Source organism: Spermophilus citellus (assembly GCF_964194105.1).
Source record: "Spermophilus citellus genome assembly, chromosome: 17".
NCBI lineage: Eukaryota > Metazoa > Chordata > Mammalia > Rodentia > Sciuridae > Spermophilus > Spermophilus citellus.
In genome coordinates, this window is record NC_138199.1 from 3,817,840 (window position 1) to 3,889,928 (window position 72,089).

Consider the following 72,089-nt stretch of genomic DNA (forward strand, 5'->3'; position numbering starts at 1 on the left):
AGGGTGGGTATGTGCCTAGGAGTGCTCAGTGGGTTTTTCCAAGGACAAGGGTCACGCCCCCTTCCTTAGGACAGGCCTTGAGGTAGAAGCTGCTGTGATTTATTTATTTTCAAAAATGGAGTCACAGAGTCACATCCGTTTCTCAGAAGAGTGCGCTGGTCTCTGGTTTTGGAGCCCCTAGTTGTCAAGGCTCAGCCTCCTTATTTTCTCCACAGATGGGCACATCAGGAATGGGGCTGACACCCCAACGTCTGAGTGAAATACACGCCACCCCCAAACACCATGACCTCCTGCCTCAAGACCCTGGGGATTGATGTGAGGCTGTGGGGAGGGGTTCACTGGTTCACTGGAATGACCAAGTCTCAAGAGGCAGTGGATCAGGTGGGACAGGGCGAGTGGGTGCAGGATGCAAAAGAAGCATTAACAGCATGACGTTCCGTTCAGAAACCTTTATTGGTCCCTATGTGTCCTGCAAGGGGAAGGGTCTTGGAGCGCTGGGACCTGGGGTCATTCTGGGAGTTGGGGGCTTGCCTATGAGAGCAGAGAAGCAAGAGGCCAGAGTCAGGAGCTCCAGGAGTAGGAGAGCAAGCGAGGGTGTCTCATCCTCTGGCTGCAGCACAGCACAGATTGGCCAGGTGCAGTGGCCCTCTTCAGTGCCAGGGCATCTATAAGGAAGGACAAGTGGGGGCAGTAAGGACCAAGCCCTCGCCCTGTCTGGCACAGCCTGCTTCCCCTGGCAGCCCCAGTCTCCACCTCTCACCTTGGCTGGGCTTGGCGGGTACCTGGCCTTGTGGGCATCGTCATTCAGTAAAGACCTCACCAGGCAAGAACGGCGGTGGGAGAAGGTCTCGAAGCTCTTCCTGCCGTGGTAGGCCCCCATACCGCTGTGCCCTGTGGGAGGAGCTTGCTCAGAGCCAGGATTCCACCCCCAAGTTGTGCCTACAAGCCTCTAGGGCCCCTTTTCTGAAATCCTTAGGATTTCTTCCAGGGCATCCATGCTGGGGACAATATAGAGAGTGCCTAGGAAGAGTCCAAACTGGGCCAGCTATGCCACTAAAAGAGGTTAAGACCCTTGACTTGGGGTCTTCATGGAACAGACTAGTGCACTGGGGACACATTAGCGCTCCAAGGCCAAAGTCAGAGGTCCAAATGGGGGAGATAAGTGGGGATCTGTGGCTCCTGGCTGCTGGTGGTCTGCCTGGCCCTGTGGGAACCCTGGGCAGGGGGGACGCAGGTGGGCTGAGAGCCAGTCCTAGACTCACCCACGCCCCCGAAGGGCAGAGAGTGCACAGTGATGTGTACGATGACGTCGTTGGCCGTCACTCCGCCACTTGATGTCTCTGAGATCATCTTCTTGATCACCTGTATGAGGACCAAGCTGCTGATTATCCACTCCTGCTGAGAGGATGCAGAGCACTTCCCTTCCTGTTCTGTCTCAGCCACGTTCTGGAGCCACAGGTCAGAGGCAGCAGAGGCACAGCTACCTACTATCTCATCAGCCCTTCCCAAGTATCACATGGCCCTCAGTACCACCTGGGGAGGTAGTATGAACAACAGCTCCGATGACCAGGTGATGCTACTGTCTTCTTAGATACTTCTTAAAGACCAGGCTAAAGAGGTTCAGAAGGTCTAATGTCTTGCCCAATGTCACACAGTCAATGAACTAGGAAGCTACAATGTGAATTCAGGCCGGTGGATCCCTGGATCCTACTTGCATGTGATGGCTGTGCCCAGAAGCCCCAGGACCCAGATTGGAGGACCATCGGCTCACATTGTTATTGTTGGAGAAGACATAGAGAGCCAGGGGCTTCTCACGCTGGTTGATGAACTGGATGGCTTCCTCCAGGCTGCGCACGCACACGATGGGCATCACTGGCCCAAAGATTTCCTCTTGCATCACCTGGGACTGGGGGTCCACATCCGTGAGGATGGTGGGGGCTGAGGTGGGAGAGGAGCCAGAGTTAGTGCTGAGAACCCCCTTCCACCCAGCCAGCATGTCTGACTCCTGCTTCTACTCTTTCCCAGAGGATGCTGCCCAGTGTTAGGGAGGGGGATGGATGAGATGCTGAAGAGCTCTTCCCATGATCCGTGCACCTCCTGGGGTCCATCATGGCAGACCGTTGGGCTATTCTGAATTAACCTACATGGGAGTAATGGGGCAGGCACAGCAGCTGGAAGGATGCAAGTATCTCCTTCTGTCTCTTCAACAAATTGGGGTCCAAATGGATCTCATCTGGTGACCCAATCCTAGGCACCAGGGGTTCTTATTATGACCTCTACTGTCCCCATCATCGACTGGCGTGCCAACTTGAGAGGGAGCTGAAGTCCCTCTCTCTGGTCTTGAGGGAGATGGGCTTCTGGGGCTGGAATGGGACTTCTTGGGAGGCATGGTCAGCCTTGCTTACTAAGGGCCCCAGCGTCTCCCCAAGCCCATTGGTGAGAATAATTTATGCTCATCAGAGGGCTCTGCCTGGTGGTCAAGTATCTGAGCTGCTTTCTGTGAACTTGGTGGGAACCTTGGAGGACCATACGCACCTATGTAGCGGGAGGCCATGTCTCCAGTGCCTCCATGGGCCACTTTCTGGCCCTCAATCAGCCCCATGACTCTCTGGAAGTGCCGGGCATTAATGATCCTTCCATAGTCACGTGACTTCTTTCCATCTTCCCCATAGAACTCCTGAGAAGAGATGGGAGGCTTCAGGGAAGGACAAAGACCCTGGTCATAGTCAAAGGATTCCAAGCCACATGTCAGCAGACTGGGTGATGGGATTCTAGGTGCAGAGGTGTTTTTTTTTTTTTTATGCTTTTTAAACTTTCTGAAATGGTCTCTATTGTGTGTGTGTATTCCTTGTATGACCAGAAGAAAGGAACGATCTGCTCAAGTCGAGAAGTCATTCCTGGTGTCACGCCCACCTCTTGCCTCACAGCTCCCACTCTCAGGCTCCAGGGCCCCATACTCACTTTCAGAGACTTCTTTAGTTTCTCCACGATTTGGTGCTGGATTGAGGGGTCACAAAGGATGTAATCGGGTGCCACACAGGTCTGGCCGCTGTTCATGAATTTCCCCCAGGCGATGCGTCTGTGAAAATTCCGGGGTGGATTATGTCCTGCAGGCCATGGGAAGATTCCCAAGAACGCAGGCCTTATTCCGTGCGCTCAGGGTCAAGGCATAGTGGGCTTAGCCACAGGCTGTGGAGTGGTCACAGTGAGTCTTTCTAAGCAGCCCACTCACTTCTGGACACTGGGCTGAGAGCGCCTTCTGGAGCCAATGGGTGCTAAACTCATTGGTGGCAGGTGGGGAATTTCTGGGGGATATCTGGGGTTGGTGGGCTTTGTGCCTCTATGATCAGCCTTCATGGCCAGGTGTTACCTCTACTTGCATCCCCCACCCCATCTCCAAGGACCACATATGTGGTGCACAGAGGTGGCCAGAGCCCTGGCTCAGGTCGGAAGGTCAAGATATGAGTCCTGCCTTGGACTCTGAGTGTCAGCCGTTCTTCTCATGGGTCACGATCTCCAGATTATTGGCTCAATTATGGCAGAGAGCTGGTCAGGGCCAACTTCTTTGTGCCCTGAACACCCCACACTTATATTTCTTGCAGTCTCTGCTTGGACCATTGCCTTCCCTGTGATGTCCACAGAGTGGTCAGAGCTCTGCCTAGAACTCTCTTCCTCTGGGAAGCCTTCCTGGACTCAATGCACCTTTTCTGTGAATGAGGTTCCTTTCCAGCTTCTACTACCCTCCCTGAGCTCCTGCTGAGGACTGCAGGCCCAGCGGGGAAAGGGCCCATTTGTACTATTCAGAGCAGAACTGCAGTGCTTAGCCTGCAGCCTCGGTGTGCTGGAGACAGCAGAAGGAATGGCCTCCTCACCGGCAGGCCACATCCAGATTGCAGTCCTTGTCCACATAGCAGGGGCTCTTTCCTCCCAATTCCAGTGTGACAGGAGTCAGGTGCTTGGCAGCAGCCGTCATAACAATCTTCCCTACGCCCGTGCTGCCCGTGTAGAAGATGTGGTCAAATCTCTCTTTGAGCACCTCTGTGGTCTCAGGGACACCCCCGTTTATCACTGGGTACAGGTCCTTTCATGCAAGGAGAGAAGAAAGGCTCAGCAAAGACCAACTCCCTCCTCACCCCTGCATGTAAGGCCGTGGCTGAGACCAGTGGTCCTGTGGCCCAGCAACTCAGCACCCCACCCTGGCTGGCCACTGGCAAGTAGAGCACCCCGATTAGGGCTCAGAGACTTTCTGTTCATCCCAGCAGGAGAGGGAAGCTCCTGGGAGCTATCCTTCCCCAACCTGAGGCTTGCTCAAGCCCCAAAGACCTGACCTCAAACAGTTATCTTTGAGCCCTGGAGGGTACCTTACCTTATCTACGTACTGAGGGAGGATGGTGGCAAGCAGGTTTGCCATGTTCTCACTCAGCTCTGAGGGTTTGAGAACCACTGCATTCCCTGCAAAGTAAACAGACTTAGAGCCACACCAGGCCACCCCAAATGCTCTTCTCTCCTATTGACCAACCCTGGAGCCTTCCTTCCAATATCCATGTCCTCAGAGGCGTGGAGGGAAGACTTGTAGGCACATGCACAAGCACATAAACTTGCAATACACACAAGGCATAGGCTGAGGAGCACGCATGAGCAGATGCTACAGGAACAAACACAGGCACACAGGTGCACACATAGGCTCATGCTGGCTAGAACTGCAGCACCTTCCCTTCTGCAATTGCTGGGAGGCTGGGAAAGAGGAAAGGACAAAGGAGAGGGAGATGCTTTTGGGCTGGTTGGGAGAGTAGCGTTAGCCCCTCCTGGTCGATTTAGCTGAGAGCTACCCTAGCCACCCACACACATGGGCAGGTGGAAGCTGTTCTTGTGGTCATCTGCATCTGACTGGCCTTGGATGCAGGTACCTGGAGGCCTAAACTAAATGGTTTTGTCTCCACAGCCTCCTGTGAAAGTCACATCAAACCACTGTCTGCCACCAGGTCTCCTCTTTCCCCAGGCCTGAGCCCCTCTTGGAACGGAGCCTCTAGTACCTGCAGCAATGGCGCCCACCATGGGCTGGATAATGAGGTTGAAGGGGTAGTTCCAGGTGCCGATGATGAGGACCACTCCCAGGGGTTCTGAGTGGATGTAGGACTCATCCTGCTGGGTCTCAGGAGTCTTCTCCACAGGCTCATCCTTGACCCACTCATGGAGATTCTTGATCATATACGCAATCTCCTCCAGAACGTACCCCACCTCCTCATAGTAGGCGGTCCATTCATTCTGTGGTGAAGACACCGTGTAAGCTCCTAGCCCAGAAGCAAGGCCAAGCTTCTGGGAGTGCAAGCTAGGCATTCCCAGTCCTCAGCTGCCAGGGCAATGGGAGTTGTACACCATGGGTTCCCCAGCCCAGGTGGGGGACCAGGAATAGAGAGTACATGGGGGTTGGGGGAGAAACAGAGGTGAGGGTCTAACAGGAGTGGTGGATCTAACTTCTGCTGGATTGGGGGCTCTGGCAGGGAGAGGGCTGGTGACTGAAAGAGAAAGCCAGGCCTGGATGGAGAAGACAGATTTGAGGGTCATTAGTGAGTTGGTGTGTGCAGGGGGGAGAGGGGGAATTGAGCCATGTGTTGTGTTGTCTGGGAAAGTTTATGGGTCAAAATAAGACCTGAACCTAGGAAGGAGCCCTCTTAAGACCACCCTGAAGAAATAGGGACAGGGAGATGGCTTCCCAAGAGAGTCAGAAGAGAAGCCAGGAGACAAGGTGACAGAAGGAATCGGCCGGGGACCGAGGGCTTCTCGGGCAGCACAGAGTGAGGAGAGGGGGTGCACAGACAGAAAATATGAGCTTTGGCTTGAGGTCAAGAGTGAATTTTCTCGTTTTAGTTTTAAGGTGAATAGTCCTGAGCCATCTTCTAAAACTACAGAATAGGGTGGTGGGAAGGCCTTGAGATGGCAGAGGGCTGAGCTCCAAAGATCTGGACCCTGCAGAGGCACCTTTTCTCTTCTCTCAGGCAAGAGGGAGGGTGAAAACAGGCTCATGTGAGTTCTGGGCCCTGCGGTGAAAGGTTTGTGAGTCGAAGGAGTCTCATTCTCCCAGAGTGAGTGAAGGAGCAGACCCCACCTCCCTGCAGCCACAGGGAGCAGGTGGCCTCCCGGTGGCAGCAAGCTGTTCCTTGGCATGGAGAGCCAGGTGTTCCCATGTGGGACTCAGGGCACCCGATGCTCCAGGTGTCATGTAGGAGGAGATTGGTTGGAATGGGTGGTCTTGTGTTAAGATCTGGTCAGGATGAAAAAAAAACTGGTGAAGAAAACTGGTCAGGAGGTAAAAGCAGATAGACGAGGGTCAGGAGTGCCCTGCACAACAGCAAAATGCACTGGGGTACGGTGGAACCCCTCTGCTGAGAGTGAGAGGAAAAGAGAGGGTGGTATGCCACTTCTCCGCTGTTGATGAACTGGGTGACTCCAAGCCGTTCCTAAACCTGTCCTAGCCTCATTTCCCCTTCTATAATATGGTCATGACACTCACGGAGGGTTTTGGGGGCCGAGCCTGGTCCTTTGTAAAATGTTGAGCACAGAACCCCAGGCACGCTAGCGATACCCTACACCAAACCATAACTGTCCCCACTCTGGTGGAGGTCTCCCGCGCAGCCCTGCAGCCCTGCTAGCAGGAGCACCTTGTGCAGATCAGCGGCCAAAGCCTCGGTGATGTCCGGCTGGCGCTCCTGGATCATGCGCTGCAGCGCCTCCAGCTGCTGGATCCGGAACTGCAGCGGGCGGGTCAGGCCTGAGTTGAAGGCGGCCCTGGCCCTCTTCACCACGTCACTGATCTTGCTCATGGTACCTGGGGACAGAGGGGGATCTTGCAGCCAGGTGGAGGAGGTTGGAAAGAAGGCCACGTCCTTGGCTCAGAGCTGCGTCTCGGCACCTACACCAGTGTACTTGCTCACGCTTACTGTCCCCCCCCCCCCCCCCCCGTTTTAATAGTATAGGAAGAGAGTTATCTTCTCTGGATCCATGAAAATTGTCATTTTTACTGCGAGGTCTCCTTTTCTACCGCAAATTTCAGGATCCTTCTGGTGTTTTGAGATGTCCCAGGGCAAACTGACATCCGCAATTAGGGTGAGGAAGCCCTGATGCTGATCTTAAGCATTAAGTGCTCATAGTGGGTTCTTTCTTGGCAGTGTGCTGGGGACAGGACTCTTCCTGGCATCTCTGGTGTCCCACTCCCGCCTCTACCTGCTTGCCAAGCTGGTGACACACCTCCAGGCAAACATTCCAGGAACTGTAACACACTTTCTAGATTAGATTGGATGAACATTGGTCAAGATTCCCCGCTCAGGTTGATTAAAGAAAAACTAGCATCAAAATACCTGCAGACCCTTTCTGGTGGTGACTGGTCAAGAGCTAAAGCAGGCATCAGTCGTTAAATCAGTGCATGCTAAGCCTGGGAGATACAGATCAATGCTAGCAAGGAACTCGCAGGCTTTCAGGTTTCTGTGCAGAAATATGGAGGTAATTCCTGTTACTTGTTCAAGAAACCATCTTGGCAAATTGGACTGGTTCTTCTGAGGGCAACCGGGCAATATCTAGCAAAAGGCTTCCAAAGGTATTTTACCTGCACAAAAGGTCTATATTCAGAAATTTATAGTGATTACTATATTCCTAAGCAGTCACTGAAGTCATCACAGTTTGTATAGAATAAATACTGAAGACACTCTAAAGGCCCTAAGGCAGGAGGCAGTTCAAATGAACTATGCTGCATTCATGTGGTGGTTGTTGGGCAGTATTTAGGAATGAAATAAAGTTACTCAGCATGTTAATAAGGGTTCTGTGTGTGCCAGATGTGTCCCAGGTTCTAGGGACAAGGAACAGGTTATGAAATAACAGGAGTGCTAGGCTTGCATGTGTGGTGTACATGCACTTTTGCAGGCATACAAGAGAGGACCAGAAAGATAGCCTCATCATGGGGGGAGCATTGGATGGAGGTAATATTTGGTGATCTTTGTTTTCTTTTCTTTCTCTTTTATTTTTTTCTTTCTTTCTCTCCCTTCTCTCTTTCTCATTTTGGGGATGGGAACCCAGGGCTTCCCACATGCTAAACACTCTCTACCACTGAGCTAGACCCCTGTGCCACTGCTCCAGTGATCTCTGATTCTTGTCTAGTGTAACCTTTTTTTTTTTTTTTTGCGATGAGCTCATATTTTTAAATGTTTGGTTACATTTTTGAATAGGCATACATGTTCATTCAAAATTTAGAAGAGACAAAAAGGTCACACAGGAAAGTGCCTCTCTCTTCCCTTTTCTACCAGCTGTCAGGTCCCACCCCAGAGGTGGCCACTATTACCAGTTCCTGGCTTTCCTTTCAGAGATATTTAATCCACCCACAAACATTGCCTAACATTGGGCAGCATGGTGGAGGGAGGGGAATTTCCATCTTGCAAAAAAAAAAAAAATCACTGCATATCACACGCACATAATACTTAATCATTTTAGATATAGATACAGGATCCTGCTTGAATTTTTGTTCCTGATTCCTTCCACCACTTCCCTTCCCCATGAGGTGCTGACCCCAGCCCCAGGTCCAGTCCCAGGCTTTCTGCTCAGGGAAGAGGGACCCTGCTGATCTCTAGGATACCACAGGCCTGAACATGCTACTGCTCGCTCCCTATGACTTGGCAGGAGGCTGGGGAAGCCTCCTTACTGAGACCTCTTGGCTCTACCTGCCTGTAGGGCAGGATCCTCCTGCTGAACCTGACTCCAGCCGTACAGCTCCCTCCTCAGCCTTGGATGGTTGAACCAGCCACTAGCCACTAAGACCAGGAGAAGAGCCTGGGGATGAGTAGGATGGTATTGGGCTCATGCCCCAGAGTCACCACTCAGAAGCACGTGGACCTCCTTTGTGAGCAGCCAGGGATGACCACAGAACTGCTTCCCAGATACAAAGCACCTGTCACAGTGCTCGGCACCCAGAGAGGAATGTCTTTTGTTGCAAACTGGGATCCTTCTCCCAGAGCCAGCCCACCATCTGGGTGACACCGTGTCCTCCAGCATTCCCCAAACACGCTACCCTCACCTGTGCCGACTTTGACTTTGCCCTAGCATCCCTCATTTAGGCTCCCCACCCAGCCTTCCCTTCAATCACCACCACGCTCTGTAGTAAAGAGCCCGCGAAGAAGGAATAGCTATGGGTTTGTCTCACAGATGAGGAGAGTGAAGCTGAAAACTGTTCAGTGCTCTATCTTTGGTGTCACAGTTGGCAATTACCAAGGTCAGGATTTGAATACACATCCATCTCTGTCAGCCCCATTGCCTTCCAGGGGAGTGAAGAGCCCTGACAGCCCACCCAGCTCTTCCACCCAAAGACCACCTCAGTTCCTCTGCTCCACGAATTCCCAGGACTTCCACCTCCTAGTGCTAAGAATGGCAGAGCTACCAGATATCTGACCTGGGGTCCTCAGTGCGTCCAACTGAGAGGATGCTCACTCCTAAGATGATGGCCCTGGGGCAGGGACCAGCCCCACTCATAGATGGATGGAGGACTTTTCACCCTAAGGGCCCCTGTTCCCAGTGCAGGCTCTGCCCAGGTATTCCCACCTCTGAGGGGAGGGTGAAGGAAAGGGAACCTGGGGAAAGAGGATTACCTTCCACACAGTCTCTCCTTAGTGGCTGGGCCTCCTGGAATGAACAAAACCCAAGAGGGGACATATTTAAGGGCCTTTCTTCCCGCCCATTTGGCTCTGAGAATCCCTGCCCAGGAAGTTTGCATGACAAGAAAAGAATAATATTCAAATGTGGGGTGTAGCACAATCCAGACCTCGGCTGGGGCTTGGGGGATTAGGTCTTGGGTTGTCTGTTTTTGTTTTATTCTGAAAGGCAAGATGATTCTGTGAAGCCTTGGGCAGGGCTCATAGCCCTCCTTCAAAAGGAGCCCGGGATTATCATGGGCGTGGGGGCCATTGACTGATTCAGCCTGGCATGGACCTTGTCCAGATTCCCAAAGTGTGTTTGCCAGATGCTGTTTTTGGAGTTTCCTGTTATATAAGGTCAGCAGCGGGTGAGCCACAGGTCATAGAAGTGTACCACGCGATGGCCCCTCCCCCCATTCACATTCCCCTCTGTCCCCCCCCCCCATGTGCACAGGTACCACGGCTCTGTTGAGGCAGAGACCCCAAACTAAAGAATGGGGCTTTCTGTGATATGCGGATCTGCTCTCTCATTGACTAGCAAAGAGGGCCAGAACCTTCCCCTTCGAGGTCACCTGGGAAGGCTATGTTCCTGGAAGCCCCTTCCCCGCAGTTTAACAGACGTTTGCTGGGTGTCCACTCTGTGCCACACGTGGGGGCACTGTATCCTGTCACTTCTCACTGTACCAGACTCTGGGCCTTCTCCTACTTGAAGCTTCCCTGACACCCTTGCCCCACGTGGAGGCTGGCATTTGGGTGTCTTGGTCTCCCATTTACTGAGAGGAAAAGCTAAGGTCCCCATCATGGCCTATGAGCCCCTGAGGATGTGGTCTTCATCTCTCCCTCCTTCTGCCTGGATCAGCTCGCAGCATAGACCCATCCAGGTGGTTCAGCTCCACGTCATGTCACAGGGCACCACCTGGTCCTTGTTTCCTTTTTCTCCAGAGCATCTTGATCCTTCTGAGGTGCTCTCTATCCACAGTGATGTGCCACGTGACCACAACCCACATAGGATGGTGGTTGTAATGGGGTTTTAAATTCCTACCACCTGTAATCTCACAGGGCAACACCTTGCTCCAATGTCTGCTGGTGTACACAAATCCACTACACTGCAGTTTTTAAAGGTGCAACACATAGAACTATATGCAGGGCATGATATAGGACGATGGTAATGAACAACTGTGACTGGTGCATGTATTTGCTTATACCATATTTTATCACCCTTATCATTTTAGAGTGTATTCCTTTCACTTACAAAAAAATTCTTTTTCCTCTGAAGAGTGCGCTCTGCTGCCTCATACATCATATGTTTACAGTATCTTTTGATAATGTCATTTTTTCTTGTGGGAACTTAATCATCATTGCTTTGCTCATTGTGGCCCTGGGAACAATAGGTCATACCACATATGGACCACATAGTGCAGGTATGTAGTGGATGAGACCACCTGGTTAGTGTGAGTGTGTTCTATGGTGTTCACATGGTGATGAAACTGCCTAAGGATGGCTCTCAGAACACACGCCATTATTAAGTGACACATGATTGTACTTATTGTGTTTGCTACCTGGCCTCCCCTTGCTGGACTCCACCAACCAGAATGTGATTTGTTCACTGCTGAAACTCCCAGCACCTGGAATATGGTTGGAACTCAGCAGGTACTCAATAAATATTTGTTGAATAGCGCAATAAAGAAAAACAATTAAGAATAAAATGAAAACTGTAGTAATGGGGGTTTGTGTGGGATGTTAGAGGGGCTCAGAAGAGGGTCCTGTGAAAAGCACATCTGAGCCGAGTGAGAGGTATTCAGGCAAGGGACAGCAAGGGACCTTGAAACAGAAAGTAAAGGTACAGAGGCAGGAAACAAGAGAAGGCTGTCCATCACAATTTGTCACCAATAAGGTGTGATATGTACGGTGTGGCCAGCAGGAGGTGAGGAGATGGATGGTGTTCTATGGGCACAGAGGCTTGTAGGTCAGTCAGGTCAGGCTGGGGAGGTGGCGAGCAACAATGATCTTATCATACAGATATGTCTTGATACTTTTTGTTTTGCTTTTGTCATAAGTAGCAACAATAGGGGGTTATCAGACAGAGCAAGAAGCCCTGAAAGGTTTTAAATAACAGAGAACAAAACTCCCAAGGTTGGTGTTTTTTTTTTTTTTGGTTAAAATCTTCAGTTATAGGCTTAGGTTTAGCTCAGTGGTAGACTTCTGGCCCAACACACATGAGGCCCTCTGTTCCCCAGCACCGGAACAAAATAAAAAGAGTTTTAGCTTTGGCATAGCTTGGATTGTAATAGAAACTCCTGCCGATTCCTGTTCGTGAGATTGGTATCTCTGCAAGCCCTAACAATCTGTTCCTGATCCTCATCCTAGACTGGGCTACTATGTACGCTCTTCCTCCTGGGTCCTCACTACCTGCCTGTTCTCCCTGAAGCCTGAAATTATCTTCCGTGATGTCTTCTTTAAAAGGCTGCCTATGGGGACTTTGGACAATGAAGAAAGGCCTGAGCATATCTCTTCCCTGATTAAAAAACTTCAGTGGCTTCCTATTGCTCACGGGGAAAAAATTCCATGGCCTCCGGGTCCTGTGTATCTTGGCTCCTGGCTGCCGCACATGCTTCACTTTATAACACCAGCTGCTGTTTTCACTACCTTCAGGCCACTAGCATTCCTCAACAGGGCCAGGAGATTTCCTCCCTCAAAGCCTCTCCCGTGCCATTCTCCCTCCCTGGGACACTTTCCCTTCTACTCTGTACCAACCTGATTCTTACCTGTTCAGATTTCGGCTTTCCTGATCCGCCCCCCGCCAATAATACATCCCTTACTTCTAGGAGCTTGGCAAAAATCTGTGATCAAATCTTTGTGTGACTATTTTGATCGCTTTTCTTCTCTCCTTGTCTCTCCATGAACTGGAATTCACATGAAGACAGCAATCTCAGCTTTTGTCCAGTACTGTAGGCCCAGCAAAGTTAGCACAGTGCGTGGGACAGAGGGAGACCTCAGAAGATATGGAAGCAGCCCATTGTGGGGATGCCTGGGGTCTAAGATAAAAAGAAATTATCCATCATATTAAAAACCATCTTTTATTAGAAAGATGATTTTCAGCAGATTTACCTAGGGACAGGAAAACCCACACACGATGCTTCTTATGGGCAGACAGAGAATGGTCTGTGAGCATGTGGTGGGAACATTCAGGAACACCTGAAACTCCATTCGATGTGGAATTCCGACGAGTGCAGGCCTGGCAGATGACCCCAAGAAGTGGGAACTGACCACCGCTCCTCCAAACGGTTAAGCCATTCAAAGCAAGGAAGGTCAGAGCCAAGAGGAGCCTAAGGGGACATGGCAGCTGAATGCAATGGGGGCTCCTGGATGGGTTGCTGGGACATATGGGCACTCTACTGTCTTTGTAGTTTTTCTATAAACCTAAAGAGATTCTAAAATAGCTTATATTAGGGGTGCTGGATATTAAACCCAGGGTTTGTGCACGCGAAGCATGTGCTTTACCACTGAGCTACGCCCAAGCCCCTAAAATAGTTTATTTAAAAAGCTCATGTAGAGGCAGGAGCTGGAGTGAAGTGAATTAAGCTTCACTGCTCTCTAGCCATGTGACCTGGGAAGCTGTCTTCTCAGGGCCTCACTTCCCCATCAGTAAAACCCTTCAACAGTGGATCTGGGATCCTAATGAGGCAATACACACCAAAGAGCTTTGCAAACTGAAATTTCTTTAAAAACAGTTGATTTAAAAAGGTAAGCTCAATCAGCTGGAACATGTACCCTTAGGAGACCATCATCTTATATGTAGCCCATCATCTACTGAAATGTTGGTATGTAGTGCATGCTTACATATCCATAGATATTTTCCACCGGACTGAGCCTCTGACTGTTGGTGGGTTATATTTCTCTTTCTTCCTACCCAGTATTCCCTCTCACTGTACTCCCTATCATCATTCTGCCCTTCTCACTACCTGGTGAACCATCCCAATTTCCCCATCAAAAGATCTCCACAGCAGGAGCCTCTATAGCACCCTCCAGCTGGCTAGGGCTCCTTCACACACACTTCCTGATGAGATATCAGAGGTGGGGCCCGATGACCTAGGAGGCTGATGCCAGGCTTGTCTGGAATGAAGACAGTGAGGGTAAGAGGGAGTGGGGATGGGGACGCTGAACCTGGCTTCTCCCTGCTGCACCTCACTTCTGACCCAGGTGGACCCCTCCTAGGCACCCTGAAATCCCTGCAGTCAGTGAGTGGCATTCTGGCCACCAACTCTTTAATGATCACAGGAGCTGCAAGATGACACAAGTTTTTAGCAATGAGTCAACTAGAGTCAACCCTCCTCAGTATCTAAGGGGATAAATAAAATCAGGGCCAAAATTATGAAATTGAAAAAAAAAATTCAAAAGATTGATGAAACAAAAATTTGGTTCTTTGAAAGAATAAAATTTATAAACCTTTAGCCAAGCTAATAAAGAAAAAGAGAGACAAAACTCAAATTACTAAAATTCATAACAAAAAAAGGAAATATCACCATGGACACTAATGAAATTTAGATGATAATCAGAAACTACATTGAAAATCTATACTCCAACAGAACAGAAAACCACAAAGACATCGACAAATTTCTAGAGATATATGACCTGCCCAAATTGAATCAGGACACAGAAAATTTAAACAGATCAATTTCAAGCAGTGAAATTGAAGATGCCATCAAAAGCCTACCAACAAAGGAAACTATGACCAAATGGATTCTCAGCCAAGTTCTACCAGATGTTCCTAGAAGAACTAACACCAATACCCTTCCAATTATTCCATGAAACAGAAAAGGAGGGAACCTTTCCAAACTCATTCTATGAACCTAGGATTGCCCTGATACCAAAACCAGACAAAGGCACATCATCCAAAGAAAACTTCAGATCAATATGCCTGATGATCATAGATGCAAACATCAATAAAACACTAGGAAATCACCTGAAAACATATTAAAAAGATAGCACACCATTATCAAGTGGGATTCAATCCAGGGATGCAGGGTTGGTTTGAAATATGGAAATCAATAAATGTAATTCATCACATCAATAGACTTAAAGACAAGAACCACATGAATATCTCAATAGATGCAGAAAAAGTATTTGACAAAATACAGCACCCATTCATGTTCAAAACACTAGAAAAATTAGGGATAGTAGGAACATACCTCAACATAGTAAAAGCTATATATGCTAAACCCAAGGTCACCATTATAAAAATGGAGAAAAATTGAAAGAATTTTCTTTAAAAACTGGAACAAGTCAGGGGTGTCCTGTTTCACCACTCCTATTCAACATAGTCCTTGAAAACTAGCTACAGCAATTAGACAAAGAAAAAAATTTAAAGGGATACAAGTAGGAGAAGAAGCACTCAAACTATCCCTATTTGATGAGGGTAAGAGAGACTGGGGACAGGGATGCTGAACTTGGCTTAACCCTGGTGCATATCACTTCTGATCATGGTGACCCATGATTCTATACTTAGAAGAGTAAAAATCTCCACCAGAAATCTTCTAGAATTCATAAATTCAGCAAAGTACCAGGATATAAATTATCACCCATAAATCAATTATGTTCCTGTAAACCAGTCACCTGAAAGAAAAATCAAGAAAACTCTCCCATTCACAATATCCTCAAAACAAAAACAAAAACAAAACAAAAAGCTCTTGGGAATCAATCTAACAAAAGAAGTGAAAGAGCTCTACAATGAAAAGTACAGAACACTAAAGAAAAAAAATTGAAGAAGACCTTAGAAGATGGAAAGATCTCCCATGTTCTTGAATAGGCAGAATTAATATTGTCAAAATGGCCATACGATGAAAAGTGTTATACAGATTTAATGCAGTTACTATTAAAATTCCAATGATATTCTCCTTAGAAATATTTACTATGAAATTTACATGAAATTCCTTTGGAAAAATAAGAGGCCCAGAACAGCCAAAATAATACATATGGAAAAAAAATGAAGGAGATATCACAATACCAGACCTCAAACTATACTGCAGAATTATAGTAACCAGAATGGCATGGTGTTGGTCCCAAATGGGCATGAAAACCAATGAAACAGAATAGAAGACACAGAGACAGACCCACACAAATATAGTTATCTCATACTAGACAAAGATGCCATAAACATAATAAAATTATCACTAATAAACTCAAACTCAACTCAAAGCTGATCATGGATTGAGGCATTAGACCAGAGACCTTGCTTCTAGATGAAAAAGTAGGCCCAACTCTCTATCATGTAGGCTTAGGTACTGACTTCCTTAATAAGACTCCTGAAGTGCCAGATGTAAAATAAAGATTCAATAAATGGGACGGAGTCAGACTTAGAAAGCAAAGGAAACGATCAAGAACATAAAGAGAGCCTACAGAATGGGAGAAAATCTTTGCCACTCTCACCTCAGATAAAAACATTAATCTCCATGATATATAAAGAACACAATAAACTTACCACCAAAAAACCCCCCCAAACCCAATCAATAAATGGGCAAAGGAACTGAACAGGCACTTCACAAAATAAGAAATACAGGGCCTGGGGTTGTGGCTCAGCGGTAGAGCACTCGCCTCGCTGTGCAAGACCCTGGGTTCGATCCTCAGCACCACATACACACACACAAAAAACCAAATAAATAAATAAAACGAGCAAAATAAAGGGTTATGTCCAACTACAACTAAAAAATAAAAAAAGAAGAAATACAAATGGTGGAACAAATATATGAAAAAAATGTCCAACATCTCCAGAAATTAGAGAAATGCTCATCTGATGCTGGTGGGACTGCAAATTGGTGCAGCCAATATGGAAAGCAGTATGGAGATTTCTTGAAAAACTGGGAATGGAACCACCATTTGACCCAGCCATCCTTCTCCTCGGTCTATACCCAAAGGATTAAAAACAGCACACTACAGGGACACAGCCACATCAATGTTTATAGAAGCACAATTCACAATAGTAAACTGTAGAACCAACCTAAATGCCCCTCAGTGGATGAATGGATTTTATAATGTGGCATATATACACAATGGAATATTACTCAGCAATAAAAGAGAATAAAATCATGGCATTTGCAGGTAAATGGATGGAGTTAGAGAAGATAATGCTGAGTGAAGTTAGCCAATCCCAAAAAACCAAATGCCGAATGTTTTCTCTGATATAAGGAGGCTGATTCATAGTGGGGTAGGGAGAAGGAGCATGGGAGGAATAGACGAACTCTAGATAGGGCAGAGAGGGTAGAGGGGAAGGGAGGGGGCAGAGGGTAATTAATGATGGTTGAATGTGATGATCATTATTATTCAAAGTACAGGTATGAAGACACAAATTGTGTGAATATACTATGTATACAACCAGAGATATGAAAAACTGTGCTCTAATAATGTAATAAGAATTATAATGCATTCCACTGTTACATATAAATAAAGAATAAATTTAAAAAAGAGAAAAAAAAGAAGAAGAAGAAGAAGAAGAAGAAGAAGAAGGAAAAGACTCCCAGACACAATTTCCAAATAATTTCACATAAATTCTTTCCTGGGCGATGAGCACAGATGTATCCTCTCAAAGATTTTTTTAAGTAGTTGTATTCATTTATTTATATGTGGTGCTGAGAATCAAACCCAGTACCTCACCCATGCTAGGCAAGCTCTCTACCACTGAGTCAAAATCCCAGCCAAAGGTTTTTAACTGACTGACTCCAGTCTTCAGCTTTCTTTACAGCATTGAAAAGAGTGAAGAACAACTGAAGAAATACTTGCGTCAGGGCAGGGAGCACAGCTCAGTGGCTGGGGGCTTGCCTAGCAAGTGCAAAGCCCTAGTTTCAATCCTCAGTAATGCAAAAGAGAGGGAAAAAAAACTTGCTTTAAAAAATAGTAAAAATGAGGGCTGAGGTTGTGGCTCAGTGGTAGAGCACTTACCTGGCACCTGTGAGGCACTAGGTTGGATCCTCAGCACCACCTAAAAATAAATAAAGTAAAGGCATTGTGTCCATCTACAACTTAAATTTAAAAAATGGTGAAAATGACAGAGACTTATGAAGTTCAAATATTTTGTAATACTTCATTCAATCAATAAACTATCATCTGGAATTAAAAAAAAAAAGACACTGAGATTCCACCTCCAGTCAGAACAGCAAATATCAAGAATACAAGAAACAATAAAAGTTGGAGAGAATGTGGGGAGAAAGGTTCACTCATGCAGTGCAGGTGGGACAGCAAATTGGTACAAAGACTCTGGAAAGCAGCATGGAGTTTCCTTAGAAAACTTGAAATGGAACCACTACTTGACATAGTCATCCCACTCCTTAGTTTATACCTAAAGGCCTTAAAATCAACATACTTCAGTGATGCAGCCACATCAATGTTTACAGCAGCTCAATTCACAATAGCCAAGCTATGGAACCAACCTAGGTGCCCTTCAACAGATGAACCGATGAAGAAAATGTGGTATACATACATGATGGAATATTATTCATCCATGTAGAAGAATGAAATGATGACATTTGCTGGTAAATGGATGGAACTGGAGACTATCATGCTATGTGAAATAAGCCCATCCCCAAATCCAAAGGCCGAATGTTCTCTGTTATGTGGATGCTAAGCCAAAACAAGAAAGGGTGGGCAAGGGAAGAATAGAAGTTCACTGGATTAGACAAAGGGGAATGAAGGGGAGGGAGGGAAATGGGAACAGGAAAGACAGTAGAATGAATCAGACACAACTTTCCTATATTTATATATGAACACAGTGCCATGAATCAGTGTGACTCCACATCACGTACAACCGCAAGAATAGGATCTTGATTAAAATAAGTTATACTCCATGTATATATAATATGCCAAAATACACTCTACTGCCATTTATATAATAATAATACTAATACTAATACTACTACTACTAATAATAATAATAAAACAATGAAGGGCAGCCCATTGGGGCAAAAAGCAGGGAATAGGCAGTGCCAGGACTGACCCAGCAAAAACTGCCTACTGAGAAGGGTGTGGCAAAGTACACATCACCATGAGTTAGACACCAGCCACCTGGCAGCAGGAATGCCCGGCCCACCTAGCCCAGGCAGAGTCTGCCTGAGGTGGGCTGGACCCCATCCAGCTGTAGAGCCCTCCACCCATTAACCCATGCACCTGGTCGTAGGCGGGGGGCAGAGCCAAGCAGGCCAGAATGCACCAGGACATGCTTTGGTTAGCACTGCTCATCTGCCTGGGTTTGAGCAGCCCCACCCTGGATCACAGTAAACAAGTGCATCCTCATAACTCAAAAATGAACTCAAAAAAACGGAAACTTTTATTTCTTTGCAACAATCACCAAGATGTCAATTAACACAGAAGCAGAGAAGTGGTACACATTTTAGCTCTAGCTTTCGCTTCATACATACTTGGTTTGCTCCTTCCTCAGCATCAGCATCTCATGACTATTCCTCTGTTTCCCAATATTTTTCTCACCACCTGTATGTGTCATGTTTCTGAAAAAGGGGCCTGGCAGGTGATATCTTCTCATGGTGGTCTGTGGATGCCACTGTGGACAGTGCCGAGGTTACGATAAGTGCCCCCAAAGGCCCAAGGGTTTTAACCCTTTCAGGCTGAGGTACTATCTGGACTTGGTAGAATCACTACCAGGGAGTCCTAATTGGAAACAGGTCAGTAGGAATGTGTAAAGGTAGGAGCTATTATGCCTCCTGCCTTTCTCTTTTGCTTCCTGGCTATCATTATGTCAGCAGCTTCCTCTGTCCTTGTTCCTGCATGGTGGACTGCAAAATCCTCAGGGCCAACTGAACATGGACTGAAACCTCTGAAATCATGAACCAAAACAATTTTTTTCTTTATAAGTTGATTTATCTCAGGTATTTCTAATAATCATGGAAAACTAACTAACAAGGTCAATAATACCAATGGCTCAGCAGATGCCAGGGGGGAAAAAATACAATAAATGCGGTCTTACCAGACTCACTTTTCTGAATCTTCTGTTCCCACTCTGGGGAGGGGGGACAATCCTTTAAATGTAGTTTCTCAGCTTGACTTCATTCCTTCTCCTGGCCGATAGCAACATTAATGTACAACCTGCATGTGACCACAATGTTGCTTGCTGATAGAACAATGTGCTGCCAGTTTTTGACACAATGTTCCATAAACACACTTGAATGTACTGATGTTTTTATTTCTATGTAAGAGTTTCCTGGGAATGTTTGCATTTTTCATTTTCTTGGATGTTGCCACATGGCTTTCCACCTAGGCTGATCTTGTGAGCCTGTCATGGGTAGAGATGGCCTGATGGGTGCACAGTCCTGTCTGCTGTGTCTTTAATCATCCTCCCCTGCCTGGGGGAACTGGAGTCTTGCCCAGGCATGCTCTGGATCTGTACTTAGGTCTCCTTTCTCATGCGTCATCTCCTATGTGTCTGCGATTCCCTTCTTCCTTTACAAAGAAAAGTGCAACTAGTGATGAGATTGAGTTTTTGCTGCTTAACACCAACCCACGGTGGGATTGCTCACCTTTCTGTATGAGGAAAATTAAAGGAGACACAGAGACAAGATGCAGAGGCAGGAAAGAAAGATGTCAGAATGGCAGAGAGGCCAAGCTGCCAAGATTTTATATCAACAGGTTACTTTAGGTCATTGGCATTATTAATACATACTGTTCATTGTCTTAGTAGGCAGGTTACAGACTTAGCAACATTATGCAGCTTATTCCTCAGTCACATACTAAGTTACAATGTGCAATGTTAGGAGCTTTGTGTAGCATTCAAGAAAGTCCATTGTATAAAGTTACGTGGATGGGTTTAGGTTCAGTGAAACATTGTGGTGTTCTACCAAGAGAGTTCCTTTATTCCCAGGAGCTGTGTGCCTGAGATCAAGGCTGAGGCTGATAAGACTCAGAAGGACATTGCTGCCAGGCTTCCTGTGTCTTTGCACAGAAGTTCTCCCAGCAGCCAGGCATTCTGTGTCTTTGCACACAAACTTCCTAGCCATTAAACATGCCACAGCCATGAAGCTATCAGAGACCTCAATCCCAAACACAGAATCCCTACATTTCTGACATTAACGTGAATATAAATACACTTTGGTTTCCCAGCTCATTTATTTGCTTTGATTTTTATCAGTTACTTCCTCCCAGTTTCCTTTGGTACTTAAACCATGTAGGTCCTGGTATTTTGTCTTGCTATTTCAATACAGAAGTCACATAGACTTAATTTCTCTACTAAATACTGTTTTGTTTATGTCCCAGGAGTTTGAGAACAAAGGGCTTTTCTTTTCAGAGCTTTCTCAACAGATTTCAAATCTGCCTCGACAGTCAGTCCTCTTTTTAGTCTGAGGGTACTCGAGATGTGTGTTTCTTGAATTTTCTAAATGAAAATGCTACCACTTATACTAATCTTATTAGACCTTGATTAAATATATAGCTTTTTCTTCTAACTTGGTTAAGGTTTCTTTTGTGGCCAAATGTATAATTAATTTTTGCAGTGATTCTGTAGACCTACAAATAACATGTTGTTTTCTGTTGCTATTAGCAATGACCTACATACTAAATCCAAGGTATTATTCTCTATTTATCTAATTTTGATAGACATGTATTGAAGCCCCTCCCTGTCGATGTGTTTTTACTGAGCTGCCTGCCATTTCTAGCAGCGTTGGCTTTGGGAATTTGGCCATCATCTGGCTTACTCCAGGCAGGCTCCTCACTTCTTTATTTCTGCTACAACTTAGCTGTCCACCACTGCATCACATCACATGTTGGACCTGTAGAGTCCACCTGTCTGATGATAATATTGCCCATCCTGCCTTGATTTAATTTATAACTCTCTGCAAACTTAATTACTGCCAGCCTTACTTCACCATGACGGTTCATGTGCATTTTGTAAGAGAAAGGTCGCTAGCATTTGTTTTAACATGGCATGCTAACATTCTCTGTACGAAGGGAGATACTCTTAACATTTTGCTTTTGCTTAACTATGTACTTTAACTTGGTCATTTCCTCACAAATTAATATTTATTCCTTTTTCTTGCTAATTTGTACAGACCTCTCCCCTGTCTATTGCATTGGGAGGCACCTCCCCTTCTCTGCTCTTACAATGAACCTAAGAAAAACTTGAATAAGCACTCTTATTTCACATGGTTTTATGCCCAATTCTATACCTCATATAGCTAAAAAATACAAGACTCCCACTAGCTTTGCCATAGATAACAATTCAACTATGCAGGTCACAGGTTAATGTTTGCCTAAGTTGCTTTTCAAAAACTGGCAGGTTTTTGTTTAGCTCAAAGCAGCTGAAATCCCCCAGTCTTTCAATTGGGCCTGCACATGAGTCCTATGGGTGAGCATTTGATGTCAAAAGGCCAAACATTCCGCCCTCAGATCATGCTACTGTGGCCATTTTCTGAACACCTGTCCCATCAAGTGATATGTAGATTCACTATGCACACAGACAACAGAATCCCTCACCTCAATACCCTTTCACTAGCTCTCTTGTCACATAAAACCCCTAAGCCTCAGGGAGATGAATTTGAGTCAGCCATCTTGTGAATGAACTCTCTTTCTAGCAACTTGCAGATTCAGGGAGGATCACACTGTGAGGCAGGCATGACAGGCCTGGTTTGGTGAGAGATAAACCACTGCCTAGACTCCCAGAACACTCTGTTTCAACCCCTTCATCTTGGGGTTTGGGGAAGGAAAGAGTCTGCTCTTGAACACATGATTTTCACTTTGGCCATCTCTTCAGAACTCAGACTTGGTTTCTAAGAAGATTGACAGCTTTCTTCCTCTAAGATCAATCTCTGAGAAGATTGATATCTTTCCCTCTCTCTAGGGTAAGCTACTCTCCAAGCTACAAGGTTGTCATTCTTCACCTCTCTTGCCGGTGAGTGACCACAGTTTAAGTTGATGAGAAGGGAGCAGAAGGAATGTGGGGACTAGGGGATCCGCTTCCATGGAGCCAACAGAGCTGTGTGGCACTTTGTCCTACCCTTTTCCCCTAAAACCCTCTGAGTCCAGGGACAGAATTGGGGATGGAATCCAGCTACAGAGAGGCTGGGTCAGCAACACAGTAAAGTGAGTGCATAGACACAGTGAGGTCAGCATGGAGGAACACTTCCATTTCTTTTATAGAAGGAAAAAGATCAATCTCTCTCTCTCTGATCCATCTTTCTATCCCTCCCTAAGAAAACTGACAGCTTTCTTTCTCTAAGATCAATCTCTGAGAAGATCTATATCTTTCCCTCTCTCTTTCTCAGGTGGATATCTTTCTCTACAAAGATTGATCCTTTCTCTCTCTCTCATCCTCTCTCCTGTGATCCAACAATGCTGAGATTTCTGCAGTGCGTGGGCAAAAATATCCAAACTGAGGCCCCAGCTCACACTTAAAATACTCTGTGAACTCAGGCCATACCCTTCCCTCCTCTAGGACATACATATTTCTGTCTGATCAGGATGCAGGGCTAGGGATGTCATGCATGATTCTCAGGATCTGGTGCTTTCACCAGATCCATCCAAGCCCACTTCTTATAGACACAGCACCTCACATTCACTTTGTGGATCCACCCCTCCCCCCAACCTCCATGTAGCTGAGAGGGACTTATTATACATTCTGGCTTTGGTACACGGGGTGTGATGCACTCTATTCGCGGCCATCTTCAAATATTTTAATTTTCCAAATTCTGGCAAGTGTGTGACGTCCATCTGCCAAATATGGTTAGGTATCAGTCCTCTAGGATTGACTCCAAGATTAACTTGTGGTAAAAAGGTCACACAATTTTGACATTGTTTTATTATTTGTCTAGCTTGTTCCTTAGTTATTTTAAAACGCTTTTTTAGCATAGACATGGAACATTTTATGAAAATTTGTAGCTTCTTCTAGTGTACAGAAAATATGTATGTCATGTGTAGATTTATCTGCTAGTTCATTGCCCATACTAAGGGCTCCAGGCAATCCTGTATGTGCCCTGATATGTCCTATAAAGAATGGATCTTTTCTGTCCCAGATTAGACTTTGTATAGTGGAAAGCAAAGAGAAAACAGTAGAGGAAGGGGAAATCCTACCAGCATCTTCAAGGGATACTATAGCATTAACTATATACTGACTATCAGAAAATAAATTAAATACAGAATCTTTAAACATCACAAAAGCTTGTAATGCTGCATTAAGCTCTACCTTTTGAGCTGATTGTTTGGGTACTAAAAATGTAAAAGTTTGATCAGGTGTAACTATTGCTGCTGTACCATTATTTGACCCATCAGTGAATATATTTGGAGCATTCATGATAGGTGTTTTTCTTGTCATTTTTGGAAAAATTACAGGATGCGATGACCAAAAAGACAATAAAGGATTAGATGGTAAGTGGTTATCAAATGAAACATTAGATTTGCACATGATTATTGCCTAAGTATTTAACTCATTAGCTAACTCATCAATTTGATTCATAGTATATGGAGTAATAATTTTATTGGGAGAAATTCCAAACAATCCCTTTGCTGCTTTTATTCCTTTGAGTATTAATTGTCCTACAGCATCAGGATACCTAGTAAGATAGTGTTAGGAGAATAAGATAAATGTATCCATAATAATGGACTTTCTTGCCAAAATACTCCTGTAGGAATATTTTTTGTTGGTAGTACAAAAAATAATAAAGGCAAACTTATATGAATTCTATCCAAATGCATATTTTCCATATATGTTTCAATGATTTTTAATGCCTTTCTTGCTTCAGGCGTTAACATTCAGGGTGAATTTGGATCTGATGGACCTTTTAGGATATCAAATAAAGGTCCCAACTCTCCTGTTGGTATGCCTAGATAAGGCCTTATCCAATTTATGTCTCCTAATAACTTCTGAAAGTCATTAAGTGATTTGAGTTGATCTACTCGTATTTGAATTTTTGGTGGATGGACCATGGTTGAGGATAATAGAACTCCTAAATAATTAATTGGAAAATTTAATTGTACTTTATCTATTGCTATCTCTAGATTATAATTTTTTAATAAATTTGTAAGTGTGGCATAACATTCTAGCAATGCATTTTTATCTTTGTGTGCTAATAATCCATCATCCATATAGTGAAATATTTGTAGTTCAGGATTTTGATTTCTAAGTGGCTGGATTGCTTTGTTAACATAAATTTGACATATAGCTGGGCTGTTAGCCATCCCTTGAGGGAGTACTTTCCATTCATATCTCTGATCGGGACCTTCATGATTCAGTGCAGGGATAGTAAATGCAAAATGTGGACTATCCTCAGGATGAATTGGAATTGAAAAAAAAAATATTTAATATCTATAACTAAAACATACCAAGTTTTTGGCAAAGCAGACAATTGAGGAATCCCCAATTGAGCAGGTCCCATAATGAACATTTCATTATTAATGGCTCTTAAATCTTGCAATAATCTCCATTTACCAGATTTCTTTTTGATGACAAAAATGGGAGTATTATGGGGAGATACAGAAGGTTGTATATGTCCTTCCGTTAATTGTTGATTGACCAGATCATGGGCTGCTTGTATCATTTCTTTAGTCAGGGGCCACTGAGGAACCCATACTGGTCTTTCTGATTTCCAAGTAATTTTTATTGTCTCAGTGGCCCCTTCTGAAAATCCAACCCATGTCTGTCCGTTCCTTGATCTATTTGTATTGGTGCTGCTATACCTTGTTCTTGTTTTTCTAATCTTTTTCCTTTCCTAAAACCTTGTCTAGCCCTAATAGTGGGTGCATTTTGGTTGATGTTATTTGTTGTTGTTGTTTTTTTTTTTTTTTTTTAGAGAGAGGTGAGAGAAAGAGAGAGACAGAGAGAATTTTTAATATTTATTTTTTAGTTTTCGGCAGACACAACATCTTTGTTTGTATGTGGTGCTGAGGATCGAACCCAGGCCGCACACATGCCAGGCGAGCGCGCTACTACTTGAGCCACACCCCCAGCCCGATGTTATTTGTTAATGTCAAACCTAATTGATCTAGGACATCTTGTCCCCATAAATTTACAGGAAGATGATCCAATACATATGGCTGTATAGTTTTAGTTCCTTCACATCCTTCAGGATCCTTCCAATCTAATACCATTGCACTTCTATGGGGATTAGTCACCACTCCTAGGCCTGTATGAATATGTCACAATGAATACCACTATTGTGTACAATTATTATGCACCAATAAACTTTTAAAAATAATTAAAAAAAATCCATCGTGCTGTCGACAGTCAATTTGTGGGATTGCTGGATATCATCATGATAAAACATAATGATTTTCCAATTATTGGGTTGGATAGTCTTGGAATGGAGGAACGTTTTAAATATAGCCAGAACTACTGAGGCATTGTCTACCCTGGACTCTGATGTACCCTTTCTTCTATGGGCCCAGATTTGAGGTGATAGAGGAGGGCTGGAGTTCCTTGCTTCCTTCCTGAGCAAGAGTGTGAACTCTACTCTTCAGCTACCAGTGAATGAAGACTAAGCTATGGCAATAAGGAATTTGCTATCTGCCCTTGCTATCTGACCAATTGTCATAGTGCCCAAATCCATTGATGATGAAGCTCTTCCAAAGGTACCTATATTGGACACACAGGGTACATTCCAGTATTCAGCTATTCTCATTTTTAAAAAATGAAATGGTAATTATGCAAAATGGTCAGTCACTCACTGGCACAAATGGGAGAAGGCACAAGGAAGATGAGACACTGATAAATGCTACCCTCAGGGCAGAACACATGACTACATCATTGACACTTGTAGTCTGAATGTGGCTCAGCAAGCTAGAGCCAAAGGAGGTGACTTTGAACAGGAAGCCATTACCCCCAGTGGAGGCAATTTCCTAAGTCCATTGAGAGGTATCACAGCCTAACCAAACTTGTGGAAGTTTGCGATGACCAAACATATAACATGGACCCATGGCTCAGTAAGTTGGAGGCCTCCGACTGGCTGACTGGTGGCCAAGAGATTCTGACCACTGCCTGCCTAGCCCCTCAGTGCATCCACAGGGAGGGAGCATCAGTCCTGATTCATGGAGCAGAAGGAACTGACTCTATCCTGTGGGCAGCTTCCCTGGCTCAGTTCATTTTGGAACCACAGAGACAGATTGTCTGAGGTTTCAAGGCTTCAGACAGAAAGAGAGTGGCTTCAGGCTCCTCACTCCTTCCAACACCACTGTGCACAGTCTGCCTATTGCAGTAGCAAGCAGAAGTGGGCAGCGCCTGTAGTTCTTCTCTTTTTGGGGGGCTGTGTGTGGCTACTCTGTGAGTTCCCTTGTCCTTTAGGGTTTAAGGAGCATTTCCTCGTCCTGCTCTTTGAGCATGCATATGCCTGCCAGTTTGGAACATTTATGGGCAAAAACGAAAGTGAAAGATATAATTTCAATTCCAGCAGAAAACAGTATCTCTGTGGTCCAGGGTCAAAAGGCCCAGTGAGCTGAGAATTTTCCTAGGATGGAACCCCTTCTCTAAGTACGTGGATCAAGTATATGAGGAAATGGTGAACATCATTGAATACAACAGGGAGTTACAAGCAGAGGTCAACATCCTGAGGACGCAGTTGGTGGAACTGGAAACAGAGGATGAGCTGCAGGAGACTTCCTGAAACCCCCCAGCATCCTAAAGACCTTCAGGGCAGAGTCCTCCTCTTTCTGTCTCTTCCTGTAGTTCACTTGTACTCCATATCCTTAAACTTAAGGATTTGGACATGGGATCAGTCTGATCTCATACTCTCTCAGCACTGTAGAAATGTTACCCACTATGATCACAATTTTATGTGGCATAGTAGGCCTTTCCTTTGGCAGCAGGAAGGAGATGCCAGTCATTTTATTTTACATGGAATCGGTGACCTATTTAATGGCATTTATGTTACATATCATTTCTCCAAAACTCCCCTCCTTGTACCATTTCCAAACAGATCTCCAGAGCAGGTCAAGATATGATTAGATCACTCTATGGAGTATTTGGTGGATTAACAAAAGGGTCAGGCTTTTAAGCACTCGTGGTATAGAAATTTTAAATTAAATTGGTTAATAAACCAAAAATTCTGTTAATATGCCTTTTCCATCTTTACAACATAAAATAACCATTTTGGACTAACAAAGTTGAATTCATTCTCATTCTGGATTGTCAAGAAAGGAAAATTGGAATCCTTGTTCAAGGCACCTTCTTTCAGCAAGGGCGGTAGGAATGGTCCTCTCATATTTACATGAAGAAGAATTAAATTTATTTAAAGAGTAGACACTAAATATATGTGCAATATGGAATTCAAGTAGGAATTTGTTATTAAGAGAGAACTGTTACTATTGAATTTGTTTTTCAGGTTTTGACCATGCATATAAAATGTATCAAATGCTGGATGTAAAATTAAATCATCATTTAGAATAAGGTTAATTTGTTAAAATTAAGCTACGAATATATTTTCTTTCCTTAAACCAGAGATGCACTGCCCTCGTCAGAAGTTCTGATTGCACTGATTTATATTTGTATGTGTGTGTTTTTAAGTATTCTAAGCATTTACTAAGACTGTGGTTATTAAAACTTTCACGGTGGCTAGAGCCATTTGCAAGTTTATCTTGACTCCACTGATGTACTCATTATGTGCTAGAAAAATAGATTTTAACTGGAGGTGGAGATTTGTAAATATGATGCAGCTCTGTTCAAACTTCAGAAGCAGTTCTGAGTGTCTGGGTGTTAAGAACAGCACCGCTGTGCTCGCGCTCTGCCATCTTGTCTGTAACTGTAGCGCTGCATGTCTGGGATGCAGCACCGCCCAGGTGTGTTTCTACCTATGGCACTGCTCATTTTAACACAGACCATCCATTCTAGTTTTCCTTACAAGGAAAGTTGGAGAGTAATCTTAAGACTATTTTGGCACCATCTGTATATAATGGTTTCAGTGTGTAACAGAGCATTGGACCCTGCTGCAGAGTTATGTGTTGAGGTAAAAACATAACTTTCAAAAATGTACTCTAGAAAAATTTATGACCTCATTCAGGAGCCTTAGAAAATAGCAGATGTTTTCTGTCTCAAATTTCCCAAATTTACTCTCTCTCTCTCTTTTTCTTTCTTTTTTTTTTCTTTTTTCTTTTTGCCTTCCACAGACTTGTGCAAAAAGCTAGGTAACAGCCAAGAGTGAAATTCTTTGGTAAATTTTCCTTCCTTCTTCTCTAAGCTGTTTTGTTCTTGGCTTATTTTCTTGACTGTAGTTATGGGTCCTGTTCCACTGACACCTTCACAAAAGACTAAGGGAAGGAGCTTTAGAGGCTTTCTCCCTTGCTGTCCATGTCTCCGTGTGCTATGAAATGTCTGAGTTTTGAAAAAGAAGAAACAGCCTCGCTTTCTGGTGGATCCTCAGAATTCCTTGTGTTGGTTCCTTGACCTGTTTGTTTTCCCTTATTTTTATCTCAAGTCTACATATGAAAAAAGAGCCTGTTTCTTTTCAACTAATGGGCTGATAAGGAGAACTATCTGGAGATTTCGGTGATGGTTCTTTAGAAGCAACTTCCACTGCGTATGCTGATCAGCTGCAGGGCTTCCACGGGTGGAAACCTGGAAGGGAGTTGTTGTTAGGCTTGGTCATGGGAAACTCGTGAGCCATCAGTTGACACCCGTCTTCTGATGTGTGAGCCAGAGACAGTCATAGGCTAGTATTCCGGTTTCTTTTTGTTTCTCCTTTGAGACTGCAGTCATCACTGTTTTGACAAGTTTGTGGGATTTTTGTTTTTATTTTTTTTGGGGGGTACAGAGGATTATCTCAGAGGTACTCGACCACTGAGCCACTTCTCCAGCCCTATTTTGTATTTATTTAGAGTCGGTGTCTCAGTGACTTGCATAGTGCCTTGCTTTTGCTGAAGCTGACGTTGAACTCGCGATCCTCCTGCCTCAGCCTCCCAAGCCACTGGGATTACAGACAAGTTTCTGTTTTAATGTTAATTTATAAGTAGGAATTAACCAAACCTGAAATCTGTTTGCAAGTAGTAAAAATAAACTTCAGTATCAGTGCACTTTCAAAAGGTTCACTTAATAATATAAATATTAGTTTCCCCAAATTTGGGAACCCTGTTGAGAACAAGTGCATAGGGCTGGGGTCATAGCTCAGTGGTAGAGCACTTGCCTAGCATGTGTGAGGCACTGGGTTCGATTCTCAGCACCACATATAGATAAATAAATAAAATAAAGGTCATTGACAAATGAAAATTTTTTAAAAAATATGTGCATTGTCACTATTGTTTGAAAAACGGTTTCTGGCAATACTATTAAGTTACCTCTCTTGGGTAAGGAGAATAAATAACAATGGATACACCCATGAAAAAATACTTGTTGGCCAAAGGGCTGTGGCGCTCCGCAGGCCAGTACCCGGTTTCAGAACGGTCACCGTGTGCCGCAGTCTGGCTGGGCACAAATCACGAGCCACTCAAGAAGGAACAAACTTTATTTCCGACTCACGCGAATGCCACCCATGCGGTCCTTCCAGGCACCCCACTCCAACCGGAACTCCCTCCACCGGAACTCCACCCACCAATTCGGACTCTCCAGGAATTCCCACAAGAGCTCAACCGGAACTCAACGGGAACTCCGAGAGAACTCAAAAGTATACACAGCTTAGCTTAATTATCATCATGTTAATGGCTTGCTGGCGTCACTTCTCAATCATTACTTCTGGCAAAATGCCAGGGGCCATTCCGACTCTGCGGGGGCTCTCAGCATCTTCCCCCTTTTGTTTAATTAAACACCAAGCATGTGGCTTAGGGACCGTGCCTGTCTTAGGTTGTCCAATACTACATATGGTCCTTACCCATCATTGGATGAGCTGACCTCAAGGCGTCAGCCTCCTGTCTTAGGTTGGTACCACTGCAATTGGATCTTACCCATCACTGACTACCGGTCCAGCATACAGCCATACTTGTGGATAGGCCTTTGCACCAGTGGGGGGGGGGGTGAGGGTTCTTTGCCTCACCTCTGTTGGCCCCCAAATTTGGCCTTTGCACCAGTGGGGGAGTGAGGTTCTTTGCCTCACCTCTGTTGGCCGCCAAATTTGGCCTTTGCAAGCAGAAGGGAGGAGGATGCAAAATGCCACGACACCAAGCCAAATGACTGTTCCTTTTGAAAAAATTGTACCACCGATGACACCGTCAGCAAAGATACCCTAGCACTACCACAATTCGCTGCACCAATAGATAGTTCAAAATGCATACGAGTGATACATAGTCCAGGCAAGTTCTGCAAGCAATTCAAAGCAGAGGAATCTATTAATATGTCCATTTCCTCTCAAAGTAAATCGACTCCTTCATTGAGCATCACTTGTTGATGCATCAGTTTATACAGTTTGTTGTGATAGCTATCCAGAAGCTGTAGTTTGGTTTTATCTTTGTCTTCACTGGAACTGGGATGAAGATAGGAATTCTGGCAATGATGGCTAAAAAAAAAATTATGTAACATACCAGCAGGCACTAAGAAAACAATTTTCTGAACAATTTACATTATCCTGAACAGAATTATTAAATATAATGAAAAGGAAAGGTGAAAGTAAACAAACAGATCTGTTAATTTCCTTTTTTGTTCACATTTTAAAACAATCCTCAACAGCTGTTTACCCAATTTAAATTAAACCATTTAAATCACATGAATAATAAAAAAAAAATATTTGGATCCATTTTTTCATGAGCGCTCCTCATATATGATATATGGACATACGCACATACAGACATGCAACAAAAAACACAAGAGTGCATATACAACACATAATAGTAAAGGCCTTGTAGCCTTTTACAGGTGAAATCCCCATTGCAATGCTCAAAAACTCCACAGTCAAAAAATAAAACTGATCAGAAAAACATTAACCTATGTCTGTATGAGCTCAAAAAACAAAACAAAACTTCAGGATGTGGGAAAGGGCAATAATAAAATAGATATTGAAAAAAGCATCCTGGTTACCACCTGGGTTTGACTCTTATTTGGATATCCCATCCTTTTTCCTGTAACTTGCATATGGGTCTGAAGGTATTCCCATGAGCAAGCCCCAAGGTTTCTTACATTTGAAATAGGCTTTAATGGTGTTCATTATTCATTAGCCTCCTGGTGTGGGAGAAGCACTGTCACAGATGTAAGGATAGCCAAACTGGAGTTCTGGATATCAGCTGTTATGGATTTGAGCCAAATCATCTTCTTTTTGGTCTGTAGAAATAGCTGTAGTTAGTCTCTCTGGAATCCAATTCAGCTGCTGTTCTCCCTGTGGAAACACACAAACAGATCCCCGACTCCAGACAATCACTGGGTCAGAACCTTTTCATTGTCCTGTTAGAATATCCTTCCAAAGTACCTTGGGCTTATGTACATTTTTTGGACACATGTGCCTTTCTGCAGCACTAAGCCCTAATGAATCCAAATTTTAAAAGTTTAGAGTAAAAAGTGTTATTTTAAGTTTATCTTTGGAGGACATATACCCCTTCCCAATTCCCTCTTTTTGCTTTAATAAGTACATTTTAATAGTTTGATGAGCTCTTTCAACTATGCCTTGTCCCTGTGGATTGTATGGGATTCCTGTTATATGAGTAATGCCAAATGATGAGCAAAATTGTTTAAAAGAAGTAGAAGTATAGCCAGGGCCATTATCTGTTTTTAACTGTTTTAAAACACCCACAGTGGCAAAATTTTGTAAGCAATCAGCTATAATATCTTTAGTTTTTTTCTGTGGCATGAAGGGAGCCCATCAAAAATCTGGAAGAAGTATCAACTGTAACATGCAAATATTTTAATTTTCCAAATTCTGGCAAGTGTGTGACGTCCATCTGCCAAATATGGTTAGGTATCAGTCCTCTAAGGATTGACTCCAAGATTAACTTGTGGTAAAAAGATCACACAATTTTGACATTGTTTTATTTTTTGTCTAGCTTGTTCCTTAGTTATTTTAAAATGCTTTTGTAAAGTATTAGCATTGACATGGAACCTTTTATGAAAATTTGTATCTTCTTCTAGTGTACAGAAAATATGTATGTCATGTGTAGTTTTATCTGCTAAATCGTTGCCCAAACTAAGGTCTCCAGGCAATCCTGTATGTGCCCTGATATGTCCTATAAAGAATGGATCTTTTCTGTCCCAGATTAGACTTTGTATAGTGGAAAACAAAAAGAAAACAGTAGAAGAAGGGGAAATCCTACCAGCATCTTCAAGGGATACTATAGCATTAACTATATACTGACTATCGGAAAATAAATAAATACAGAATCTTTAAACATCACAAAAGCTTGTAATACTGCATTAAGCTCTACCTTTTGAGCTGATTGTTTGGGTACTAAAAATGTAAAAGTTTGATCAGGTGTAACTACTGCTGCTGTACCATTATTTGACCCATCAGTGAATATATTTGGAGCATTCATGATAGGGGTTTTTCTTTTCATTTTTGGAAAAATTACAGGATGCAATGACCAAAAAGACAATAAAGGATTAGATGGTAAGTGGTTATCAAATGAAACATTAGATTTACACATGAGTATTGCCCAAGTATTTAACTCATTAGCTAACTCATCAATTTGATTCATAGTATATGGAGTAATAATTTTATTGGGAGAAATTCCAAACATTCCCTTTGCTGCTTTTATTCCTTTGAGTATTAATTGTCCTACAGCATCAGGATACCTAGTAAGAATAATGTTAGGAGAATTAGATGTATCCATAATAATGGACCTTCTTGCCAAAATACTCCTGTAGGAATATTTTCTGTTGGTAGTACAATAAATAATAAAGGCAAACTTATATCAATTGTATCCAAATGCATATTTTCCATATATGTTTCAATGATTTTGAATGCCTTTCTTGCTTCAGGCGTTAACATTCAGGGTGAATTTGGATCTGATGGACTTTTAGGATATCAAATAAAGGTCCCAACTCTCCTGTTGGTATGCCTAGATAAGGCCTTATCCAATTTATGTCTCCTAATAACTTCTGAAAGTCATTAAGTGATTTGAGTTGATCTACTCGTATTTGAATTTTTGGTGGATGGACCATGGTTGAGGATAATAGACATCCTAAATAATTGGAAAATTTAATTGTACTTTATCTATTGCTACCTCTAGATTATAATTTTTTAATAAATTTGTAAGTGTGGCATAACATTCTAACAATGTGCTTTTATCTTTGTGTGCTAATAATCCATCATCCATATAGTGAAATATTTGTAGTTCAGGATTTTGATTTCTAAGTGGCTGGATTGCTTTGTTAACATAAATTTGACACATATTTGGGCTGTTAGCCATCCCTTGAGGGAGTACTTTCCCATTCATATCTCTGATCAGGACCTTCATGATTCAGTGCAGGGATAGTAAATGCAAAACGTGGACTATCCTCAGGATGAATTGGAATTGGAAAAAAAAACAATCTTTAATATCTATAACTAAAACATACCAGGTTTTTGGCAAAGCAGACAATTGAGGAATGCCCAATTGAGCAGGTCCCCATAATAACCATCTCATTATTAATGGCTCTTAAATCTTGCAATCATCTCCATTTACCAGATCTTTTTGATGACAAAAATGGGAGTATTATGGGGAAATACAGAAGGTTGTATACGTCCTTCTGCTAATTGTTGTTTGACCAGGTCATGGGCTGCTTGTATCTTTTCTTTAGTCAGGGGCCACTGAGGAACCCATACTGGTCTTTCTGATTTCCAAGTAATTTTTATTGTCTCAGTGGCCCTTTCTGAAAATCCAACCCATGTTTGTCTGTTTCTTGATCTATTTGTATTGGTGCTGCTATACCTTGTTCTTTTTCTAATCTTATTTCTTTCCTAAAACCTTGTCTAGCCCTAATAGTGGGTGCATTTTGATTGATGTTATTTGTTAATGTTAGTCCTAATTGATCTAGGACATCTCATCCCCATAAATTTGCAGGGAGATGATCCAATACATATGGTTGTATATTTCCTTCACATCTCTCAGGATCCTTCCAATCTAATACCATTGCACTTCTATGGGGATTAGTCGCCACTCCTAGGCCTTGAAGCATTTGAGTGGCTTGTTGTAATGGCCAATGTTTTGGCCATTCTTGATGAGAGATGATGCTAAGGTCTGCACCTGTATCCAGTAGCCCATTAAATTCATGTCCTTGAATATTTAGTTTTAGCATGGGGCGAGAATCTAAATTTAAAGAAAGCATAGCCCAATCTACACCTGTGGAGCCTAATCCCTTGGAACATCTTTCTACAGTACAACTGGAAAATTTATCATGTAGGCTGGGTATTATTAGTAACTGTGCTATTCTATCTCCTGGTGAAATTACTGATATACCCTTTGGAGAACTGGCTATAATTTTTATTTCACCTTCATAATCGGGATCAATTACCCCGAGACTTATCATAAGTCCTTTTAGAGTAGAAGAACTGCGTCCCAATAATAAGCCTACTGTTCCTTTGGGAAGAGGTCCTTTTACCCCTGTGGGAATGATTTGAACTCCCATCTCTTGAGTTAGTACTGTTCTGGCGGAGGCGCAAATGTCCAACCCTGCGCTCCCTCTGGTTTGTCTGATGAGGGATCTAATGGACAATGTGTCCTGGGCACAACCCTGATGGGATTGCTGGGTTCCTCCAGTGCTCCGTATATTTGTGGTTTTGGGCCCCCCTCTCCATTTTTTGGCAATGGAGCCCGATTCCCTTCTCCACGATATCGTTGATAAACACCAGGTCCTTGTTCATTTTTTGATAATGGAGTACCCTCTGTGGTGGTTTGAGAATGGCATTCATTAGCCCAATGTCTCCCTCTACGGAATCGTGGGCAAATACTCAGTTATCTACTCCTTTGATACCTAGTTTTGTTAAACCCTCCTCCTATGGGGCAATTCCTTTTAAAATGTCCTGTTTGTTCACAATTGTAACATGTTCTTGGCTTGGTATCTAAAGCCTGTTTTACTGCAGCTGCCACGATTTGCCCTTGTTCATTAATGTCTCTGGCATCTAAAGCCTGTTTTACTGCAGCTGCCATGACTTGCTCTTGTTCATTAATGTCTCTACATAATTTAATATATGTGTTTCAATCTTCATGTTTCCATGGTCTAATGACTTCTCTGCAGCAACAATTCGCTTGCTCATGAGCCAGTTGTTTTATTAATGGTATTGCTTGTTCTGTATTCCCCAAAACTCTGGTAGCTATTTGAGTAAGCCTATCTACAAATTCAGCGTAAGGTTCATTAGCTCCTTGTATTACCTTATATAATTGACCTTGTAAACCTCCATGTCCTTGTAAAGTCTTCCATGCCCTAACCGCATCTACAGCAATTTCTATGTATACACCAGGATCAAGTCGTTCCTGAATTGTGCCCAGCGAGACTGCAGCAGCAGAGGGACACTGGGCAAGCCTTAGAGACACGGTGACTTGTCCAAAGTCATATGAGAGGACAGGAGGAGGAGCTGGGTTGAAACCTAACTGTGTATCCTGAGAGCTGAGACCCTGGCTGCACCCAGGCCTGTCAAGGGATGTGGGTTGGCTGTGTAAACACATGAAAATATCATGGGGCTGGAGGAGAGCCAACAGAGGGACAAACGTGGGTTTATCTGGAGGATGGGTTAGGCCAGGAACCCCAAGACATGTCCTCTCCCTTCCTTGGTCATAGAGCCAAACAGTAACCAGTCACCCACGTTCTAGCAACAGCCTCCTCCCAGCTCATTTGCTGAAATACTTTCAATGCCAAAACATGTTTTCTTGCTTCCCCTGTGGAGGCCGACTCCTTAGGAGGCCCCGCTGCCAGAGCTCCCCCCATGGCTGCACGGCCCCTTCCCCAGACCCAATCCACTGGACACCCCAAAGAAGGAACTTTTGGAAACAACTGCGAAGTTGCTTCAGATCCTGCTTCTAGTCCCCTGCTGGTGGTACTCCTCCAAGTGGCACTCCTGCAAGTGGGAAGAGTAGCTTAAGGTCCACACATGATAGCCCTAGTGAGGTACATCCAGGAGAGAAGATCACTGTGAGTAGCCCTGCAGAGCCCCACTTCCTTTCCCCCTCAGTATGAGGCAACAGGGACCTGAGGCAGGAGTAGGTGGTGGGAGATTGTGAGCCTCGTGTGCTATCATGGTCACCCCCAGGACAGGGCTAAATGTGGGGAATGAATGTGTCCAGGATACATCCTGGGCACCCAGTGTCATTTCCAGTCCTCTCAGGGGAATCCTGAGACACAGCGTCTGTATGAGGTCAGGGGAGCAGAAGGTCACATGGGGCAGAAACACCCTGAATGGAGGCCAGCAGGGGCTGGGGCTCCCGGCCAGCTACCAGTCACTGTCTTCCATTCTTTCCACAGTTTATCCTCAACAAGCACTGGAACTGCAGCTTCAGCTCCAAATCCATATGCAGTGAGGAATATCCAGAGCCAAGCACCACTGGGCAGGAGCTGGGCCTCAGGGTAAGTGCGGGACAGGGGGGACTCTACCTGCAGAGAACAGAGCAGAATAAAAGTGAATACGAGCACAGACACCACCAGGACCACCTTCCTGGTAGGATTGGCAGGTGGAGGGGCAGAGTCCCCACCGTGAGGAATCTGAACAACAAATCCTCACCCATCCTTCTCACCCTCTCTGCCTGCCTCGTTCTTGGACTCATCCAAGGTCACTGTTCCCATATTTGTGAAAACATCAGAATAATGTAACATGGACATTATTTCATTTTAATTCTCTGATGATTTGTACTCTGCTACCCAACTGACTATAATATCTACACCCTGGTGTCCAGGTGACAATGGCCTGACGGTCCTTCCACACTCTCCAAGTCTTACACATCATGAGGATTACTAGGGATGAGTTTAGCTGAAACACTACAAGGCTCATGCCAATTGGTCCATTTCTCTGGTACTTGTGTCTCAGGGAACACAGACTGGGAAAGTAGGAGCTGGGCCCCCAGGACCTCACCACCTTCTAGGGGGACCCAGGTTCCACAGCCATTCAGCCTTTCAGGGCTGTGGGACCTGGACCTCATTCCCTCCTGGGGCCATTTCAACAGCACCACAGAGAATGCTGTCCTGGGTGTCCTCACACAGGGACCCTCCTGTGTGGGATGAGCCCGTTTTTCCATCTCCAGAAGGTGATGTGCTGGTGGGACTCAGGGGATAAGCTCCTAATGCAGGGAGCTGCCACCTCTGCTCAGCTAACAAACTGGCCTGAAGCTGCTGTGTTTCTGACTATCCCCTCAGCAATTCCACTGTGAACTCTGCCAGCCATTGCTCTGCTGGGGCTCTCCTGTCCCTCTGTGGGACAAGCCCCTATGAGCTTTGTCTATTGCACTGGACTCCATCCCCAGACACTTCTGGTGGGTCACTTTGGCACTGATTCTGTTTCCTCAATGTCCCAACCAAGAAGGTGGCTACAGAGGGGATGATCCCAGCACTGGATATGTGTTCCAGGCATACTCCCTGGGGGACCTGGAGGACACCCTGGAGCCCATCTTCTTCTTTGAATCATCCTCTTCAGCCTCAAACATCTCGAGTTCATCCACCCAACAAGAGATGGGCCAAATGTTGGGAAGGTAAGCCCTGCCCAGGGTGACAGGGTCACATACAGCTGTGAGTATACTGGCCCTGTGCCTCTCTGAGCTTCAGCCCTCTCCTCTGAACTGTGCGGTGCCAAGATCACTCACCTCATGGTAGGAAAGGCCAGGCCTCTCATACTGCTGCCCCCATCCCTCTTGGGTGGTCTCCTCCCTCTCTCACTTGCATTTGCCTCACTACCCACTTGGTAATGTCCACAGCCAGGTCACTGTCACAGGCCCCGAGGAGGAGGACCAAGGACACCAGGTCCCAGCCTTGACAGAAAACCCTGAGCCCATGGAGGAACAGGCCGAAGGTGAGGAGGACTGAGGTGGGGTATGAGTAGTCAGAATGGGACAGGGAGGGACAAGCAGAGCATACTGCACAGGAACTGGGGCGGGGCAGGAACAACCAGAGGCAGAGCTGTCATTGTCTGCACACATTCTGGGAACACTGCCCGGTGTTGGGTTTGTGTGTGGAATTGTATGAAAGGCAGTAGGGAATATTCTGTCCCTGGACCTAACATGGATAGTCTGTGGACCCTTACTCCTCTAGCAGCTCTGGTGCTTGTGGAAGCTCCAGTTCAAGGTCCACCACCTCCACCATCTGATAGAGAACTGGAGCTGGATGAACCTGCAGTGGACCATCAAGGCCAACACCCCCTGCTGGCCCTTCAGTCAGCACTGCATCCTGAGAGGAACCCAGAGCCTCTGTTCTCCCAGGCCATTGGTTTATTTGTTTTTATTGTATGTGTTTATTATTTTAGTATTATTTAAAATTAAAGATTTGTTTTCATTGTTAAAAGTCTCAGTTATTTGCCATCAAGTGCCTTCTCTAAACTGTGCAATAATCACCACTATCGAGTTCCAGAACATTTTCCGGAATTTGGTATCCATGACCACTGCCTCCCCACCTCCTGCTAGTCCCCAGCGACCCCTTAGCTTTTTAGTCCTGAGATATGCCAAGTCTGCATTTTTCAAACCAGTTCAGTCTGATTTCTTCTGGGCTGTGTAAAGTTGGAAGGGACTAATTATGTTTCCTTAGAAGGGAAAATGCCATAGAGATCTATGTTTTTTATGTTTTTTATTTTTACTTCTTGTTACTGGGCTTGAGCCCAGGGGCACATTACCACTGAGCTACATCCATGGTCTTTTCCTTTTTCATTTTGAGTCAGCCTCTTGCTGGTTTGCTGTGGCTGCCCTAAACTTAAACCCTTTGCCTCAAAGCAGTGTTATTTGCAAATAAAACTACTACTACTACTACTACTACTACTACTACTACTACTACTAATGTCCAATGCCTGGAGAAAAGATAAATCTCCTTTGTAACAGGGAACACATCCAGCAGGCAAAACCAAAAATGTCCAGCTCCCTGTATTAGAGTTTGTGATTCTCCACACCAGTGCTGAACAAGAGAGTATGTGGAGACATCATTTATAGTAATATCATCAAGCCCAGTAGAATAATAAAGCACTTAGAAACATACACACTTGCAGTAGATCGTAAACATAAGATAAAGGAAAAGATACGAAAGTCCAGCTCATCTTGCATTACCAACCCACCACTTGAGAGCTCCAGGCTCAGAAACAGACCTGTGGCTTCCTGGGGGCACACAGCCTGGACCACCCATTGAGCACCCCCGTTGCACCTGCTCCCATCCCAGAACTGCCCTTTAACTCTCCTATTATTTTTTCTTTTTCTGTATTTTTATTGAAACTAATTTATTTTAAAATGTAAGATTTTTTTAAAAAAATGTTCAGCTAATTGGCTTTACTGTCCTGTGTCTGGTACCCATACCCACCCACACCTGCTCTCCCTCCTGCTTGTCTCCAGGGAACACCCTCCCTCTGATCTTTCTCTTCTGGCTTTTTCAAGTCATTGTAGTCGGACTTTTATGTTTGTCCACACAATATTGGCAGGGACTGTTTTAATTAATTTTCTTTGAATGGTAAATCCCATATAGATCCAAGATTTTTAGTTTTTTTTTTTTTTGTTTAATTAGTATTAGAAATTGAACCCAGGGGCACTTAGTGAGTGCCTCATCTCCAGTTTTTTTTTTCTTTATGAGATGGAGTCTCACTAAGTTCCTGAGGAGCTCCCTAGGTTGGGGAAACTGACCTCCAACTTTAAATCCTCCTTCCTCAGCCTCCTAAATCACTGGGATATTGTTATGTCCTACTCATCTAGCAGGTCTAAGTGTATATGTAAAAAGAAAGCTTCTTAGAAAATACTTTCATCACATTTAAGTTGAAAGCATTTTTTTTTCTGACTCAAGGGTCAGAAGTCACAAAGGAAATGACTGCCTCCTGATGGAAAAACAAAAAGAACATAGATACTTAGAAAGACAAATTACAACTAGCAAAGTGTTCCTTAAACAACCAGAGACATGAAAAATTGTGCTCTATATATGTAATAAGAATTGAATGCATTCTGCTGTGAAATATAAATAAAACTTAAAATAAAATAAAATTGGACCCTGCCCCCCAAAACCTAGACTGATATAAGATTAACATCCCAGGGACACATAAAACTTCATGAGAAAATCATTTTTCTACGGGGACAAAGAACAAATTCCTGCAATTCAAAAGGGAATCACTGCACATAGTAACTGTGAAACTTTGAATGTTGACACACCATGGTCAACACACTTACTACTGAGAGGTTGTTTGTCCCCATTGAATGGGCAGGTTTGAAGGCTGGTGCTGAACAGCCCTGGTGAGAATACAGGAGATGGAGGCCTGGGAAGATCCCCTGGGAGATGCAGCCATGGATACTCCTCAGAATCATCGGGAAAGTCCTTAGCATGTGTCCCTTCCTTCATCCAGCATGTCCAAAGCTAGGTACTTATCCTGCCAGCAGTGTTGGAAATGGCCAGAACTGGAGCCTTCAGTAACTTCCATGTAGAGGGGGTGGATGGCCACATCTGCTCACCACCCTCCAGGAAACGCTGTGGCTGCTGAGGTGGGTCTGTCTGTGCCACAAGGAGAGAAGTCAAGGAAGCTGTTACATGAACACAATGGTGTGTTCAGGGTGTCTCTATAGAGGACCTCATTTGATAAAGGACACATCAGTGATATAAATCTGCAGTAAATGCAAGTGAGAACTGCTGTGGCTTTTTCCCACAGGATTTGGTGCAGGACTAATGGTACCAGGAGGCAGATTGAGTATTATGGCCTGGCCTCCCACAGCGATTGCTCAATGTGTGGGGTCCATCCCTGGAACAGCACAGAAGGGCGAGTTCAGGTTCATAGAAAGGAATTATGGTGGGGCTGTGCTTAGCTTTCTCTTTCCTATCTGAGAAGGAGCATTCTTAATACAACTTGGATGAGCTTTGAATGGGCCAGACTGTAAAGTTACTGTAATATTAGCAAAACCTATAGGTACAGGGCAATATACCTCATGTCCATAGACAGAACAATCCTTAATACTGGTAGAATAAATTCAACAGAACATGAATAAATCCTACAGTAGGACCAAATGAGATTTATCCCAGTTGCAAAAATGTTTCAAAGCACAAAAATAATTCAATGTGGTCAACTGTACTGACAGAATGAAAGATAAAATCATATTATCTCATTAAGTGTAGAACGATGATTCTGAAAAAAATCAACACTCTTTCATGATGGATGGCCTACAAAAATTAGGTAAAAAGGAATGCACTACAGGACAATAAAGGTCACACAGGATCTGCCACATCAAACGTCGTATGCAGTGGCTGAAAAATGGAAAGCTTTTCCTTAAGATCATGACCAAGGTGAGGCTGCCCACCCTGCAGCAATGTCTGTTCCATGTAGCGCTGAAGACCCCAGACAGAGGAATCTGAGAGGAAAAAGAAACCACAGGAATCCAAACCAGGAAGGAACAAGGAAGGGCCGCCTCTGTTGGCAGAGGACAAGTCCTCTTCATAGAGAATGCCACACTCTTTTCCAATGAAAACTGTTAGAACTAATTAACAAGCTCAGTCAGGGTTCAGGAGACAAAACCCACCTGAGAAAATCAGATGCATTTCCTTGTCCTTAATAATCATCTATCAAAAAAAAAACCCCAAATTGTAATATTCTTTTTACAATTGCACCAAAAAGAACAAAATACTTCGGAACAAATTGAGCCAAATGAATTCAAAGAAACCAAATTTACATGTATGATACAAATTATAAAACACTGATGAGAAAAACTGAAGACATACATGGATATAAAGATATAGTGTGCTTATGGATTAGAAGAATAAATATAGTTAAGATGTCCAGGCTACCCAAAAGCAAGAGATTCAGTGACGTTCCTGTCAATCTCTCAATGGGAATTTTACTAGATATTGAAAGAAAATCCTTTAATTCATATGACACCACAAAAGGTAATAAATAGCCATCTCCTCCTGAGAAAAGAACAACAAAGAAGAGGTATTGTAGTAATTATTTTCAAATATATTGTAAGACTCTCATAATCCACTCAGATACTGACATGAAAACTGACACAAAGAAGAGAGTAGAGAATACCACATGTATGTGGAACACAAGAGAAAACTCAGATACAAACCCATGCACACATAGTCAATCACCAAAAGGCACCAAGAACTGACAATAGGGAAGGTAGAGTCTCATCCACGTATGGTGGTGGGAAAGAGGATATTTACATGCAAAGGAATGAAGCTGGACCTGTATCTTACACAGTACATAAAAGTGAACTAGAAATGGATTAAAGGCACAGAGGCAAATCCACATTCAAAAGAGCTGGCTGCAACATTAAGCTAAGAAAATGGCAAACAGTTCATGCAACACACGACATGAGTTTCTCAGGGCCTCTAGGGTCCTCTTCCACGCTCGAAGGCAAGAGAGCACCAGGAACCCCTCTATTTATTAGGAAAAGACATTCAATGGAATATTCCAACCAGATAAGGTAGGGGATAGAATTTCAGAAGCGGGGTTGCTCAATCCCTCAATCCCTCTGCTCAAGCCCAGAGCTGAAGCACTTCCTTGCAGAGCGAAGGTAAGGCCCACTTTGCCTCGCACACTGTGTGGCTTGCGATGCCAGTTCAATACCTTCATTACTCAAGGCTGAGGGGGTGTCCTTTGCTCCTGCGCAGGGGGGCCCCCCCGACACTGAGATTTCATACTACCACAGCCAGAATGGCAATTATTAAGAATATAAATAAGGATAATTGTTGAGGATGTGGGAGAAAAAGTATGTTAATACTTTGTTGATGGCACTGCAAACTAGTACTACCAATTTGGAAAGCAATGTAGAGATGACTCTAAATGGAACCACATATGGTCCAGCTCACCCACTTCTTGGTAATTATGTAAAAATCCAAAATCAGTATTCTATAGCACAATAGCCAAGTTATTAAACCAGCCTAGGTGCTGACCAATAGGATGAATGGATTAAGAACATGTGATATATATACACACACACAATGGAGTTCTACTCAGCCATAAAGAAAAATGAAATTATTTCATTTGCTGGTAAATCAATGGAACATCATGCCAAGTTATATAAGTCAGACTCAGAAAGCAAGGATCAAATGCCTTCTCTCATAAATGTAAGTTAGGGAGACAAAAGGGAATAAAATTGGGGGATCTTCCAAAAAATAGAAGGGACAGGAGTAGAAATAGGAAATAAAGGGTGAGGGAGGACAAGAGGCAAAGGGGAAGAATTTGGGGAATAAAGTTGATCAAATTATACTATGTGCATGTGTGAATATATCACAATGCAGTCCAATTTTATATGTAACTATAATGCATCAGTTAAAATAAAATAATGAGAGACTGGGAAGATGGTAGAAGGGAGCAAAACAGCAATTCCTGATCTCCTCACCACACAGAAAGGAGGCAGTGAAGGAAAATCAGAATTGAGAGATGAGTGACAAAGGTTCAAAGGCTCAGTATTACCAAGTCTTAGGTCTGGAAATACTGGATACCACAGAAGAAAATCAGCACACGTTTCCCTGATCTGGAACCCAGGCCAGGATAGAGGAAGGGGTGAGGGGCAATAGAAAGAAATACAGAGAGGGAGTAGAAATTTACTTTGCTCTTCCTTTTCTAGGTTTTTGAGGTGTAGTGTGAGTTCATTTATTTGTTGTTTTTTTTTTCTTTTTTTGAGGAAAGAACTCCAAGAAATGAATTTCCCTCTTAAAACTGCTTTCATTGTGTCCCATAGATTCTGGTATGTTGTGTCTGTATTGTCATTTGTCTCTATGAATTACTTAAACTCACCCACTAAAAACATTTGGAAAGGCAGATAAAAATTTAAGTGTGATGGGAACAGCAGGGCCCTTATAACAGATCAAAGGTTAAAACCAAATTGTGAAAGGAAAGCTGAGCCAGGGGTTCACAGCCATCTCATGACAGGACATCTTCCTATGTCCAGACAGCTGCAAATGAAACCAGAGGGAAGTCCCCTGGAGTGAGACCTCATAGGAATAGAGCCAGAAAGAAGTTCTAGAGGAACCACTAGTAGATCCCAAATCAACTCCCTCTCTCCCTCTCCCCGAAAAAGGGGGTGTGGGGCTGAGTGGACTGCACTGGGAAGTGCGCCTAGACCACCACTCTGCAACCCAGGCAGAGGCAGAGAGAAAAAAACAGCAACAAGAGGAAAAAACAAACAAACAAACATAAAAACACTGAGCAGCATCCACTGACCCAGACAGCTTTGGCTCTGAGCAGAGGCATGATCCTCCCCCCTCCGCCCTGGCTCCCTCACAGACAGGACAGTTCTTACCGACACCTGGCACCTCACAGGGTGCAAATTCAACAAGCCTGGAGACAGCCCATCTCTGTGTTGCTACAGCCCCCTACCATGCACCCAGGTGACCAACTCAAGCAAGAACACTGGGAAATCTACTTGTCAATTCAAATTATGTCCCAATCCTGGACGGAGGGTCTTCTGGTAAACAATGGCAACTCCTACTTCAATGCACCTTTCACATTCCCTAGTGATTTCTATGGGTTGTGCCCCATAGAGGCACTCCCTAAATAGACCAGCTTTCCTTTGCCCCTCTACCTCAAGATTAGGGCAGGCAACTGAGCCTGACTCCCATCAGTCAGCATGAAAACCAAATGCAGAGCAAACATCATGTTATTCAACGTACAAAGTTGATCTGCTTTTACCTTTTCTTAATTTCACTGCATGTGTGCTGCAGTCACCCAGAAACCAACCAGCTCTTTGTCAATCACTAGATGTTCAAAGGGAAGAGTCCAAGTGGGGATAGAATCCCACAATTCCACAGGTTGCTCTAAAGTCAGTCCTAGGGAAAAGACCAAACTGCTCAGGAATGTCAACTAACTCCGCATCTCCTGAGAGTAGGTTTCTGCACAAGCCTTTTCATTTATTATCAGCCCTCCCCATTACACCATGCCTCCAACATCACCTAAGGCATCATGCATATTTTGTGTTTCAGGGATATTTTCTGTTATTCAGTTACAGGGGCATTTTCAACTAATAGCAAGGGAGTAATTGCCCTTTGAATGAATGCTCTCTGGTCAAAGTTCTATCAGTTATCATTGGGAGGTGCTCACAGGTTTTTGTGCAAGCACCAGGTTACACTTTACCCAGCACAATGTTATAAAGTATCTGTCCATTCCAGTACTCCAGCTTCTATCCTATGATCTTCAAATCCCATTCCCTGTGTGGGCTCAAGCAATCATCTTGTTCAAATTTAGAATGTCTAATTAATATTGCACTTTACTAGAGATAACAGGAACATATCATGAAAGCTACCTGTGCTAAGCTCCAGGCCAACATCATTATAAATGCAGAAAAATTGAAAGCATTTGCTCTAAAAACTGGAACAAGAAAAGGTTGCCCTCTTCCACCACTTCTATTTAACATAGTTCTTGAAACTCTGGCCAGAACAATTAGACATACAAAAGAAATTAAGGGATACAGAACTCAAATTAGCACTATTTCTCAGCAATATGATTCTATCCCTAGAAGATCCAAAAATTCCACCAGAAAACTTCTAGAACTAATAAATGAATTAGGCAAAATAGCAGGATACAAAATAAACATCCATAACTCAAAGGGATTCCTGTACATTTGTGACAAATCCTCTGAAAGGGAAATGAGGAAAACTACACCATTTACAATAGCTCAAAAAATTTAAAATACTTGGCAATCAACCTCTACAATGAAAACTACAAAATGCTAAAGAAAAAAATTAAATAAGACCCTAGAATACAGAAATATCTTCCTTGTTCCTGAATACCAGAATTAATATTGTCAAAATGACCATACTACCAAAAGCACTATACAATCTTAATGCTTAATTCCAATCAAAATTCCAATGGCATTCCTCATAGAAATAGTAAAAGCAGTCATGATATTCATCTGGAAAAATAAGAGATGCAGAAAAGCTAATAAAGCAATCCTTAGCAAGAAGACTGAAGCAGGTGGCATCATTATACAAGGTCTTAACTATACTACAGAGCAATAGTAACAAAAACAGCATGGTATTGGTACCAAAACAGGCTGGTAGACCAATGGTATAGAATAGAAGACACAGAGACTAACCCACAAAATTACAATTATCTTATATTAGACAAAGGTGCCAAAAACATGAACTGGAGAAAAGATAGCCTCTTCCATAAATGGTGCTGGGAAAACTGGAAATCCATATGCAACAAAATGAAAAAAAATCCCTATCTCTCACCATTCTCAAAACTCAACTCAAAGTGGATCAAGGACCTAGGAATTAAACTAGGAACTCTGCATCTAACAGAAGAAAAAGTAGACTCAAATCTCTATCATGTCGTATTCTTAATAAGACTCCTATAGCACAAGAATTAAAATCAAGAATCAAAAATGGGATGGATTCAAACTAAAAAGCTTCTTCTCAGCAAAAGAAACAATCAGTGAGGTAAATAAAAAGCCTACATCTTGGGAGCAAATATTTACCACTCATATATTAGATAGAGCACTAATCTCTAGAATACTTAAATAACTCAAAAAGCTAAACACCACAAAACAAATAACCCAATCAGTAAATGGCCCAAGGAACTGAACAGACACTTCTTAAGAGAGTATAGACAATCAATCAACAAACACATGAAAACATGTTCAACATCTCACACAATTAGAGAAATGCAAATCAAAACTACTCTAAGATTTCATCTCACTCCAGTCAGAATGGCAGCTATTAAGAATACAAACAACAGTTAAGTGTTGGTGAGAATGTGAGGGAAAATGCCCACTCATACATTGCTGGTGGGATGGCAATTTGGTGCAGCCAATCTGGAAAGCAATATAGAGATTCCTTGGAAAACTAGGAATGGAACCACCATTTGACCCAGCTGTCCCAGTCCTTGATCTATATCCAAAGGACTTTTTTTAAAAACAGCATACTACATGGACACAGCCACATCAATGTTTATAGCAGCACAATTCACAATAGCTAGATGGTGGAACCAACCGAGATGCCCTTCAGTAGATGAATGGACAAAGAAACTGTGGTATATATACACAATGGAATATTACTCAGCAGTAAAAGAGAACAAAATCATGGCATTTGCAGGCAAATGAATGGAGTTGGAGATTATAATGCTAAATGAATTCAGCAAATCCCCCCAAAAAACAAATGCTGACTATTCTCTCTGACATAGGGAGGCTGATTCATGTTGCAGTTGGGAGGGGGAACATGGGAGGATTAGATGAACTCTAGATAGGGCAAAGGAATAGGAGGGAAAGGGAGAAGGCACAGGGGTACAAAAGACAGTAGAATGAGATGGACATCATTAATCTAAGTCCATGTATAAGGACATGAATGGTGTGAATATACTTTGTACACAACCAGAGATATGACAAATTGTGCTCTATATGTGTAACTTGAATTGTAATGCACTCTGTGGTCATATATAAGAAATTAGAAGAATTTTTTTAAAAGACTACACTTACCAGCTTCTGTTGTACAACACTAGTTAAAAAAATTCCTCAAACAGTATCTATCTCCTTAAAACACTCAGTTCAATGAATCACAATATTCTCATGAAGAATTTAAAACATTTGTTTTCATCCACAATTTTCCTTTAATTCTACCAAGCCTTGCAGATTTCTATCCTCTAAAGCTAAGTATACCCTAATTAAATATTCCCCAGTGGGTTTGGTGCATGTGGATCCTGTGTGAAAGAGTCCCAGAAATATCTATTCTCAATCTTTGGACCATTTTTTCACTCTTTTGTGTACATAAGAGACCTTCTCCTTTCCATCAGGCCTTGTACTGATCAGATGGTGGGACTATTTCCCCAGGAAACTCAGGGTCAAGTTTTCTGGATTCAAACCAACTAGGTTGGACAAAGTAGATTCTTTCTTGGGACAATCTGGGAGATCTTATGGGGCCACACAACTTCTAGGAGTCTTGTACTAAGCTTTACTATTTACTCCATCAATATCTGATTTCTTCATCCCATTTATTAAGAACTGTTTAAAGCCTGTTGATATGATTCTCTCCTTGACTCTCTTAACTCTACTCTGTCCTTGCTTATTTTCTTGGGAATTTTCCTAGCCTTCTTCTGTCTGTGAAGAAGGCTAGGGAAAAAACTATGCTGAAACTGTGAAGTAATCATCTTTCCCAAAAGGGGTTCTCAGTTAAAGGCTAGAGTTTGCTTGGGTCACCATATAAACTTGGTCCATCCCTTTATTCCACTGAAGACATGACAAGTATCAATAACCAAAGCATTTATAAAAATTTAACTCTTGTTCCTTTGCATTTCCTTATGCATCCAGCAGGCCACCCTCAGGTGTTGGATTTGTCAAAAGCTACTTATCTATGGAAGGACTAAATAGAGACCTACTGGGAACAGTAGAGGAAATTATAATTTACCAACTCAGAACTTCAAAAACAGAGCAATTAATAAGGAAAATAAGTAGCTATAGCAACCTTTCATTCTAATGATAGGAGCTTGTGGGCAGCAGTGAGGTAATTCCTGCTGCAAGTCCACCAGTGCTTTTTGATCTAGAGAGTGGTGATGTTACCTGGAAACAATCCTCAAGACCTCCTAAAGAGCCAGGTTGCTTCTCAGCAGTGAGAAGGCACTGTCCTCCTGCTGAATGGCTCTTTGGGTGCATCCCCTGAGAATGGCTGACCTTGTTCCTTCCTTCAGCACTGGTGCCCACACCCTGCAGACTCTTGGCTACTGTTTTTGTTAACGCTGTTGTTGAGGTGTAACTGTGAAATTTAATTTGTACACATTGATGTACAAAACATGATGTTTGGATACACTGTGAAATGATCACCACAAACTAATGAACTTAGATCTATCAACTCAGTCGCCATTTTCTTCTGAGTGTGTGTGTGTGTGTGTGTGTGTGTGTTGAGAATGCCTAAGATCTACCCCCTTAGCAAATTTTAAAGAGCCCATATTATTAACTGTATTCACCATGCTATTCATTAACTCTTTAGAAATTCTCCATCGTGTATAATCTTTATAACCTTTAACCAACATCACCTACCCCTTTTCTCCTATCAACAGCCCTCATGCCCACCATGGACTCTCTGCTCCTATGAGTTTGACTATTTTAGGTTCCACACAGAAGTGAGCTTAAGCAGTATCTCTCTTTCTGTGTCTGCTGATCTCAGTACCATGATTTCCTCAGGAATCCATGCTGTTACAAATGAGAGGATTTTCTTTTTTAAGACTGAATAATAGCCAGGTGTGCTGGCACACTCTTATAATCCCATAAGCTTTGAAGGCTGAGGCAGGAGGATCATGAATTCAAAGCCAGCCTCGGCAACTTAGCAAGATGCTAAGTGACTTAGGGAAATCCTGTCTCTAAATAAATATTTAAAAAGGACTTGGGGGGCTGGGGATGTGGCTCAAGAGGTAACGGGCTCGCCTGGCATGCGCGGGGAGCTGGGTTCAATCCTCAGCACCACATAAAAATAAAATAAAGATGTTGTGTCCACCGAAAACTTAAAAATAAATATTAAAAAATTCTCTCTCTCTCTCTCTTCTCTCTCTCTCTCTCTCTCTCTCTCTCCTCTCACTTACAAAAAAGGGAGTGGGGAGCTTGGGAAGTTGCTAAGGGGTAAATTGCCCCTGGGATTAAACCCCCACTTATGAAAGAAAAACAAGATTGAATAATATTATCATTCTCACTCTCTCAATACCCACCCCATCATATGTACACATGAGCGCGCGCGCGCGCACACACACACACACACACACTTCACATATTCTTTATTCATCCACAAACAAAGGGGGGTTGCTAGATCAATTATATGGCAGTTCTTCTTTCAAGTTTTTGAAAAAATTTCATGATGTTTTCCATTATGCCTTAGGAACTTCTCTAAGAGAGGAATGTACCAGGACCCATGTCTAGCCTTACAGTAGTTTTCTTAAAGTCTTTATTTCTTCATATTGTTGCTGTTGTTAAGAGAACACAAACAACAATTTAGAATATGGCTTGTTTATCCTAAATATAGAACTTCTCTTGATTTCTCTTGGTGGATAGTCTAGTCTATAGCAAATCCTACTTTAATACAAGCATATATTTAGCAGTTTGGTATTTGTTAATGTTTTACATATTTAAATATTTTTACTATGAAATATAATTAACTTATCCATACATATCTATGTAATTCTCTCATAATATTATAAATGTAACACTAAAACAATCATTAGCCCCACAGATCTTTCATTTTCTCAGTACTATGATATCAAAGTCTAAAGTCTACTTGTACTATGCATAGATCTCTCTGCATGCAAACAAATTAAATTAGGTTTGAAATGAAAATCAGATTACTGACACACTAAGTCTAACAATTCCACATGAGTCTTAAAGACAGCAGCACTGAGCTGGTGGTGTTGCTGTGTGCTGGAATGCTTAGCTATCATGTGCATGGCCCTGGGTTCCATTCTCAGCACCTCCAAAGCAAAAACCAGAATCAGTGCTGCTAAATGTCTAGGGCTGACTCATGTTCCTCCTATTCAAGACAGTTTTGCACCTTAACTATTAACCTCTGCTTACATTTTGTCCCGGTTCCAAGGTTTCATCTTGGAGGATCAAATGTTTGGTGGTGAGAGAGAGGGTTGAGCCCTGACTTTTCTGCAGTTGGAAAATTCATCACAAAAGCACCAGAACCTGCAGCCAGAAATCTGCAGTGCCTTTGAGAGTAAGAGGAAACATGTCTCCTTTTTCTGGAGGTCCCATGAGGCACTTGGGACACTCTGCCTCAGGCAAGGGATCTGAGTATGTGAACAAGCCTAAGACAATGAGGAAAAGGAAGAGGGTTTGTGATTCCTCCTCTCAGAATACTCAAGTTGGAATAACCCTCCATCAGCTCTGGCCAAGCCCTCATGATGAACCTGAGCTCAGGAAGCTCATTCCCTGCTGAGGCAAGGAGGCGGCCAGGGGGAATGCTGGGCCCTTCTCAACTGCCCCTTAGTATTTCAAGGTTACCTTTTTCTGGAAGCCCCTGTTCTGGCCTTACCTGCCACTTGTGTTCTGTGAGACTTCTAACAACTCATGAGATTTCCACTGCTAACTTACCCCAGGAGCTGGATGGCTTCAGTCCCCTCCCAGACTGGCATCTTTGGTGCACTATCAAGAAGCTACAGGTCTTGACATCTGAGGACTGAAGGTGTCTCACTGCTGCAGCTCTGAAAAAGAATGGGAGGAAACTGGCATTGGACTCCTCTACTTTCAGAGTCAGGCACAGCTGCTGCCTTACTGATCCACTGGACTTGGGAACTCTGATGGCTTACTGACAGACACATGTTCATGTATCCTTTTCCTGTTTGGAAGTATTCATGATCCTTATAACTGAAAAAAAAAATCTATTGGTATGGTGAAATTCATGCAGTTTACAACTGGATAAGTTAAATTCATTACAAATCTCATCATAATTCATCCTTCCTACGTCTCTGTTGGAAAATGTGCTGTGGCAGAATCCCTCAAGTAGTATACGAGGCAAAAAGGTTCTGAATTATCAGAACTTGCAGAGGTCACAGAAATTGTTCAGTGAAAGTGAGATACTGAGGAGTAAATGTTACTAGACCCTTAGCAGTAGCAAACCCAGCAGTTCACGCTGCATGCTCTTGTTCACCACGTAGCTGATAGAGCTCAAAGTCTTCTTATCATACCTCACAGGATGTCTACACCTTGAAAACAAAATGTGTTTAATTGAATTTTGTTATTTCATATTCCCAACTTATTTTCCATGAGGTAAAGTTAATTTTCATCTCATGGTGTATTTAAATGTTTCAGTATCTTATGGTTTAGATTTTAGGTGTCCCGCACAAGCTCATGTGTAAGACAATACAAGAAAGTTTTCAGGTGAAATGATTGGGTTATGACAAACTTAAAATAATCAGTGCATCATCAATACCCTCATAGTGATTAACAGAGTGGTGACTATAGGCAGGTAGGATGTGCCTGAAGAGGTGGGTCATCTGGGAGGGGAATCCTTTGGTATATATTTTGTTAGCTGAGCATATTCTCCATGCTTCCTGATCATGTCATGAGCCATTTTTCTCAACCCACACCCTTCCAACATGATGTTCTGCCTCACCTTAACACCCAGAGAAATGGAGCTAGCCATCTATGGACTGAGACCTCTGAAACTGTGACACCCACCCACAACAAGAGGAAAAAGTTTCTTCTAATTTTTCATGTCATGTTTTTGGTCCTAGCAATGAAAAAAGTCTAAATGCACCAGTTCCCTCTCATCAAATATTTCACTTTCCCATGAGTCAATAATATATGAAAATATAATCTACTGATATTAGTTCTGAGAAGAACTAATGAAAAATAATTTCCCTTTCTATGTTTTCACTCACCCATAAGTTACTTATATAATTTAAAATCAGATATAAGCAATGTATAAGTTTTAAATTTCTCATGATTATGAATGAATGATGAAATCAGGCAATATTACTCTCTATGCTGTCCATGAAGTGAATCATACTTTGTCCAATGGATTCATGCTCCTTAGTCTACCCACCCATCAGTACCTTGACAACCATCTGGCCATGAGATAAGCTGGGGAGAATTGCACTGCTTGTAGATAGGGGTCAGTACTATCTGTAGTTTCAGCCACCCACTGGAGACCTTGGAACAGATCCTCCAGGATAAGGCAGTCTACTGTGTTCCTCAAATTACTGATGAGCTCTCCATACTTTAGGTAGTATTTGAAGTCTTTCTCTTGGAACCAAAACAAAATTGGAACATGACTTTCTTTGAGGACATTTCTTTTTCATAGGTTTCTCTGATACCTCTCAGCTGTGGAGAGATATTTCATTTCATTACTGCTTTTCCACATAAACCACTTCCTCTGCTGGGTACCCTGAAACTATCTGCCTTTTGCCCCATTCCCAATTTACTCTGTGGAGAAGGGAATTCATACACATCTCTCCCTCTTCCTGGTAAGCTACATACCACACTGGAATGTCTCCTTCAGTTCACTCTCCATGACCCCAGAAGATAGTTCTAGCATCGGTTCTAACTTTTATCCTAGGCCTAATTTGATTGAGTCTGTTCACACCTGTGTTCATCAGAGGACAGCAGAGAGATAGAGTTTATTGCTTCATTCCGACTTCTGCTCTATGAGATTCTACTGGCTTGTTCAGGTGTGTAAAGGTACAAGGGACTCACTTGATTGTGGCACAGATGTACAGTATGGAGAGTGCTCAGGGATTAGGAGAGACTGGGATTTCCCCATCCATGTGGCACTAGGAGACACAGTTATCATAATCAAAACATTTCCCCCCCAAATTAACAACATTGATCATATGCTCATACATATGAAATATATATTAAACTTTGTATTGCATGGAATATACATCAGATATATCATTCAATTGAAGAAATTCCCTAAACCAAAATCAAATCCTTCCTTGAGGAAATACATTAGAAATTTTCTACAACTCATAAATATGGGCTGATATTTGGGGAAAAAAGTAGAGAAAGTGAAATAGACTTTCCAAAACAGCAAAACAACTGACAAAGAAACAAACCTGCATTCCATAATGGGAGGACTTTAATCACAAGAAAAGAAAGTAACTTCAAGAATGTTTGAAGAAAAACTGTTATAAGACATGAATATACTTTCCAAATGAGAAAATGAACAAAGAAAAATGTAAATAAAAATTAATAATGTCAGATCCAAGGATGAAAATTTCAATTATTTGGGGGAGATAAAAACATGACTTTTAAAGTATACTTTTCTAGTTGTTTTTAGACATAATAACATTATTTATTTATTTGTCCTGTGGTGCTGAGGGCTAACCCAGTGCCTTACATGTGCTACGCTAGCACTCAACCACTGAGCAACAACCTCAGCCTGCGATTTTTTTTTTTACGTAACAAATTTTTAAAGAATGTTACATTGATCCTAATTTTCCCCATTGCTTTGGAGATATACAAAATTAAATATATTCAGATATTGAATAATAAAAAGGGAAAATTTAATTCAACAAACATCTCATGCAAAAAACTCCACCACTGGATCTTGTATTAAATTCGGTAGATATTTCATATAAATGGCCTTTTGCACCACAAAACATCACCATTTTGGGGGGATCTTCTAAATGTGATTGACAAATTTTGCTCAGAGCAGTACTACCCACGTGGCAGTCACACTGATGTATTATTTAAAACATCACCAGTCACAACAGGGTCCTGTGAAAGATGACTTAGCCAGTGCAAATTAATATAAAATTATTTAAGGTCGTCACTGGTCATGAGCAATGATCAAATATGACAAGTCTCTCAGTGGAAAATGACAAGAACTAATAAGTATCTTTTTAAACGTATGATTTGCTTTCATAAAAGCCAGGGAATTACATTTGTAATGAATTCTAGTTTTAATAGGCAATAGTGAAACCATAATGTCATGAGTTTTAATTGACCCCTTTCAATTCGCCACGTGTTTTTCAACTACTTTTACCTGAGGGTTAAAAACATTAATTAATTACAAAAATACATGGACCACTATTCATGATCCTTCCCCCTGGCCTTCCTCACCCCCTCACCTCATCAGTACAGCTACAGGGCTCAGTGCATTCTGTCCCTTTCTCTGTGTGTGTCCTGACAATTTTTCCCGCAAAACCACCAGCGTCTGCACAAAACCTCACCTCCCTCCTCTGCTATGACGAGCCTCGGCCTGCAATAAATGGGTCATTTTGTCCAAGTCCTGCTGAAATTCAGTGTGAGGAAGGAAAGAACAAAGCTTTGGGAATGGCCTACTTAAGACGACGTCCACGAGCAGCGGCAAACAAAAGCGCCTTCCTCGGGCATCAGAGCCTCCAGCAGACCTTCTACTCGGCATAGATGAGGCTCCTGCTCCACCCAAGTGGAGGACAAGCTTCCAGGGCTGGGTTCTGAGGAAACCAGGCCCAGGCTCCACAGGCCTGTGCACCACCTGGGGCAGAAAGCAGGATTCGGCGCCCTCTAGTGGCCCTAAGAGCTCAGGACAGGATCCTTGCCTTCATTGTGCAAGGTGACCTTGTGCTCTAGTGGCCTCCTGCTGATTCACTGGCAGAAAATATGGGGTTTTCATCTATATTATTCACTATCTTATATTGTTCAGCGTATTCTCTTGGGATGCCTTTTCTTTCTGTAAGGCAGATGACCCCATATTCAACTCTTATAGTTTGGGTCTTACCTTTGTTCTTGTTGTTTCAAGGTGAAGGTTGGTTAATTTGGCTGATCTTTTTGAAAAGCCAGCTTTTGGATTTGATGGATTATACCACTGCTTTTCTATTCTCTAGTTCACTTTTTCCTTATTTTTGGTAGGGTGATTGAACCCAGGAGTGCTTAACCACTGAGACACATCCCCAGACCTTCTATAATATCTTTATTTAGAATCAGGGTCTTACTGATTTCCATAGGACCTTGCTAAGTTGCTGAGGATAGATTTGAACTCATGATCCTCCCCAGCTGCAGAGGTTACAGGCATGTGCTATGGCACAAGGTCATTATTTTCATTCTTAATCTTTCTTATTTCCTTCTTTCATCTAATATTGTGTTTAGTTTGTAATTTTCCTACGCCATTATTCTGTAATTGCATTACTGTCATGAAGAAAATCCAGAGTTCAACAAGCAAAGAAGAAGATGGAAAACATATTTTGCCATTAGGAAAATATACCTTAAAATCACGAGAATCAAAGGGCATAGGGGTGGCCTGTAGTCCCAGATACTCAGAATGCTGAAGCTGAAGGATCATTGGGGCCTAAGAGTAAGAGAGAAGACTGGACAACATAGCAAGACCCCATCTCAACACACACACACACACCTACTTCTTACACACTGTAAATGTAGCTCAAATGAAAATAGTCTCCAATTTCTGCTGCTGAAGACAAAGAGATAGGATCATTCACACATTGCTAGTGATAATGTAATTATTAGAGCCACTGGGAAGCAGTTTGTCAGTTTCTTCAAAATAAAACATGCAGGCTATACTTCGGATCTTGAATGTCCTCCAAAGGCCCATGTGTTGAAGGGTTGGTCCCCAGCATGTGGTGCTGACAGTAGCTGGTGGAAGTGTTAAGAAGTGGGGCCTATTGGAAAAAAGTGTCATTAGTGACATGCCTTTGAGGGGTATATTGGAACCTCGGCCTCTTATGTCCTTTTGTGAGCAGCAACCAATACTAGGATGTATGGAGAGGCCCCAAAGCCACAGAACCATCAAGCATGAACTGAAACCATGAACTAAAATAAACCATCCCTCCTTTAATGCTGATCATTTCAGGTATTTAGGCACTGAAATGGAAAGCTAACTAACAATGCAAATAATATTAGATGTGTCAATTGCACATCTGAGAATTTATTCAGAGAAATGAAGACTTTAGTGATCACATGCCCCAATTTTTTAAATTTTCATGTAGCTGCCTCATTGTAACACCAAGAACTGAATTCATCTCAAATGACCTTTTGGAGATAATAAGACAAAACAACAACAACAAAAACAAAAACATCTATACATTGGCAACTACTGTCATGAAAACTGATATCTGCAACAATTTGTATGCATCACCAGAAGACTATCCTGAGTGAATGATGCTAATCACAAAATAGCAAATACTATGATTGATTTGATTTTTGTAAAATTCATGAAATTCTAGTAATGGGGGAACATAATAGTGGTTACCAGCAGGAAAAAGCACAGATAGGAGGAGAAAAGTTTGTTTGGCTACAAGAAACAACTAGTGGACTCCTTCTAGTGATGGAAACATTGCATATCCTCACTATATTGAAGTAATCTTCTTGGTTGTGATATCAAATTGTGGTTTTGCAAGATGTCATCATTGGGGGAACAGTGCATCCATTCATTTTTACAAATGCATAAAAACAAGATGTATACTAAGATACAGAAACAACTGAAATACCTACCAGCCAACGATTATTTATTTATGATGTCTCTTGCATATATGCATGAAATTCTCAAGGAAAAGACAAAAATAATTAGGGAAGTATGATTATATGGGATTTCTGTGTTTTATTTCACTCTTTAAATGATCTCCCAGCTAAACTAGTTGTATGCAAAGCAAACAACTTATATTCACTATGATTCTGGAAAAAAAAATAAAATAAAATGCTGAAAATACAATAGCATGAATTGAGAAATCTCATAGGGAAACTGAATAACTCACACACCATTGGTGGAAATACAAATTGATATACCACTTTGGGAAACAGTTTGAAAATGTTCTTAAAAGCAGAATTCAAAGCCAGGAATGTGGTGTGCACCTGTAATCCCAGCTACATAGGCAGATGAGGCAGGAGGAACACAAATTTCAGGCCAGCCTGGCCAATGTAGCAAGACCTTGCTTCAGAATAAAATGAAAAAGGACAGGAGATGTGGCTCAGTTCTCCAGCATTCACCTAGCATGCCGGAGGCCCTGGCTTCAATCCCCAGTACCAAAAAGAAAGAAAAAAGTTAAACATGTATCTACCCATATGACCCAGTATTAAATGAAGGGAAATAAAAGTGTAAGTGCTTACAATGTCTTTTTCATAATGTCCATAGCAACTTCTTTCAAATATGCACACAAACACAGGAAACACTGCAGACATCCATTAGAAGAGGAATGTATGAACAAACTGTAAACTACTATGCACTGCCATTCGAGGTTGAAGTGCAGATGCAGGAAAAGCATTGAAAAACCTGAAAATAGTTGCTACAGGTGACACAAAAGGAGTGCATAGTCTATGGTTATATAAAAATGCAAATTAATCAAAAATGACAGAAAGAAGCAGCACACAGGCTTACCTCGCTCCTTGACATTCTTCAGGGAAACTCTGTCTTCCTGTCCTCAGAATGAAGAATTTAGCCATGGATGCATCCGGGCCTGAGGGGACAACAATACTGTTAACTTCTGGAGCAGAGAGGAAGCCCAGGTCACCATGCTTTATAAATTATGCAGACAGGTACAAAAAAGTGTGTGTGCACACTTAGTGACAGAGAGCATCCAAAATAATGCGTTTCTACTCAGGAATATAGAGAGCAGCCTAAAAATCCTTTTATGAAAAAGAAAATTAAAGACAGCACAAAGGAGCAATGTGACTTACCTGGCATCCCACAGTCACAACAGTTATGTTTCCCTGGGACCTTTCCACACAAGCCTAATTTTACAAATCTTTTCAACCCACGAAGGCCCTCACCAAATTCTGTCGCCCTTGTCTCTAAGCTCCTAATAAAATGAATCCTCTTTGCTCTAGGTGAGGTCACAAGGTGCCTGCACAGGCTCTGGAATTTCCTCAAAGGTCAGTAAAGGGCCAACAATTTGTGTGAATGTCAGACACCTGTGTGGAGGCCCAGGCAGAGGCAGCTTTCAGACTCTGACAAAGTACTTGGTACTCAGCAGGTAGTAAACACAGGTTGCTGGAGGGACGGACACACACAAATTCCATGAGATGTTTGGGGCTCCAGTTGCAGTAATGCACATGGCACCCAGAAGAGAAGCTCCCACATGAGCAGGTGAACAGACAACCCCAGCCAGAGAAAAAAGGAGACTGCGCCAGGACAGGAACAGCATCCCCCAGCAGAAACAATGGTCGCAAACTGTTGTTCTCTGAACTCCTTTTTAATACTTGTCCCATTTTCTTCTGTCTTGATAATTTTCTGGGGCCAGAAATGTTTTTTTTTTCCCTCAGTCTATTTGAAACCCTTTCCTAGGAGGCATCTTTTAGGACCTGGCCCTGAGAAGGTGTGAGAAAGAAGAAAGCAGCCTGGACCTCCAGCAGTTGGCCTATCAGTGGGGACTGCTGTTGACACACACAGCCTGGCCCTAAAATCCTAGTGAAGCACAAGCAATTTCATGGAGCATCAACATGCACCAAATTCAACGTGAAATGAGTAATCAGGACCAAAAATGAATTCTGATCTCAAACTATGTCTGAACACAGATGAAAGGTGAACATAGATTAATTCACAGAAGTGACCAATCTTCCCCTATCTGATGAAATTAAGTGACTGCTGCTTTGCCCCCAATTAACATTCACCTCCCTCCCGTCTTCCCTTTTCTGCATAAGACATAAGAAGACCACCACTAATAGAATTCTCTGCTTCCTGACAGTGTTCACTCTAGAAGAGAGCCCCTCTGTCCTTAAAATATCCCTCAAGTTCCAAATCTTTGTAACACTCCTTACCAAAAGCCATCCCAGTGTTCTCCTGCTGTTTTCCCTGACTGCTATGAGGACTTCACCAAAGTGGTGTTAAACACATGTTCTTCGGTTTGGTTTTGGTTTTGTCTTCAGGGCTGCACAGGATGCATGAAAACAGAATGAGATTTCAATGCAGGATGATGAATTTTGCCAGGGAAATTGAGGAATGCAGTTATTCAATGTAGTAAGAACTGAGCTGGACTTAACAAGTGAGAAGTAGCCTTGGCCACATTAAAAAAAAAAGGTTCATTTCAGAGAAAAAGTTCTCAGTCAGGGCCAGGGATCAAGGGCTAGAGCAGGTCCACAGAGGGAGATGAGAACAGCCCCCACTTGGTGCACCAGGCTGTCAAGAGAGAGGAGCCAGAGCCAGGAAAGGCCCCCAGAGCAGCTCTCCTTTGCAGGCCAGCAACTCCCCTCAAGGGTGCAGTGGCTATTCCCACTGGAAAGATTGCTCTTTGTATGGACTGACCCTGCCCTACCCGGCACACAGCCAGTGGGGTCCAGCCACTGTGATCATGAGAACCAAGCTTGATACTGTTAACACACGCACAAGGTGTGGGGACAATGTTCTCACAGAGATGACATGTTCAGATCTGCAAGGTCACAAAGATAGATGGACACCGCAGGGCCACGCTACGCTTTGCCCCTTCTGTTTCTAAGAGTCTCTGGAGAGGCTTCTCGGGATATGGGGAAGAGGAAGGATGTCCCAGAAGGTGCTGAGGACCCTAGATCCCCAATTCTGCCTTCAACGAAATAAATCCACTGGTAAATGATTTCTCTGGAAAATGCTCCAGGGCTATGGCGGTGGGGGGGGGGAGTCTAAATACAAATCCATCGACTCAAAACAGAACCCAGAGGCCTGAAATCAGGGTGCAACGGATCAATGAGGGTGTTTCAGGAGAATTCGGGAAACCCTGGACAGAGGAACCTGACCCTGAGGACAGAGGAGGAGCCAGACCCGAGGGGACAAGAGGTGAATTGGGCAAGCCTGAGTGACCAGGCTCTAAGAGGGAGGGTCCCCTCCCCAGCCTCCTGCAAGACCTCTGGCTCTCACTGGGGCTGACAGCAGCACCTGGCTCCAGGGCGCGCCTGCGGTGCTCACCAGGTGCAGACAAGGCGCTGACTGAGCCCAGGGCTGGGGAACTGCCACACAGCGAGTCCTCAACGGCTCTCTGCGCGCGTGCAGGTGCGTTGCCAGCCTCAGCCAATCAGCGCTCAGCCCCACCGGCTGGACCAATAGCAGTTCCTTTTGCTCCCCATTCAAAATAGCGGGCGTGGAGCGCGGATGCCGCGACTTCTCAGGCCAGAGCAGAGCAGGGAGCAAGGGGAGAGTTCAGGGAAGGTCCCATGATCAGGGCTTTCCTCAGCTCTTGTACTCTTTGGGACTGAGGTGGGATCTTCAGAAACCCCTCACGGCTGGGGATGGCTCACCTTCAACTCTCTCCCTGAGTTACTAAAGTAAAATTCACGTGTAATAGTCACCCTCTGTCCATTTTGAAGGGTACAACCCAGTGTGATTTAGTAAACTTGTAACTTTGGAAAACCTTCACCGCCATCTAGTCAAGAATGTCCTCTCCATCCCCAATGGAAACCTCGTTCCCATCCAGCTGCCATCCCCACTCCCCACACCAAGTCACTGCTAATCACTAATCTGCTTGCTGTCTCCACAGGTTGGCCTATTCTGGAGATTTCATATAAATGAACTCATGCAATAAATGGCCCCTGTGCCTCTCTTTGCATGATGGTTCCAAGGTTCATCATGTTGTAGCATCTGTCAGGTCCTCTTCCTTTTAGGGCTGGATAATATTCCATTATATGAATGAACTATATGAATTCTAAGGTCCATCAGCTCATGGTTATCTGCCATGTCTATGTGAAGTGTGTTGCCATGAAAATTCTTGGACAAGTTTGTATAAATAGCCATTTTAATACTTTTTTAAATTGTAAGTTGTAAGTTTTTAAGTTGTAATTGGACACAATACCTTTATTTTACTTACTTATTTTTATGTGGTGCTGAGGACCAAACCCAGGATCTCACATGTGCTAGGTGAGCCCTCTACCACTGAGCCACAACCCCAGCCACTTTTTAAAAACACATCTTTATTTTGTTTATTTATTTATTTTTTACGTGGTGCTTAGGATCAAACCCAGTGCCTCACATGTGTGAGGCAAGTGCTCTGCCACTAAGCCACAATCGCAGCCCCACATTTTTATACTCTATATATGCACATAGAAGTTGAGTTGTGAGGTCTAAGGTAATTATAGATTTGAATTGTTGAGGATCACATAGTTGAAGCATTTTACAATTCTCCAGGCATGTATGAGGGTTCTTATTTCTCCACATTTATGCCAACCTAGTTAATTTATGGGTTTCTTTTTCTTTTTTTTTATTCCAGCCATCTTAGTGGTGGGAGGTGGTATTCCATTGTGGTTGTCATCTGCATTTCCCTAGAGACAGGAACATCTTTTCACATTTTGTTGGCCATTTTATATGTTCTTTCGACAAATGTCTAGTTCAGTCATTTGTCCATTTTTAGTTACGTTGTCTATTCTTTGTTAAGAGTCCACCCCTCCCCTCTCTCTGTGAATATAAACTCAATATTTTATTGTCTTCATAATAAAATACAAGGTAAAACTAAGAACTATACCATTTGATGTTAGGATGGACTTAGGTCTGAGCCTAAGCAACTTTATTTTAAAAACTCTAGTTTGAAACCTGCAGTCTCACCAGGCACACCCACAGAGCCCTCCAGTATGGCCACAAACAAGTTACTTCCCCTCACCCTGATAAACAGATTGAAGCCCCTGGCAGGCTTTCCTCCTCTGATAAGAGGGAAAGGCAAGAAGATCAGGATGGAGACCACCAGACCAGATGTTTCTGACCCCAGGATAAATGATGTCACTGAGAAATCCAGTGGTAGCTGATAAGGATTGAGAGGGTGTCAAAAAATCTCCCAAATTTAGTATAAATAATTAAGCAAATGAACAGGGATTCAGCCAGCCAAAACAAGGATGCACTCGAGCTGGAGAGCCTGATGAGGACCTGACATCCTATCACTTGTCATCATTTCCTGAGCCTCTGGGTGATCCTCACTGCTCTCAAACTCTACTGCCTTGTCTGGACCTGGGTGAGAGCTGCAACTTCGTTGTATGACCCTCTCCTCAACTGGTTGTCCACTCCATGCCAGGAAAGGCCTGCCTTGGTTCTGGACCTGATCACCGCAGTCTGAGTGAGTGTGTATCTGATGGACATAAAGCCTAAGGCTTAAGACTTCTGAACTTAGCATGAAGAAGGAATGTCTGTCATTAGCCTATCATGATTAAGTGTGTTTTGCAGTGCTTAGAATTAAACTAGAGATTCTGCGCCTAATAGAAGAAAAAGTAGGCCCTAATCTTCATCATGTGGGATTAGGCCCCAACTTCCTTAATAAGACTCCTATAGCACAATTATTAAAACCAAGAATCAAAAAAATGGGATGGATTCAAACTAAAAAGTTTTTTCTCAGCAAAAGAAACAATCTGTGAAGTGAACAGAGAGGCTACATCCTGGGAGCAAATTTTTACCCCTCACACATCAGATAGAGCACTAATCTCTAGGGTATATAAAGAACTCAAGAAGCTAAGCACCCAAAAAAACAAATAATCCAATCAACAAATGGCCCAAGAACTTGAACAGACCCTTCTCAGAAGAGGATATACAATCAATCACCAAATATATGAAAACATGCTCATCATCTCTAGCAATCAGAGAAATGCAAATCAAAACTACTCTAAGATACCATCTCACTCCAGTCAAAATGGCAGTCATTATGAAGACAAACAACAACTAGTGTTTCCGAGCATGTGGGGAAAAAGGTACACTCATACATTGCTTGTGGGACTGCAAATTGGTGTAGCCAATTTGGAAAGCAACATACATATTCCTTAGAAAGCTGGGAATGGAACCACCATTTGACCCAGCTGTCCCTCTCCATGGACAATACCCAAAGGACATTAAAACAGCATACTACAGGGACCACAGCCACATCAATGTTTATAGCAGCTCAATTCACAATAGCTAAACTGTGGAGCTAAACTAGATGTTCTTCAGTAGAAGAATGGATAGATAAGTGTGGCAGTTATAAATAATGGAATATTACTCAGCATTATAAAAGAACAAAATCATGGCATTTGAAGGTAAATGGATGGCATTGGAGAAGATAATGCTAAGTGAAGACAGCCAATCCCAAAAAACAAATGCAGTCTGTTTTCTCTGATATAAGGGTTGACTCATAGTGGGTAGGGAGGGAGACCATGGAAGGATTAGATTAATTCTATATATGGAAGAGGGGTGGGAGGTAAAGAGAGGGGGAAGGGGATTAGTGAGGATGGTGGAATGTGATGGTAAACATTATAAAAACTACATGTATTAAAACTTGAATTGGGTTTCAACATACTTTATATACAAACAGATATATGAAAATTTGTGGTATATATGTGTATTAAGAATTGTAATGAAAAAAGAGTACATGAATAATGGCATAAATAGATGTGAAAATACTTTATATACAGAGATACAAAAAATTGTGCTCTATATGTGTAATAGGGATTGTAATGCATTTCACTGTTGTCGTGTATTAAAAATAATAAAATCAATAAAAAACAGGAAAAAATAAAACCACACACACAAAAATCAGTATGTGTAAACTCGATTTAATAAACTATACAACAAGGGAACACTTAAATTACAATGTTTCAGGGAATTGGACACATACATAAACACAATGGTACACATTGGGACTCACCTAAGCCACACTCCATGCTTCTACAAAAGAGTCTAGTAGCATTCTTTGACTATACAGCACTTTCTAATGCATCATTCATAACACCATACAGCCCACAATATGACCCCCAAACAGAAACCCAGACACATAACAAAATGGTGGTCATGTCTTTACAAGAACTAATAAAAGTAAAAAGACTTATGAATACATCCCATAGTACAGATGACAATAAATGCATATCCAGATTTTCTGTATTCTTTATGTGTGACCAAATAGCTGCAATACACATGGACAACACATTAGATTCTGAAATTCCATTAGACATAAAAACAGACAACCAACGACGCATAATACCATACCCTGACAAAGGATCAGACCATAAACTTAACATAAGTGGAGCTGTATGGAGAGAAGATTATGTACCACCAGCCTTACTGATGGAATCTCTACAATGGGGTGAATGTAAAAATGAATATACCTACTTCTACCACAGGTATAAGATAAAAGCAGCAGATAAAAGGCCTTTATCATGGTGGAAAACAGCAGGCATGAAATTTGATAAGGTAGCACAATATACAGTAGATCATACTAATATTCCATACTATTTCTATATGCTACTACCACAATGGAACAAGCCATGGGAATTAATTCAGTATTATTTTGTGACTCACATACCTCTATTTAACAGATCTGTAATTACCAAAAGATCATAGCAGGAACAGGAACATGTATTTGTATTACCAATGTCCTTTGAAAGATGTTCCATTAAGGAATACCTCCAACCATGTATTATTGATAGAGGAGGTATTAATGCCACACATAAACTGTTTATAGCACTTTACTCATCACGAGTGAAATAATATAGAGAAAGTCCAAGATTAACCACAATCACCAGAGCACCTTATGTAATACCAAGTATACAAATTCCTCTACAAATAATTGTAAATACCATAATTCAGAGGATCGCATTAACTATTGACACAGCATTATATATGCTAAGGAGTTATATAGGAGATGCCCTCAGAAAACAACGTGGCACATTCCAACAATGCAGAGACAACACAGTAGGAGAACAAGGGATATTTTAGAATGGATAGCTATAGCTGGACTAGCATTAGGAGAAATTGTTAATGCAAAACATATAGAGGACTTGGATGTTAGAATTACAGCCCTGGAACACATTAGAGACAAAGAAATTCATGGACTAAACATGATTTCTAAATTTTTATATACAATCACACAAATCATACAACATTCTGAATTGTCCCCAGACCTGGCTCCTTGCCTGGGACCCTGACCATGTTACTGGTCTCACGTGGCTTTGTGTGGTGTCCCTTGGTGTCAGGTCTGACCTGGGGGCCCCTTGCTTGGGCCCCCTAGCATTTTCCGTCTTGCTCTTTGCACCAGCCTCATTATCCTCATCCTAGCACTGCCCCTTCCTCTCCTTCCACTAGCCCTTTCCCCTGGAGCACTGGTCTCATGCTCCTTGGATTCCTAATCCTCTTTTAGCCCCATCGTTCCCTTGACAGGGCTCCTTGCTTGGGTCCTAGCTCTTACCTCTCTCTGAACCCACTACAACCCTGCACCATGCCCTCCTGTTACCATCCTCCTGGCCCCTGGCCCTTGCCAGTCCCCCTTAGCCTGGTCCTTGGCCCTTGATTCTCATCTGGGCCAGGATACCTTATGGGAAACAGAGCCCTGCCCCTCATCTGGGCCCCTTACTCTCCCTGAGCCCTTGGTCCTACATCCAGAACCCTGACACCTGGCAATGGCGATGGTACTTGAGCCTGCAACCCCCCCCCCGGGGGATCCCCTGCCTTCCCTCTTCAGTCCTGTCCACTGTCTTGAGCCCCCTACCCCAGTCCTGGCTCTTGGCTCTCCATTCCCTGGCCTGGCTCCTCGCTTGAGCATCTTGTGGCCCTTCTTGCTCTGTGCTTGGACTGTGGACCCCTCGCTTGACCACTTCCCTGCTCCCCTTGGCTTCCCTGCATTGCAGAACCCTAGTGCTGTCCTCCTGCCCAGGCCTGCCCTTCCCTTTTCTCTGCTGGCATGGGCCCTCATCTGGGTCCCTACCTGTGCTCCTTGTGGGTTCCTGACCCCCACCTCATCAACACCGATCCCCAGGCCCCTAACACTGTGCCTTTCTTTGGCCCTCCTGTCATCCCTGTCCCTGCCGGACCCCTTTACCTGATCCCTTTTCCAGAATTACCAGGGCCATAGGACTGGAACAGGCCTTTTGGCCCTCTGGGCTCCCTTTGGGAAAAGGTAGCCCTGCCCCTACCTGAGCCTTTGGCCTTTTTCAGCTTGGGTCCTGCTCCAGAACACTGACACCCAGCAGTGGACCTGGGCCTTGAGCCCTCCAATCCCTTTGACACCTCTCTCCCCTCCCTCTCATTCTGAGCTCTGTCCCTTTTCATGCAACACTAGCCAGGGCCAAGGCACTTGGCTTTCCATTCCTAGGCCTGATTCCTTGCTGGAGCCCCCGGATGTCCTTCTCAAAGACCCTGTCCCTGTCCCTTGATTTCAGCCTCCAATTTCAAGCCCCCTCCTGTGCCTCCCCTTAGTTACCCTTGTACTATGGTATCATGGCACTGCCTACACCCTCTATTCCCTCTGCTTCTCCCTAGCCTGAGCTCCTTGAATGGGTCCTGGCTCCCCCTGACCATCCCCCAATTCTGGAAGCAAGTTCACCCTTACTCAGTGTTTTGCTCTATCCAAGCCTTCAACTGATTGGATGAGGCCACTCCTGATGGGCAGGACAATCTGCTTTACTTAGTCTACTGAGTCACATGTTTCTCTCATGGAAAACAACTTCACAATCACACCCCTACTCAGGTTTTCTAAATATGTGAGACCCCTATGGCCCACTGATGTGTTGACCCTTGAAGTAAACTGATAACAATCACTTACGTTTCACTTAGTAATAAAAAACTGTCTGATAAATGAGCTGTTAGATGCTTCTCATCTTCTTGACAATAATACTTCAATGCTTTTACAAAACCATAAGAGATTACCCCATCAATTCATAAATTATGATTAGGAACAAACATATACAGAATTTATATGAGTCATGAAGTCTAATTTTTCACTAGGAACTCTCCTGCAGCTCATCCTCTGTTTCCAGTTCCACACCTCTCTCACCACTGGACAGATCTTCCAAACAAAAGTTGAATAAGGAAACTATAGAACTCAATAACACAATTAACAACCTAGACTTAATTGACGTATATAGAATATACCACCCAACATCAAGCAGTTACACTTTTTTTCTCAGCAGCACATGGATCCTTCTCAAAAATAGATCATATATTATGTCACAGGGCAACTCTTAGACAATATAAAGGAGTAGAGATAATACCATGCATCTTATCTGACCATAATGGAATGAAACTGAAAATCAACGATAAAAGAAGGAAGGAAAAATCATGCATCACTTGGAGAATGAACAATAGTTTACTGAATGATCAATGGGTTATAGAAGACATTAAGGAGGAAATTAAAAACTTCTTAGAGATAAATGAAAACACAGACACAACATATCGGAATCTATGGGACACATTGAAAGCAGTTCTAAGAGGAAAATTCATTGCATGGAGTTCATTCCTTAAAAAAAGAAAAAAAACCAACAAATAAATGATCTCATACTTCATCTCAAAATCCTAGAAAAAGAGGAGCAAAACAACAGCAAAAGAAGTAGAAGGCAAGAAATAATTAAAATCAGAGCTGAAATTAATGAAATTGAAACAAAAGAAACAATTGAAAAAATTGATAAAACTAAAAGTTGGTTCTTTGAAAAAATAAATAAGATCGACAGACCCTTAGCCATGCTAACGAAGAGAAGAAGAGAGAGAACTCAAATTACTAACATACGGGATGAAAAAGGCAATATCACAACAGACCCTTCAGAAATACAGAAGATAATCAGAAATTATTTTGAATCCTTATACTCCAATAAAATAGAAGATAGTGAAGAAGATGGCGGCGGGAAGTGAGTAAGCTGCTCCGTGCTCCACGCCGCCGCGTCTGAAAGGATGAGGTAAAGATCATTAAAGGAGATCTGTCGACAAAAACCCAGCACCGTGTCAAGAAAGGGGCCTAGGAGGAGTGAATCCGCCATGACCCCAGCCAAGGTGGAGGGAGTCCATCACGACTTCAGCGCGAGCAGGAAGGCTGCAGCCCCAGCTGCCCGGCTCCCTCGGCCCCTTCTCCTTCTCCTCTCCGCCTTTCCGCTTTGCTTCTCCCCAGCTGTCTCTCCTCCCAAGCTCAGTCCCTAAATCTAGATATCAATTTCTTTCCCCCACCCTGCCCACTCTCCTGCGTGTCCGGTACCCGGCCCGCGCGGCCCCGAGGCGCTGCCTCCCCTCCCCCAGCCTGCACCCCCTCCCCGGGGGTCCCGAAGGCCGCTGCCGCCGCCACCGCCGCCGCCTCCCGCGGAGCACCATAGAGCAGACTCTTCACCGCGCGAGTGAGCTGCCGAGTTAAATGAAACAGCTGATAAGATGAGTGACAATTTAAAATCTAAGTGATCCAAGAACACACACTGAGCCCTGATCGGCTGAATTCAAGCTCCCTTTCACCTGCTTCCCGCAGACAAACAGCTGTGACTCAGCATTAATCCATCCGGCTGAAACAACTGGTCAGCCCTTCTCATCCTACAGAGGTAAATGCCTACCGAGCCTTCATAAGTAGTGGCCACAGGTTTGAAACGGGGCTTGGGAGAGACAGTAAGGACCCACCCGTTGCATTGGTCACCCGGCAAAGGGAAACGAACTGTCGCCATTTACAAGAGATACCACTATGGCAGAGAACTGACATCATCAGACTGCGGCGGAGGAGATAACTTCATTGAAACCTGCGGCTAGAGGTGTGTAATCCCCTAGCCTTCCCTCTCCATACATTGGGGAAACCTTAAGGGCCCCTCCCACCTCTCCCGTGAGTGCTACAGCCAGCCCGAGGGAATCAGAGGTGGTGCGGGACCCGTGGCGTGGGACTACTGCTCTCACCAGTGCTGACAGCTGAGGTCTCTTGCACCAGCTACGGGGGAGTGGATACCGGAGGGCAAGTAAAATTCGCTGAGGATTCTCAGCCCCAAGCTCTACAAACTTAAGGTCTGAGGGAATGGCAAACTGGAAGAGTGAGCCCAGTCGTTCATGAAAACAGGGCCCCCGGGAGCAGCAGACCTGGCGTGTAGCCAGTGTTGTGGTGAGCGGCACCCGTGAGAGGGGCCTGGCTAGAGGAAAAGTGGGAAGTAACTAGACACAAGAGGAGGCCCTAGACACTCAGGATTGGAGACTCGCCCAGTCTGGGAGGAGCTGCTGCACAGTGATTGGTTCCCGCGTATTGACAGGAGAAACTTGACCTGGTGGGCACAGCGCCACCTACTGGAAGAGAAGTTAATCAAACTCTAAGACGGCATTTATTAGGTTTTTTTTTTTTGATTTGGGTTTTTCTTTCATTTTCATTTTTCTTTCTTGTTGTTTTTTAAAATTTTTTTAAATTTTTTTAAAATTTTTTTCTCTTCTAATTTTAATTTTAATTTTTTAAAATTATTATTATTTTTTTTAAATTTTTTCCTTTTTTTAGTTCCTATTTCTTTCTTCTTTTGTCTTTTCATTTTTCTTATCCCCCCTTCCTTGAATTCTACCTGCCTACTCTCATTCTCTTTAGTGACTTCTTCCCTTCCCTTCTAATACCTTTCCTCCCAAGCATCAAATTAATTTATAGGAGTAAACAGTAACTCAGCAGTCAAACAGAACAAGAAGTAACATGAGCAGCTTCAAAAAGCAAGGAAGAAAAGGAGTACAAACAATGCAGGACAGCCTAAATATTCAGGAGGACCTAGAATCATCAGAAAAATGGTCATATAAAGAACTCAAGGAACACCTTAGACAGATGGAATGGAACCTTAAAGAGGATACAAGACAGCAAATTCAAGCAGCGAAAGAACACATTGAGAATGAATTACATAAACAGATAAAAGAAGAAGTTAAGCATCTTTATCAGGAGATAGAGATTATAAAAAATAATCAAACAATAATTCTAGAAATGAAGGAAATGATAAACCAAATTAAAAACTCAATTGAGAGTATCACTAACAGAGTGGAGCAAGTAGAAGCCAGAACGTCAGATAATGAAGACAAAATATACCATCTTGAAAAGAGTCTAGCCAACTCAGAAAGGCTGGTAAAAAATCACGAGAAAAACATCCAAGAGTTATGGGATAACATAAAAAAACCAAACTTACGAGTCATCGGGATAGAAGAAGGTACAGAGATTCAAACCAAGGGAATGAGTAACCTGCTGAATGAAATAATTACAGAAAACTTTCCAGAAATAAAAAAGGAAACAGATATACAAATTGAAGATGCATACAGGACACCGAGCACACAAAATCACAGTAGACCAATGCCAAGACACATTGTTATGAAGATATACAATATACAGAACAAAGAGAAAATATTAAAAGCTACAAGAGAAAGGAGACAGATTACATTCAGGGGTAAACCAATAAGGTTAACAACGGATTTTTCATCACAGACACTGAAAGCAAGAAGGTCATGGAACAATGTATTTCAAACACTGAAAGACAATGGATGCCAACCAAGAATTCTGTATCCAGCAAAATTAAGCTTCAGGTACAACAACGAAATAAAAATCTTTCATGATAAACAAAAGTTAAAAGAATTTGCAGCCAGAAAACCAGCATTGCAAAGCATTTTGAGCAAAACACTACACGAGGAAGAAATGAAAAACAATAACCAAAACCATCAGTGGGAAGTGCCTCAGTAAAGACAGAGGGCGAGGGGAAAGATAATCATGGAGAAACAAACTAAATTTTTTAAAAAAAGGATAAACAATCAAACATGGATGGAAGTTCAAACCATATATCAATAGTAACTCTGAATGTTAATGGCTTAAACTCTCCAATAAAGCGACATAGGCTGGTATCATGGATTAAAAAAACAAATCCAACAATATGCTGCCTCCAGGAGACACATCTGACTGGAAAAGACATACACAGGCTGAAGGTGAAAGGATGGGAAAAAATATACCACGCACACGGTCCTCGTAAGCAAGCAGGGGTGGCCATCCTCATATCGAATAAAATCGACTTCAAGACTAAGTTAATCAAAAGGGATAAAGAAGGTCATTATATACTGTTAAAAGGAACCATTCACCAACAAGACATAACAATTATCAATATTTATGCACCAAATAACGGTGCTGCGACATTCATAAAACAAATTCTCCTCAAGTTCAAGAATCAAATAGACCACAACACAATAATTATGGGGGACTTCAACACACCTCTCTCACCATTGGACAGATCCTCCAAACAAAAGTTGAATAAAGAAACTATAGAACTCAATATCACAATCAATAACCTAGACTTAACTGACATATATAGAATATACCACCCAACATCAAGTGGATATACTTGTTTCTCAGCAGCACATGGATCCTTCTCAAAAATAGACCATATATTATGCCATAGGGCAACCCTCAGTAAATATAAAGGGGTGGAGATAATACCATGCATTTTATCTGATCATAATGGAATGAAACTGGAAATCAATGATAAAAGAAG

General features: G+C 43.0%; 1 protein-coding gene and 1 pseudogene across 2 annotated transcripts; one reads left to right on the forward strand and one right to left on the reverse strand.

Annotated features, from left to right (window-relative positions):
- Nucleotides 1-495: 495 nt before the first annotated feature.
- ALDH3A1 (aldehyde dehydrogenase 3 family member A1) lies at nucleotides 496-9,670 on the reverse strand. Its single transcript, XM_081270102.1, has 11 exons — nucleotides 9,627-9,670; nucleotides 6,660-6,826; nucleotides 5,034-5,265; nucleotides 4,367-4,452; nucleotides 3,873-4,081; nucleotides 2,962-3,079; nucleotides 2,536-2,677; nucleotides 1,772-1,938; nucleotides 1,263-1,362; nucleotides 761-891; nucleotides 496-665 (listed from the first exon to the last, which is right to left on the reverse strand). The coding sequence occupies exons 2-11, from the start codon at nucleotides 6,819-6,821 to the stop codon at nucleotides 651-653; spliced, it is 1,362 nt and encodes a 453-aa protein (XP_081126228.1). The 5' UTR covers nucleotides 6,822-6,826; nucleotides 9,627-9,670; the 3' UTR covers nucleotides 496-650.
- Nucleotides 9,671-25,906: 16,236 nt separating this feature from the next.
- LOC308635506 (myotubularin-related protein 9-like) lies at nucleotides 25,907-27,250 on the forward strand (annotated as a pseudogene). Its single transcript has one exon. The product of its transcript is annotated as a myotubularin-related protein 9-like (transcript).
- The last annotated feature ends 44,839 nt before the right edge of the window (nucleotides 27,251-72,089 follow it).

Bases quoted from the DNA above. Each gene is read 5' to 3' on its own strand.
- ALDH3A1 (XM_081270102.1), bottom strand. From the start codon at position 6,821: ATGAGCAAGATCAGTGACGTGGTGAAGAGGGCCAGGGCCGCCTTCAAC. The intron at 4,453-5,033 runs GTACTAGAGGCT...TTTACTTTGCAG, and splicing joins GGTGGGCGCCATTGCTGCAG to GGAATGCAGTGGTTCTCAAA. The intron at 1,939-2,535 runs GTGCGTATGGTC...CTCCCACCTCAG, and splicing joins CATGGCCTCCCGCTACATAG to CCCCCACCATCCTCACGGAT.